This window comes from Eulemur rufifrons, chromosome 6 (assembly GCF_041146395.1).
Source record: "Eulemur rufifrons isolate Redbay chromosome 6, OSU_ERuf_1, whole genome shotgun sequence".
NCBI lineage: Eukaryota > Metazoa > Chordata > Mammalia > Primates > Lemuridae > Eulemur > Eulemur rufifrons.
The window spans coordinates 6,152,003-6,221,977 of NC_090988.1; the positions used below are offsets into that span (position 1 = coordinate 6,152,003).

General features: G+C 52.4%; 1 protein-coding gene across 1 annotated transcript; it reads left to right on the forward strand.

Moving 5' to 3' along the window:
- The first annotated feature begins 2,421 nt into the window (after window positions 1-2,421).
- Window positions 2,422-35,429, forward strand: IGSF9B (immunoglobulin superfamily member 9B). Its single transcript, XM_069468673.1, has 18 exons — window positions 2,422-2,497; window positions 7,965-8,116; window positions 8,440-8,557; window positions 9,718-9,859; window positions 10,178-10,323; window positions 12,742-12,884; window positions 13,202-13,342; window positions 13,428-13,544; window positions 13,749-13,899; window positions 15,024-15,135; window positions 17,453-17,628; window positions 18,453-18,679; window positions 19,518-19,602; window positions 21,662-21,823; window positions 22,198-22,243; window positions 22,815-24,464; window positions 31,911-32,032; window positions 35,221-35,429. Exons 1-18 carry the CDS (start codon window positions 2,437-2,439, stop codon window positions 35,427-35,429), a joined length of 3,960 nt encoding a protein of 1,319 aa, XP_069324774.1. The 5' UTR covers window positions 2,422-2,436.
- The last annotated feature ends 34,546 nt before the right edge of the window (window positions 35,430-69,975 follow it).

The following is a 69,975-nucleotide window of genomic DNA, read 5'->3' on the forward strand; positions in this document are numbered from 1 at the left end:
GTTCACAGGCAGCTGCAGCTGGGGGGGGCCACGGGCCTCCACGGAGAGGGCTGAGGCCCCTCCGCCTCTGTGTCTATGAGTCCTTATAATTCTAGGGGGGTCGTCAGAGGGGAGGAGGGGCATGATTATACCTGCTGCTCTTTGGGGCTGGGTAGGGAAGGTCTGGCTTGCAGGACTGAAGGGAACGGCTCCCCTCTCCTTCCTTCCCCTTTCCCTTCCCCCCAGATTTGGGGGGTGCTTGGGCCCCAGGATGGGGCAGGTGTGAGCAGAGGGGTAGAGAAGGGGAGGGGGTGCTCTTGGGACCCTCCGGGGAGGGTAGGGTGGATGGCGGGCTCAGGGGCCAACGGAAGGCAGCCACAAGGAGTGGAGGGCAGCCCTGTGACACGGGCATGGAGCTGCCAGGGCAGGGTCTCTTTGTCACCTCCTTTCTGTGTCCCCCTGGCTGTCCCGCCAGGCGCCCACGGCCTGCGAGAGGAGCCCGAGTTTGTGACTGCGAGAGCCGGGGAGTCTGTGGTCCTGCGATGCGACGTGATCCACCCGGTGACGGGACAACCCCCGCCCTACGTCGTAGAGTGGTTCAAGTTTGGGGTCCCTATCCCTATCTTCATCAAGTTTGGCTACTACCCGCCCCACGTGGACCCCGAGTATGCAGGTAAGGTTTGGGCGCTGGGCTTGCCTTCCTGGTCCTGGCCCTGCTGTGCCTTCTGCCTGGCTCCCAGTGGTCACCAGGAGGTCACGGGCTCCTCCACCCTTCTCTCTTTCTATTGCTTCTTATCTTTTCCTGACAGCTCTTATCTCTCCTCTTCACAGTCTGTGTCTTTTTCCTCTGATCCTTTGTACTCTGGTAGGTTTTAATTAAGTGGTGGGAGGAGAGGGAATAGGAGGTGATGCAGACATACAGCCCTTCCAGGGAGCACAGCCCAGGGGCTGGAGAGGCTGGTGGGCAAGAGCAAGGACAGTGGGGAGCAGCCCCTGCCGGGCAGAAGCTGAGTCAGCGCCGCCCCCCTGTGCCAGGTGTGGCCGCGGCAGCAGGGGCAGGATTTGCTCTGTCTGGCTTGCTCTGACGTTGGGGCGCCCTCCCATCCCTGAGCCCCTTGCTGTCTGTGTGGCTGGCGGGCGCCTGGGCTCTGCCGCCTCTGCCACGCCGCGCCCCGCTTCTGCTGGCCCTGCTTGTGTCTTACTTGGCACTTACTCCCACCAGCGGTGGCCTCGCTGTGACTCACTGCTGCCGCCTGCCCCCAGCCTGTGAGGAGCAGGGCATGGGGTGCGTGTGCGTGTGCGTGAGAGAGTGAGCGTGTGTTGGGGTTGAGAGGAAGGGAGGAGACAGGAAGGACGTGGCCTTGACTTTTACCTTTGCTTGTGGCTTCTGAGTCTGAGCTGCTTTTCTGTCAGAGTGCTTCCATTTCTGCCTCTCCTCTCCTGTGCCTGTGTCTCTTGCTCTTTTTGGCGAGGGTTGGTTTTGATGGTCTGGTTTTTGGGCAGATTGCCCGTGTCAAGACCGGGAGGAAGGCAGAGGAGGGCGTGGTAATTGGCTCTGGCTAAGGGGTAGGGGAGGTGGGGGCTGCCCCCGAGGGTGCTCGGCCCTGCTGCCATGGACGAGGGGACTCCGGCTGCATCTCTGACCTTCTCCTTGCCACGAGCTAAAGATGACATCCTGATGGGGGCGAGGGTGGAGTTAAGGAAGGTGGCTCGGGGCTCTCTGCTCTGTCTGCCCACCCTTTCCTCATCCTGGGGTTTATGGGCCCCACTGCGCTCGGTTCCGAGAGTTGCTGGGCTTTGCTAGGATGCGTTGTCCCTCTGGCACTGGCAGCAGAACTGGGAGGGACCCTAGCATCCGGTCCCCAGCCTGCCTTCCCTCTGCCCTGCGGAGGGTGAAGCCAGGTGAGGCCGTCCTGGGCACCCAGCCGGGACAGCGATACCACTTGACCTGACCAGAGGTGCTCCAGGGCCCGCCGGAGGCCCCCATCCTCTTCTGTTGGCACCCTCTGTCCCCCGCCCCCTTCGTCTCTTCTCAGCTCTGTATCCATCATGCCTTACCGTGGTCCCGGGAGATCTCCAAAAGAATGGGAGTATTCTAAGGAACTGAGGCTTTTCTCAGTGCCAAACACACTGAGTTGCCGGCTGGGGCAGGGCCAGCTGGGGAGGGAGAGTGGCTCCGTGGCCAGGGCGTAGTGCCTTTGCCTTTGCCACCTGCTGCCGGAGGTGGGTGCCAGCTGTTATTCTGGGGCCCTGCCATGGGAAATGGTGTGAAGGTTATGATGGGTCCCCTGCCTTTGGCTGGGGTGGGGGCGGGGAGCTGCTGGCCTTGCCCTGATGGCCTCCGGGGCTTTTGTCCACTCTGTTCCCCCAGGCCGGGCCAGTCTCCACGATAAGGCATCCTTGCGGCTGGAGCAGGTTCGCTCCGAGGACCAGGGCTGGTACGAGTGCAAAGTGCTCATGCTGGACCAGCAGTATGACACCTTCCACAACGGCAGCTGGGTCCACCTCACTATCAACGGTGCGTATGGGCCGCCTCCATGGGGGGGCCGAGGAACACTGCTTCTGAGGGCTGCCCTGGGGAAGCCCCTCTCCTGACTGCTTTGTGTCCCTCCCCTTGCTGTGGTGGCAGGGGGGCGGCGGGGAGGGAGAGCCCTGGCCCTGTGAGTTATCAGCTGCCTCTCCGGTGCCCCCTCAGTTGTCCTGGCCTTGGGCTCAGGTGCCCCCTCGGTTGTCCTGGCCTTGGGCTCAGGTGCCCCCTCGGTTGCCCTGGCCTTGGGCTCAGGTGCCCCCTCGGTGGTCCTGGCCTTGGGCTCAGGTGCCCCCTCGGTTGTCCTGGCCTTGGGCCAGCAGGGGTGCGTAGGAGTGGCAGCTCCCTCTGCACATGGTGCTGCCAGAGTCCCATAGACAGGGGAGGGAAACTGTTTCTTGAAACCAAGAAGGTTAAGGCTCTGTGGAGGCAAAATCGGTCCCTGCTGGGATCATTTCCCAGCCTTGGGGCGGCCCGGATAGCCCCCTCCCCTGTGGAATCCCTGCAGTCCCACCTTTGGTCTGTCTTCTTGGGTGGATATTGCGGCTCCTCGTTAAGTGTGTTCTCTTAACGAGGAGTGTGTGCTGAGGGTCTGTTGCGGGCCAGCCCTGCCCCTGACAACGGGTAGACCATGGTGAGCAAACCCACACACGGTCCCTGTGCTAGTGGGCTTCCCCGGCTGACAGAGCGTGAGGAGCCTGGGAAGAGTAGCAGTTTTAATGGCCGTCAGCTATTTATAGCTCAGGCTGGGTGAACTGTGCTGTGTGTGGATGCTTTGCCAGCATCAGGTGAGGGCCAGGGGCCGGGTGAGCCTGCTGAACCTTGGGGCGGCTGTGACGGCACCGGGGGCTGGGCCCTTGGGGTCTCCTCGGAGGGTAGTCCCCCCTGTGTGGCTGGGGGAGTCCTTACCTGGGAGGCAGTACTGTGGAGGAGCCAGAAGCTGGAACCATGGAGAAAACATGAAGGAGAAGTGGTCTCCCCAGTGGAGGGGAGCGGGTTTTTCCATTCTGTTTGGCTTCATTTTTTTGCCAGACCCTTATTCTTCACTCAGTTGATGACAACAATATATTCAGCCACCACTATGTTGCAGACACTGTGCTAGTCATTGAGGCTTTGACAGTGTTGGTGCTGGCATGTGCCACATGCAGCTAGGTCCTTATGGTTTTGATGTCTGAGACTGTAGGTGCTGGGGTTGGGAGAGAGAAACTGGTGTTGCTCTTGGCTTGGAAGCTTCTGTCAACATTGGTCTGCCGTGAAGGGTGGCTCTGCCCTCCCTACCTAGTGGGGCTCCTTCTGGTCTGGGTACCTGTCCAGGGTCCTGGAGGAACAGAGGGTTTTATATTTCAGCAAGACCACTGGACTGTAGGAAGAGAAATCTCCAAGATGGTGGCCTCACATCCACGTTGGTCTAGCCTGCCCGGCCGCCCTCCACGTGGGGTGCAGTTGGCTCCTGTCCATCAGTCCCGACAGACTGACTGGAGGCATATTTTACATCTTGGGTGGGTTGTCCCTGCCACCCAGCAAGCTTTTGAGTCAACCCCTTTTGATGCCAGCTGTTGTGTGAGCAAGGAATGAAAACTCATCTGAACAGTAACCCAAGCAAAACATAATTAGGAAGGTAAATCTGCTGCTACAAGCTTGCCTGAATGAACACCAGGCCCAGAGTCCCCACGCTGCTTCCTTTCTCTCCTGTGCCCTTTCCTAAACGGGGTGGAAATCATCTCGAGGGCTGCCTGCTTTCCTGTCACATCGTCCTGGCTGGTAGTGTCCCCTTCAGGAACCCAAGACCCCGAGCGTTCAGTGGACACGCACATAATGGGGAAGTAGAATTTAGTTTGGAATTGCGTGCCCTGTAGCATCTCTGTCTCCGCTTGTGTGAGCGGGGGTGGATTCTTGGGAATTCTTGATTCCTTGGAGTGGGGTGAGCGTGGAGCAAGACCCTTAAAGGACCTGGATTGTGTTGCGAGCTCACGGTGTGTTAGCTGTTTAATCCGGGCAAGGGAAGTTACCTCGTTGAGTTCAGCTTCATCTGTTACTAAAACCAATGCCCATTTACAGGGCTGTTGTGAGGGTTAAATGAAATGCTGTGTGAGGAAGTGTCTTGCAGTGTCTGGAACATTAATTACATGTGGGTAATTATGTGTGAGATGCTGGCCACCCTCCTTCTCAAGAGAGAAAAACATAAAGTCGGATGAAAACTGAATAGCAGGGACGGCAGGCCTGGAAGAGGCAGAGGGCTTTGGTAGTTTAAAAGTCCTTGTGAATCTATCGGTGATTGTCCATTCAAAGCACACGTTTGGACGTGCACCTGTGGCGGGCTGTGAGGGTGCAGCAGCAGGCACGACCCAGTCCTGGCTCTTAAGGAGACTTCAAGTCCAGAGACGACCTGCAGTGTGGCTTAGAGAGCACAGAGGGGAGCGAGCTGCTCTGGAGAGACGGCCTGTGTTCAGGCTGGCCAGGGCAGGAGACAGCCAGGTGCAGGTGGGAGGAGGGGAGGGGACTCCTGGCAGAGGGAGGGAGCGGCACAGTCAGGGAGCCTGGGCAGGGTGTTCACGTGGCCACGCTGGCAGAAGAGCTGGGCCCGGGACACTGCCTGCTGCAGGCTGGAGAACCAGGGCTGACCATGGAGTGTGTTTTGCCGAATCAAGGAGCCTACCTGCACCCAGGTAGAGCAGAACAGACGCTCCTAAGGTAAAAGAGAGGTCTCTCTGCTGCTTTCCCTTCTGCCCAAGTTCCGAGGTTCCTTTCAGCATAAATATTTCCATTATTGAAGGAGAGAATCCAAGCACTGGCATTCCATCGCTTCCAAACCGGAATGTTTAATGTCGGCATTTTCTGACAGGGATCACCTTTGGAAAGTGAAAGGCCAGTGAAAAATTAGAATTACAGATTGACTCATTCTCCTTCTGTGTTTTCTTTGAAGACCAATTGGGTGGAAACAAGCCCAATTATTTCTTTATCACATATAAAATACCCAAGAAGCCCAAGCCAAGGCTTGCTTTAGGTTGGTGAATTGGTGGAGGAGAGGCCAGCCTGTTTCTAACCTGCACTATTAATTATAGGGCACTCGTGAAAAAGAATTAAGCCTGGAAGTGCAGCTGGCAAGCTAACATCTAATTCAGTAAATAATTGAGAGTCAAACCATTATTTTCCTGAAAACTCGAAATTGTTCAAAGTACTTTCCTGATTAGCACCTAAATAATAAAGTAATTATGTAATTAGTAAGTAATTTGTCACTTCAGGATGTAAATTTAATTTATTATCTTTTCCTTTAAGCTCAACACCAGAGGTAATCTGGCCGTGGCTGTGGCAACTGTGTTTCGGGGGCCAGGCCGGGCGAGGGGGGCTTTCTGGGAGATGTGTGCACGTTGCCGGGGAAGAGAGGCCGCAAGCTGGGATTCTAGGGTCCCGGTACAAGGACGTGGAAGGACTTTTTATCATTATTTTTAGTATGTTCTTAGATATTGGATGAGAATTGATTTTCTTGAGAACGTTGTGTTGTCTGGGTTTTTGTGTGTGAAGTGTGCTGCTCAATGCCTTCAATGGTCACTCTCCACGTGCCCCGTGTGCCCACACTGAGCTGTGGGATTTGAAGGTTGTAGATGACAGTGGTCATGCTCTTAAGGAGTTGTGTGCGTTTGCATTTGTGTTGGCCTGTGGGCATGCGTATGTGTGCACCCTTCACTCCTTTGTTTGTTTCATTCGCTTGTTCACTGGACAAGCGTTTGTAGAGCACACTGCTCATCTAGGAACTGTGCTGACGGCTGGGCACACAGTGGTGCTACACAAAAGGGGCCTGCTGTCAGGGAGCCACCCTTGTCATAAGCGGACAGATAAGAAGCAGGCAAACAAATATATATTTTCCAGCACCAGGGACTGCGGGGATCGCACCCGCTGCCCACTGCCCTGCCTCCGTGTCCCCAGCTGCCCTCCTGACTTCTGGCTGGTGAGCGGCACAAGGCTCTGACTCCTCCAGAGACAAGATCATTCCTTGCTGTGGATTTAAAAAGAGCATCCTTGTCCCTCCTGTGTGTCTCTGGCTTGGGCTTTGCTGGGAGAAGGGTGGGTAGGGTGCGTGAGTGAGTGAGAGAGAGAGAGGGAAGAAAACAGAACAGTGCAAGGGAGTAGAGAGTGCTGGAATACCATCTTAGATGGATGGGCTGACCAAGCAGTGTTGTCGCAAAGACTCGCATGAACCGAAGGAGCCAGATGTGGGTACAGAGTTCCAGGCAGGAAGAGCAGCAAATGCAGAGGCCCTGAGGGCGGAAGATCTTGGCACACTGGAGGAAGACAAGGAAGGCCAGCATGGCTAGGGCGCAGTGGAAGGGAGAACGTGGGCCTAGAGCACTCTGCCTAGTTCTCAGGGCAGGGCTGTGGGGGAGGGGAGACGCCTCCCAAAGCTCCTCAGTGGTGCGGCTGGTGGGGAGATGATCGTGATGGAGGTAGTAATGGCGGGATAACCAACATTTTACAAGATACTTTTCACAAATATGTATTCCTTACGTCAATTCTGGAGGGGAGATGGTTTAGATGAGGCCCAGAGAGGCTGAGTGAGCTCCCCAAGATTACGACAAGTGGCAGGCTAGCGCTTGAACTTGGGTTCTGAGCTTTGCTCTGGGCCTCTGGGCTGGCATTCAGGAATGAGGACCTCCTTGCCATTTTGGAAGACCCGGAAGACGGTGGGACTGATGGTCCAAGGGGTTAAGGTTGACTGGATTGTTTCTACAAGCAGCTCAGGCAAATGAGTCTCTTCAAAGCCGATTATCCAAACAGGATGGAGTTTTAATCAAATCTCCAATGCAGCGGGGGAGATAACCTGGCACAGGCAGAGGGGACTCAGGAAGGGAGGAGCCCGCAGAGTGGGCTGTCCACTTTCACCCATGGGAGCCAGAGAGGGAGGAAGGGGGATAATTTTCTCGGCAGAATCTGGGAAAAGTAAGACTCCTTGGAGCCTTGGCCTGTGATCTGTGTTAGGCCCAGACAGGGCTCAGATGGCAAATGTCCGGGAAATATGGGGACCTGGGGGAGCTGGGGTTCAGGAAGTAGGGGCTCCTATGTATGAGGAGTAATCCCGAGGAGAGAGGCTGAAAGGTGATAGGATAGTCTGGGGAGCCGGTGGCAAACAAGTGTTCTGGAAGGGCCACGAGAGAGCCGTCTCGTTGCTGCCGTGTCTCCAGTGCCGAGCCCAGCAGCTTTCCTGTAGTAGATGCTCAATAAACATCAGTTTATTGGGGAGGCACTAAGTGTGGTGGAAACAGTGTAAACTTTGGACCCGGCCAGGCTGAGTCTGGATGCAGGTCTCCCCTCCCACATAACATCTGGGGCAGAGTTTACTCCTCACCGCTGTTGGCTCCTCCTTGCACCGTGGAGCTGCACTGAGGATCACACACTGGCGGGCACTGCCTGCGGGCAGCCCCTTGGCTGATTCCGTCCTTCACTGTCGTGGTGTCCTTTGCAGCCCCTCCCACCTTTACAGAAACACCCCCCCAGTACATCGAGGCCAAGGAGGGTGGCAGTATTACCATGACCTGCACAGCTTTTGGGAACCCCAAGCCCATCGTCACCTGGCTCAAGGAGGGGACGCTCCTCGGTGCTAGTGGGAAGTACCAGGTGAGTGTGGTTCTAGGCTGGGGCCACAGCAGTTGCTCTTCCCCACCTCACTCCCCCCCATGGCGACCTCCCACTGCAGCCGGCCACTGACGCTGTGTGCACAGGCACAGAGGGGTGGAAAGCCAACAGCTCAGCACGGCTGCAGGCGTCCTGTCTGTGTCCTTAGAGGGTGATCAGGGAGGCAGCTGCTCTCTGTATCCCCAGGTGCACGTGTCCCTGGGGCCATCTCCACTTCAGCATCTCCCATTGCATCCCTCTGCCTGAGGGTAGCGTCGGTGGGGCCCAAGGGTGGGTGCTGAGCTCCGTCCATCCTTGTCCCCCAGGTGAGTGACGGCAGCCTGACGGTGACATCAGTCAGTCGGGAGGACAGAGGCGCCTACACCTGTCGAGCGTACAGCATCCAGGGGGAGGCTGTCCACACAACCCACCTGCTTGTCCAAGGTAGGGATATTTCCTTGGGCTCTTTCGTGGGACGTCAGCCCAGGTGAGCTATGGAGGGCATTTCCCCAGGGCACACTTGGCACATCGGGGAGTGGGGTGGGGACGCAGCCCGTGAGGAGCTGTGCGGGGCGCCTGTGTGCCGCGTGCCTACCCTCGGCTCCCGCACGGGCCTGCCTGCAGAAGGGCTGGGCCCAGAGGCTGTGGCCAGGCACCACACAGTGTGGCAGGGAGGCACTGTGCTGCCTGGGCTTCTGGTTTCTCCCTCTGTCCAGATGGCATCCCTGCCACGCCTCCATCTCCCCATGAGGGGAGACCTCCCTCGGGTCATCTATCCATTAGTGACGGCATCAATAAATATAGGAATTCAATCCAAGCCCCAGACGGTTAAATAACACTAAGGGCACTTGGCAGAGCTGAGGTCTGTGCAGTCAGCACCAGGAGATGCCGGTCTGCCCTGCCTGGAGCCCCAGAGTCCCTAAGGAGGGGCGAGCACTGCCCCGCGTGGGCAGCATCCGAGTTGAGGGGTCTGTGCAGAGCCCATCCCCTGCTCTGCCTCCTCACCCCTGCCTGCGGGAGGAACGCAGGGGAGGGCTGGCAGTGGCACATGCTCCTCCTGTCTCCTGCTCTGAGTGCAGAGCCACAGCCAGGTCAGAGGTCCCTGCAGCCTGGATGGAAGCTGCCCCGCCCTCAGGAGGCCCCAGCTGTGCCTCTGTCTGGGCAGCCAGCGCCAGGGACTGCAGGGACCGCGCCCACTGCCCACTGCCCTGCCTCTGCACCCGGCTGCCCTCCTGACTTCCGGCTGGTGAGCGGCACAAGGCTCTGACTTCTCCAAAGACAAGATCATTCCTTGCTCTGGATGTAAAAAGAGTGGCCTTTGTCCCTCCTGCGTGTCTCTGGCTCAGGCTCTGCTGGGAGCAGGAAGGGCAGGAAGGGTTTTGTGTATGTATGTGAGAGAGATGGCTGGTCTGGGCGGCCGTGGGTGCAGGTGGCAGGTGTGGTGGAGACGGGGCTGGGAGACAGCATGTGGGAGCGTCTCCGTGCCAATTGCCTGGGTTGTGCTGTCCCCGGCGCCCCTTCCTGGGGCACTCGGAGCTTCCTGGGAGGCTGGTGCTGTTGCCCTCCCCCATCAGGCGAGGTGACTCTGTTCCTTGTCTCCCCAGGGCCGCCTTTCATTGTTTCCCCTCCTGAGAACATCACCGTCAACATATCCCAGGACGCTCTGCTCACCTGCCGGGCAGAGGCGTATCCCGGCAACCTCACCTACACCTGGTACTGGCAGGACGAGAACGTCTACTTCCAGAAGTGAGCACCTGGCTCAGACCCTCTCACAGAGTCCCCACCCAGGTCCTGGGGGCAAGGCCCCTGAGCAGAAACTGTGCCTGTCCAGGTGCCCCCGGGCTCTGGAAGCGTGGAGAGGCGGGCGGTCCAGTTGGTGTCCCACATGCTAAGGCCAAAGTCTGCACGGAGGGGCTTTGAGAGAGGGGCCCTAGGAATGCCAGGGGGCCCAAGGTCTAGGGGAGGTGGACATGACCTGTTGCCATCTTGCTCTGGTGTCTGTGCCGGGACCCTCTTCTCCCACGTGCCAACACCTCCCCCCACGTCTCCTTGCTGGCTTTGCAGTGACCTGAAGCTGCGGGTGCGCATCCTGATCGATGGAACCCTGATCATCTTCCGGGTGAAGCCAGAGGACGCAGGGAAGTACACCTGCGTCCCCAGCAACAGTCTGGGGCGCTCCCCCTCTGCCTCAGCCTACCTGACGGTGCAGTGTGAGTAGGGGTGCGGGAGAGCCCGGTTGGTGGGGGCTCCAGAAGGTTCAGGCCCGGTTGGCCAGACTGCAGGCTGGAGGGCAGCGGACACCAAGCACCATTCAGGGGGATGAGGGAGGAGGAGGGATGAGGGAGGAAGAGGGATGAGGGAGGAGGAAGGGGGCAGCTCAAGAGGAGGCCGAGGCCCTGCTGGGCAGGAGGGTGGCCTGGCACTTGCTGGTGTGTGCTGTGGCTGGGCGTCGCTGTGTGTGCCAGCCAGTTCACCTCAGCAGCTGCGCTTAGGCTGGGCTCGAGGAGAAGCGACTCGGGCCCTCTGGGCAGTTGTTCTGAACAGTTGTCCTTGGGCTGGACGCTGGCGGCACCTCTGTACCTTGAGTGGTTGCTCTTTTCTCGGGTGACTGAGGGAGCGCAGCCCGGAGCTGGGGCAGGGCTAGGTTTCCTGCCAGCCATGCCCCTTGCCGTTCCGTGCCATGGATGTGGCCGGCATGGCCAGCAAGGGCAAGAGGGCCCTCTCCGGGGGTGTCTCGATCGAGCTGTCACGCCTGCTTCCTGGGCGCCTTTCGCTGGGGTTCCCAGAGATGCAGATGAACGAGCTGCTCCTCACCCAGAGCAGTCGTGGGCTTTTGTTGAGCACAATAATTCTGTTTGCTAATCTTCAGTGCTGGGAAGGCCAGTCGCTCTCCCACCCCCTGGCAAGCTGAGCATGTGTGTGAGAGGGAAGGATGAGTAATGAAGATTAATGTCTTCCTTTTGATTTTCGGATGGCCCTGTCGCTCAGGCAACAAAGGCCCCACGCTGCTGCTGTAGGTGACACTCTCCGTCACTCAGGGCTGGTATGGGAGGAGCGCTTACACCCAGAGGGGCAGGGGTGAGAAGTGACAGAGTCTGCAGACGTGGCCTGGGGTCAGCACAGGAGCTGAGGACAAGTAGGGAAACCGTTGGTGGCCTCAGAGGCGGAGCTCGTCTGATAGGTGCCTGGAGCTGGGTGTTTGCGCACAGCGCGCCATGGCGTGGTCATGCGGTGGGGCTGAGAGGGACCTCCTGAGCCCCGCGGACCCCCAACCTCACATTCTCAGCATTTTCTCTTCGCGATGGAGCACATCGTTTCTCTACTTCACTGTCAGCAACGTAAAAGGATGCTTAGCGTGCAGTGTTGTCAGTGCCAAGCGTCACAGAGCCGTGAGCCCAGGGCCACAGGTCTAGCTCACCGGGCCGCAGTGAGAGGAGGAGTCGAGGCGTTGCTCGTGAGTGAATTAGGACACGCCCGAGTCGGGCTGGAGCGGCGAGAACGGAAGGGCGACCTGCCCCTGGGAGGAGCGTCCCGTCCCTCGGGGCGGGCTGCTGGCTGTGCCACCCAGGCAGGAAGGTGGCCGTGGAGGGGCGGGGAGCCGATGGGAGGTGGTCCTGGGGTGCCGAGCCCAGCTGGGATGAGGCCCCAGCCGCCGGCCGTCTGTCTGTCGGGAGGCCCGGCCGTCTGTCTGTCGGGAGGCCCGGCCGTCTGTCTGTCGGGAGGCGTGCGTCGGTCTCCCCGTCTCTCCCGGCGCCGGCACCACCCACTCCTCCTTGTCCTTTTTTACCTCCTTCCTGCCTTCAAAGAAAAGCCAGGGGGTTGAGATTTACAGGTGGGTGAGTCGGGGATCTTTATTTCTGCTAAAAAGCAGTGTTCAGAGTATTTCCCATTCATAAACCCTTTGAAAACCTTGGAGGAGAGAAAAAAAAACTCTACCATACAAAAGTAGGAAGCTATGTCTAAATATATAACCGGGCCTGGTATTTATGTAATGCTGTTCTCTGAAGAGCTCGGAATGCTCAACAGATACCAGCTCATTCATCCTTACTGCCGCCTTAGTTCTGCATCCTTCTCCTCCGTGGCCCTCAGGGGAAGTTGGGGAGAATCGAGAGGAGGTGACTCAGGCTGTGTGGCAGGACGTGGGGGGCCCTCTTGCCGCTCTCCCGAGGGCCTTTCGTCTGTTCTGTGGGCAGGGTTGATTCTGCATTTCGGCCGCAGAATCAGATGGGGAAACCAAGGCCTGGGGAGTCTGGACAAACAGCAGAATGGAGAGGAGGAGGAGCACTCCAGGTTCTTACACCCGCGATGGCCTTACGCGGAGAGCCAACGGCTGCTCAAGAGAGACTTCGGGGAAAGGAGCGGTTGGGAAAGGGTGTGGGCACGTGTTGGCTTTGGGGCTCAGGGTCTAGGGGCTGAGGACGATGGACGTGGAGAGTCCTTGCCTGACGGGCAAAGCATTTAAGGAGCACTGTGGACGGGGCAGGCTGGAGCGTGCCTTTAGGGGCCTCCAGGTGCTGGGAACAGCAGCCCGGCCCGTCCGGGCTTGTGCGCAGGCTTGCCCCCTGCCCGGACTTCTCACTTGGTGCCCCGTGTCTGTCTTCTCTCCCACCCACGCCAACTCTCTGCAGACCCTGCCCGCGTCCTCAACATGCCCCCTGTCATTTACGTGCCCGTGGGGATCCATGGCTACATCCGCTGCCCTGTGGATGCAGAGCCGCCGGCCACCGTGGTCAAGTGGAACAAAGACGGCCGTCCCCTGCAGGTCGAGAAGGTGCTAGAGAGACGCATGCTGGGGTTCAGAGTGAGAGGCCCCGCCTGACACTGAGGTGCTGCCTCTGGGGCCTGGTTTTCTGCCAGGACTTTCCTGCCCCCTCCAGAATCTCTGGGAAGACAAAGAGCTGCTTCCGTAGGGGTCTGTAGTCCGGCAGGAGCTTTGCTGTTCCCCCGGGATGCCAGGCGATGCCCGCCCCAGCTGGAGCAGGGGCTCAGTCTGGTGTTGTCTGCGCAGCTCAGATCCAGCCTGGAGGGGGAGCTGGGACAAGTGCCCACTCCCTGACTGCGCTCCCTGCTCTGCTGTCTGTCCGGCAGAACCTAGGTTGGACCTTGATGGAAGACGGCTCCATTCGAATTGAGGAGGCCACAGAGGAGGCTCTTGGCACTTACACCTGTGTGCCTTACAACACCTTGGGGACCATGGGCCAGTCTGCTCCTGCACGGCTTGTCCTGAAGGTGAGGCCCCAGGGCTGTGAGCGGCCTGCATGTGCACGGGCACCCGAACACGCGACTTCATGTGTGTGCCTGTGCCTCCCCCCAGGACCCCCCGTATTTTACGGTGCTACCAGGCTGGGAGTACAGGCAGGAAGCTGGCCGGGAGCTGCTCATCCCCTGTGCGGCCGCAGGGGACCCCTTCCCTGTCATCACGTGGAGAAAGGTACCTGGGCTCCGGAGTTCCTGGGGCCGTGGGGGAGGTGGCGGGGACCCGGTGGCGAGTTCTGTTCTGGATCCTCGCCGAGCAGCGAGGGGACTTCCCAGAGCAGTGGGCGCTCTGGAGCAGGGGCAGCATCGAGGTTTGGTGGTTTCTCCCCTCACCTCCGTTTCTGTCCCTGCCCTCTTCCCTGCCCCCTTGTTGGCCAAGGTAGGGAAGCCCAGCAGAAGCAAGCACAATGCCCTGCCCAGCGGGAGTCTCCAGTTCCGCGCCCTGAGTAAGGAGGACCACGGGGAGTGGGAATGTGTCGCCACCAATGTGGTCACAAGCATCACTGCCAGCACCCACCTCACCGTCATCGGTACGCGGCCGGCAGGGGTCCGGGTGCTGGGTGCTGGGGGTGTCCCATGGTGACTGTCTGTGCTCTGCCATGTCTTTCTGAAGTCGCTCCAGCCCCTGAGCCCAGAGTCCAACACGTGCAGCCCTCGCCCCGTGTGGGCTCTGTAAGGGAAGGTCTTATCCTTGGGGAGGTCTCCTGACGGGACGGGTGGAATGTACCCAGCACCCCCTCTGATGCAGAAAAGAGGCAGCTGTGTAGCTGGCAGTGACTGTGGACACGCCCAGCTGAAGGGCCAGGGAGCAAGCTGGACAGACTGGGATGCAGAGGAGTGGGCCATGCGGCACCTTGGACGGGGACGCTGAGCTGAGACCTGGGGCCTGGGGCTGGGTGGGGGGACGTCTCTCCCTGGTGTTCCCATTTTTGATGGCCTGAGGTAGGTGTCCCCAGGACCTCACCTGCCCCTGCAGCCTGTCCCTCTGTGTCCTGACAGCTATGATTGTAACCACAGCCAACACTTTTGAGCTGTTACCAGCAGTTTTAGGCTCTGTACCCACCCAGCGTGTGCAGCCCTCACCATTGACAGTTCAGGAGGTGGGCGCTCATGCTTCCCCCATTTATGCTCGTGGAAACCGAGGCTGGCGTGGCTTGAACCCCTTTCCTGGGTCACGTCACTAATAAGTGCTGGGCCCAGGACTCAAACCCGAGTTGAAGTTCTTACCTGCTGTGTTGTGCTGCCTCTCAGCCGGGGTTCAGGTGAAATGTGGCTGTCTCGTGAGGCCAGAGAGCTTTGCAGGAGAGGGGACTTTTCAGCTTTCCCCGGGACTTTAGGGGACAGTGTTTCTGGCTTGCCTAAGGAACACAGGATTTGGGTCTGGGATAAGGAGCGTTCTGGTTTTCCTTTGGCCCGCAGTCCTGATGCTCATGCGATCTAGTCCCACCAGACTGCACAGTGGGTGGGCTTCCCTCCCCAACCCCGCTAACCAGTAGGGTTGGGGAGCCAGCACTCAGAGCATCCCCTTGTCCCCAATAACATCACTTGCAGTATTGCATGTTGCTGCCACCGGGGCTCCCCACAGTGAGACTGTGGGCCCCCAGCACCACAGGGCCAGTTCTCTTCATCTGAGGGGTCTCCGCTTGGCTTCCAGGCACCAGCCCCCATGCCCCGGGCAGTGTCCGGGTCCAGGTCTCCATGACAACTGCCAACGTGTCCTGGGAACCCGGCTATGATGGAGGATACGAGCAGACATTCTCAGTTTGGTACGGACCTCTGTGAGTCACCCCCGCACGCTTTGCTCTCTGCTTCCCCCCTCCCCGCCCCGACGGCAGGCGGTCCCGCGTGGGGGGAGGCGGGGGACACGGTTCCTCTCTTGCCAGACCTGCAGACAGCCAGGTGGGCCGAGGCAGTGACCAGTTCTCATGGATGACGGCTGCCTGTGGTCTGTGAGGGCCTCTGGGTGGGCTGTGTCCCCAGCCCTGCAGGTTGGGGTGCCCGTCTGGGTTGGGGTGACCGTCTGGATTGGGGTGCCCATCTGGGCTGCGGCCTGAATCGCCCAGGACTCTGCTGCCCTTCCCGGCTGGTCCCCTGCCCCTGTTTCGTGTCCTACTTCATTCCTCTAGGTTCCTCCGGAGTCTGGGAGAGACTCCCAATCCATGAGAGCTTTGTGGAGTAGCCCAGCCTGAAGGGTAGAGTCTAATTTGCATTCTATCCCTTCCCCAGGGGTCGCAGAACCCAGAGTGGAGAAGTGATGCTCCCCTTCCCGGCTGTGTTCAGCAGCGGCACTTTCTCTCTAGGACTGTGTGTTTCTCTCTTGCTTTTATTCCTTGTTGTGAACATAGCCAGGTGCAGTGATTCAAGAGTGTTGCCCAAGCCTTAGGGGACATAGAAATCTCAAAAATGCAGGAATCAGGGTGAGGACAGGAGGCCCAGGAAAGGAGGAAAGAGAGGCCCAGCTGACTTCCTCCCATCACCCCAGGGCTGCTCTCTCCCCACACTCCTGTCCCGAGCCAAGAGCTGTGGCCACCTGCCTGGTGGGTGACACCCTTGGGTGGGGAGGATGAGCCCCCTCGCCGCCTCCTTCAGGCTTGTCTCACCTGGGCTTGTGCTTCCAGCCAGGCCCAGCCAGAGCCTGGGGAGGAGGAAAAATGGGACTCCAGAGGGGAGCTCAGGGGGATTCAGGAGACCCTCGATGCACTCTCAACAGCAAGGGAAGTTGAGAAGGGGATCCCCTTGTTGCCCGTCATGGTGGTTTGGTGCCAATTTCCTGGGCACCTTGAGTTCTGGAGAGGTGAACGCATCTGCAGGGTGGCAGTTGTAACCAGGACACTCTCCCACTGCTTTGTCCTTATTCCTCCCGCAGCAGGGTGGGGGACTCCTCAGGAGCCTGCCCGGTGGCTGCTGCAGGTCGTGGTGTTGCCAGGCAGCTGCATGGCCAGGGGAGGGGCGCTTGGCACGGCCGAGCCGTCTTTGGGGATGCCCGAGTGGGAGGTCTGGCGTAGACGGGGCTCCCTGGCTGCTTGTGGCTCGCCCCACGCTGCTGCTCATCTGCATCGCTCCATCACATGCCGCTCACTGCTTCAGTGCCCCGGCGGGAAGGGCGGGTGCCGGGGTTGGGGGAGGTCTCCTTGCCGCCTTTCTTTCTGACTGCCTTTAACTCCCCGTGTACTGACTCAGGCGTTTGGCACTAGCTTCTTTCTGCTGTGCTTTCTGCTGCCTCAGCTCACCCTTCTGGGCATACATGGTGGCAGCCTTTATACCTAGAGGGGAACCCGGTGGGCATCCACTGAGTTACAGCTCAGGGCTGCAGCAGAGGGCCACTCCCACGGGACAACGTCTCCCCCCTGCGGTGACTGACGGCACTGCACCTGCCGCTGGCCGCTGTGTGGCTTGCTGGGAGCTGGGGGTGGGGGGGGTGGGAGGGTGGCGGCGGATAGAGCCAGGGAAAGCCCTCGCCCCTGGTTTCAGTACCCTCCACTCGTGCTGTGACCTTGCCCTACATTGTGATTTCTAACTCTCAAGGCCTTAGGGATCCTTGTCCCACTGTGGGGAGACCCTGGGCATTTTGTTGCATGCCCTGGACATCCTCAGATGATCCAAATCGGACAGGACTGAGGGAGCCCTGTGGGTTACGCTGGGTCTCACTTTTGCCTGTCCCTGAGAGGGTGGCAGCCAAGTCACATGGGTTCCTTCCCTAGTCCTACCATTGCTGAGTTGTGCCTCTCCACCTTCTAGTGTTCTTAGCCTCCCAAGGCAGAGCCCACTCTTGGGGCCACACCCGGGCAGGATCCTCCTGCAGTGCGACTGGTAACATGACGAGCATCGTGAGCGTGACTCACACCTAAGGGCCCTTTCAGAGGAGGAGGCACCAGCCGCGGCTGGTGACCCGGCATCATGAGGATTGGCACAGCCACAGCTGGGCAGGTCTCCCGCCTCGGCCATCCCCTCTTCCTGCCTTTGAACCCGGGAACGCCAGGCCCACCCACTGCCTTCTCCGTGAGGACCTTGTGTGCACTCTCTTCTCTCCAGTGTAACCCACCCGACCCCTTGTTCCCTGCCCTCTCTCTTTGTTTTGGCCAGGATGAAGCGGGCACAGTTTGGGCCCCATGACTGGCTGTCCTTGCCGGTGCCGCCGGGACCCAGCTGGCTGCTGGTGGACACCCTGGAGCCCGAGACAGCATACCAGTTCAGCGTCCTGGCCCAGAACAAGCTGGGAACCAGCGCCTTCAGTGAGGTGGTCACTGTGAACACTTTAGGTGAGGGCCCCGGCCTGACTGTCTTGGGGCTGTTTCCCGGAGGAGCTGGGATAAGAGAGAGGTGGTGAGAGGGATGGCCCAAGCGGCGAACGTGTGTGGCCTACTGCACACTGGCACCTTGCCAAGTGCTTCACATAATTGTGTCTCCCAGTATGGACTTGTCTGTGGGCTTTGCCCAGTCTCAGAAGACTTTCAGCCAGATTCCTGTTGTGTTTTTAGATGGAGGAAAGAGGCTTAAAATTTTATTCTTCTTTGTGAGGCCACATGTTTGCAACTTCTGTGGCTTTGCACAGAAGGAGATTGGGACTCCTTCCTCCTGGGCCCTGCCTGCAGGCTGTCCTCTGAGGCAGGAGGGAAAGGCCGCTGGGAACAGGCTCTTCCCAGGTGCAGTGGGCGGCACGACCCCGCCGTTCCCCAAATCCTCTCCTGAACAGCCGCCAAGGTGGGCTGCAGGGTGGGATGCTCACTCTGGCTCTCAGCGCCTCTGCTGGGCCTCATTTGATGCCTCCGGGCAAGGAAGGGAATTGAGAGTGATCAGGGTGCTGTGAGAAGATATGCCCAGCTCCTTGGAAGAGCACAAAAGAGACTTTGATTCCCCCAGCATTCTTCCTTCTTCCCTCTTTCCAGTCTCCCCCTTTTTGAGGTTCATGACTCCCTCATGCATGTTCTGTAGCAGAACTCTGAACACAGAATCATGAAGCTCTGGCCCCACTGGCCCTGACCTTCCCCGCTTCTTGCCCCGGAAATGACGTGCGCAGGAGCATGGGGGCCGTGGTGACCTCGGCGCTCTGATGCCATCTCCCTTCTCCCCCTCCCTGCCGCAGCATTCCCTATTACAACTCCAGAACCCCTGGTGCTGGTCACCCCACCGAGGTGCCTCATAGCTAACCGGACTCAGCAGGGTGTGCTCCTGTCCTGGCTCCCGCCTGCCAACCACAGCTTTCCCATCGACCGCTACATCATGGAGTTCCGCGTCGGCGAGCGCTGGGAGATGCTTGACGATGGCATCCCAGGCACCGACGGAGAGTTCTTTGCCAAGGATCTGTCACAGGTGAGGGCTTTGCTTTTCCATGCTGCTTCTTCCCAAATTGTGGAAGTGACATGACTCTAGAGCCACTGGAAGCTTGGAGTGACCTGTTCAGGTTATGAAGTCAAGCCACATGCTGACTTCACCACCATTCCTGGGTCCTCCAGATCTGCTACTGAGGCTTGGTACTCAGATCACGCTGCAGAGGTCCCACAGATTCAGGGCCAGCTTGGTGGCCATGGGGACTTGTGCTGCACTGAGGATTTTCCCCAAGGTCTGACACTTGCTGGGCAGGAGAGGGCAGGCAGAGAGGCCAGCATGGACAGACAGATCACTGACCTCAGCTCCTTGCTGAGTCTCACCTGGGGGGCAGGGCAGGTCCCAGAAGGATTGTCTCTAGGTTTGCCCAGGGAAGGACCCCTCTTTTAACAAGTTAGAACCCCTGGAGGAAGATGCATTATCTGTTTTTCCAACTGATCCTCTTTAAACTTGGATCTCTCTCTGGCTGGGGAGAGGAAGCAGCTTGTTTCATGGACAGGGGCAATCTCATCTCTCTTTCTCCCTTCCTTCCCTGGGCACTCACTTAGTGGCATGCTGCAGTCGGCTCACTGTGACCCTCGAGAGCCTGTTGTGCGTATCTCTTTTAGTGATCTCACGTGCTTAGCTTGAAACCAGCCATGGTGGGAGTGTTTACACACAGCAGTTGGCCACTGCTACCAGTCACTTACCTTCAGACGCTTAGCAGTGCTTAGCAGCGCTTTGGGCTCCCTGTTCCATGGAGGCCAGGTGCAGGACCAGTGGGGGAGGAGCAGTGGTTGTCTTGGGTCCCTCAGCTGACGGGGTGTTGTTCCTGGGGCTGTAGGACACCTGGTACGAGTTCCGGGTCCTGGCCGTCATGCAGGATCTGATCAGTGAGCCCAGCAACATCGCCGGCGTCTCCAGCACAGGTACTGTGGGGTTGGGGCTTCTCTTACAACCACAAGGACGTAAGCCCCACAGCCGCATGGGAGTCCCTTTGCTAAACAGCTAAGAGGGGAGGAGAGGCTGGATTGGAAACCGCGTGAGTCATGGCATTTCTTAAGCCTGCCGGATCCATGCTTCCGTGACGCGTGGGATTTTATCTAACTTAGGTTTCTGACACACCTGTAAGATAGCCACAGAAAGATATTCAACTACTCTTACAGTGTCAAAAAGGACTTGATTTAAGCGCTGCTTGCTATACATTCTTGGTTTCCTCTAGTGCTATATTCTGGAATGCAGGTGGGGCCGTGAATCTGTGGGAAGGAACAACAGGTCAAGCATTTATTGAATGCCTGTTGCAGACTTCTTTATAATTACATGGGTTTTATTTGGAAAATTGTTGTTTGTTGTTGTTTGCCTCCCTTCCTTCCTCTCCCTAGATCTTTTCAGGCTAAATAAAGCCAGCTCCCTAGCATTTTCTCCATTTATCTTCCTTTCTCTTGGCCCTGGTCCCATTGCTACACATCTCTCCAGCTACAGTTCCTGAAACGTAGCAGGGTCCCTCCCCCAGTGAAGGAGCATCATTGGTATAGGGAGAGCAGGCAGGCGACGGCGCCACTTCCTTAGCGGCCCTCCCAGAACCCCCGGGGACCGGTGGCAAGGATCTTGGCCAAGAGGCCGGTGCAGCAGCACTTGCAGTTAGGAAGGCACCGGTGTGGGCAGCCGGCAGGGAGGGGAGGGCCGGAGCGGCATCAGATTGCAGGGGCAGGAGTGCAGCGTGATTTCTGCCTCTTCCATTAGGGGCCAGCAGACTTTCTTAAAAAACAAAGCTGTCCCCCTATAGGCAGCAGAACCGAGTGCCTCTGTCTTGGCCTCTCTCCAGGAAGAGACTCAAAGATGGAGGAACAGCCAAGGCCAGAGTAGAGGACTTGAGCGTTTTGCAGGCTCACCTCAGTGGGCTGTTCTGTTCCCAGTAGCTTGGTGCCGGCTCCCGGAAGGAAACACGCCTAGTCAGACGATTCCACGTGGGTGAATGAGGATGCAGCAACCTCAGCATTCCCTGTATTTAGGTCTCCCCCTTCTGACGGCTATAGCGTTCATTTTCCACTCGACCAATCAGCATAATTTAAATTATTTTTATCCATTACTCTTATTGATGTAGCAATGAATTCTGGCCAAATATATCACAATATATCGATTTTCCCTGTGATGAACCTAGAGTGGCACTTACTGATGTAACTGTCCTATGGGTACAATACACAGGCCGGGGTCGAGTCCTGGCTGTGTCATTAATGAGCTCTGTGAATTTGGGCACAAACGGAGCCTCAGTTCTTTACCTAAGAAGAGAGAATGGGGCCTATCTCTGCTGTCCCTGCCAGCTGTAGCATTCTTGTACTTGGGACGACCAGAGGATGCCAGTCCTCCCTGTAGAAAGCTGCTTGTCTGTACTGTAAGGGGTTAAAAGATGGGTGGATTTGAATTCTATCTTAATGGTCCCTCTCCCTGCTATCATGTTCTACCTTCAAGGTGCCTTCATAGCTGGGCTCTCATTTTGTAGAGACAGCATGGTGGAAGGCAGAAAATCCCAGATTGGAAGTCAGAACAACTGGGTTCTGGTTTGGCACTGATGGCAGTGTCTACATAAGCAAGTCTCTCCAGCTAAGCAAGTCCGAGCTTTTTCATTTAGCGAGTGGGAACAATGTGTGTGCTCTGTCTCCTTCATGGGGGTCATGCGGGAAGGCCCAATAACATGCATGGAAGCGCTTTGCAAATGTCAGGCACCAGCAAGTACAGAGTAGCGTTGAAGTAAGGCATAGATGTCTGTCCTTTTTAGAAGCTGCGTGAAGATTGCTTGACTTCTGCAGACCCTCCCCTTCTCCCTCGTCATGTTGCCGTGCAGACCCCTCCAGTGAGAGCCGAGCGTGGGGCCCGAGCCTCAGTACTGCCTGTCCTGAGGAGGCAGGGCGGGATACTTGAGGGCTGTGTGTTAGGGCCGGTGGCGCCCAGGGGAGGGACGGCCTCAAGTGCTCTCTGCCCTCCCTGCAGACATCTTCCCGCAGCCGGACCTGACCGCGGACGGGCTGGCGCGGCCTGTGTTGGCTGGAATTGTAGCTACCATCTGCTTCCTGGCAGCTGCCATCCTGTTCAGCACCCTGGCCGCCTGCTTTGTCAACAAGCAGCGCAAGCGTAAGCTCAAGCGCAAAAAAGGTGGGTGTCGGTCCCCTTCCCCACCTAGCCTGGTTTCAGATGCTCCCCATCAAGAGAGATGGACCATTTTTAGCATGAACTCCCCTTGGAAATAGGGACGTTGGGGTCTTGTGGGTAGAGCTGCCAATGGGACTTGATTTGAAACAGGGAGTGAGGAAGCAGGGGTGCTAGGGAGAGGCTGACGGGGCCCGAGCTAGCGCAAAGGCAGCGCCTGGGTGGGCACAGGCTTCTGAGCTAGGCCCAGAGATGCCAGACGTGAAAGCAGCTCCTTCCCTCTGCGCTTGCTGCTGCCCTGCTCACCCCTGGGCAGGAGGCGGCCGGGCTGCTGGTGGCTCGGGCCTCAGCGGGCTCTGCCCCCTTCTCTTCTCTTCCAGACCCTCCACTCTCCATCACTCACTGCAGGAAGAGCCTGGAGTCTCCGTAAGTGTCTCTGACCCTAGGAGAGCCGTACGGTGGGATGTGGAGAGGAGGTGGACGGCGGGCACGGGTGGATGGTTGGCCTTGCCTAGCCCCAGTTCCGAGTTTCTAAGCGGTTGCCTGTTAACTGACCCACATGGTTAAGTTGCCCATACCGAGAGAGGGAGCGCAGAGTAATAATCCAAATTAGCGAGTGATCCATTCTTTGGAAGGTATTTCTCTAACCTTTTTCCATCCTGACAGATACACCTTCTTAATATGTTTTGCTTCAGTCAGTATTAAAATGAGCTTGTGTTTCCTGCACCAGCCGGGAATGAAGCCGGAGGTGTGCTTAGGTGGAGGGTGCCCAACGTGGGGCAGGCCAGAGTGAAAGCACGGGGGTGTGCATTGCAAAGAAGGCTGAGGCACATCTAGACAACGGAGAGTCAGCCAAAGTGTCTCTCAGCGAGAGACGCAGCCAGTTTCCTGCAGCGTCACCTTAGGAGTTAGTTGTTGCTTGCCGGGAGAAGGACGGGAAGTCCCGGGCCAACATGCCCCCGCGCCTCATGGCCCCTGGCTCTCGCTCCTCCCGCAGCTTGTCCTCCGGCAAGGTGAGCCCGGAGAGCATCCGGACACTCCGGGCCCCGTCAGAGTCCTCCGACGACCAGGGCCAGCCCGCAGCCAAGAGGATGCTGAGCCCCACCCGGGAGAAGGAGCTGTCACTGTACAAGAAGACCAAGAGGGCCATCAGCAGCAAGAAGTACAGCGTGGCCAAGGCCGAGGCGGAGGCGGAGGCCACCACCCCCATTGAGCTCATCAGCAGGGGGCCCGACGGCCGCTTTGTGATGGACCCCGCCGAGATGGAGCCCTCGATGAAGAGCAGGCACATCGAGGGCTTCCCCTTCGCGGAAGAGACGGACATGTACCCGGAGTTCCGCCAGTCGGATGAGGAGAATGAGGACCCGCTAGTGCCCACGTCTGTGGCGGCCCTCAAGTCCCAGCTGACCCCTCTGTCGTCCAGCCAGGAGTCCTACCTGCCACCACCAGCATACAGCCCTCGGTTCCAGCCCCGTGGGCTGGAGGGTCCCAGCGGCCTGGAGGGTCGGCTCCAGGCCACAGGCCAGGCCAGGCCCCCTGCCCCCCGGCCCTTCCACCACGGCCAGTATTATGGGTACCTCAGCAGCAGCAGCCCTGGGGAGGTCGAGCCACCCCCCTTCTACGTGCCAGAAGTGGGCAGCCCCCTGAGCTCTGTCCTGTCGTCCCCACCCCTGCCCAGCGAGGGGCCCTTTGGCCACCCCACCATCCCTGAGGAGAATGGAGAGAATGCCTCCAACAGCACGCTGCCCTTGACTCAGACGCCTACAGGAGGGCGCTCCCCTGAGCCCTGGGGCCGACCAGAGTTCCCCTTTGGGGGGCTGGAAGCCCCGGCCATGATGTTCCCCCACCAGCTGCACCCCTGTGACGTCGCCGAGAGTCTGCAGCCCAAGCCCTGCCTCCCCCGAGGACTGCCCCCCAGCTCCCTGCAGGTGCCCGCGGCCTACCCGGGCATCCTGTCCCTGGAGGCACCCAAGGGCTGGGTGGGCAAGTCGCCCGGCAGGGGCCCTGCCCCAGTGCCCCCCGCCGCCAAGTGGCAGGACAGACCTATGCAACCTCTGGCGAGCCAAGGGCAGCTAAGACATACCAGCCAAGGTATGGGCATACCCGTGTTGCCTTACCCCGAGCCGGCCGAGCCGGGGGGGCAGGGTGGCCCCAGCACATTTGGCCTGGACACCCGGTGGTATGAGCCCCGGCCCCGGCCCAGCCCTCGGCAGGCCAGGCGCGCCGAGCCTAGTTTACATCAAGTGGTGCTACAGCCCTCCCGGCTCTCACCTCTGACCCAAAGCCCCCTCAGTTCCCGCACCGGCTCCCCTGAGCTTGCTGCCCGTGCCCGGCCTCGTCCGGGCCTCCTGCAGCAGGCGGAGATGTCGGAGATCACCCTGCAGCCTCCAGCTGCGGTCAGCTTCTCCCGCAAGTCCACGCCGTCCACGGGCTCCCCTTCCCAGAGCAGCCGCAGCGGGAGCCCCAGCTACCGGCCCGCCATGGGCTTCACCACTCTGGCCACAGGTTACCCCTCCCCTCCGCCGGGCCCCGCGCCTGCCGTGCCTGGGGACAACTTGGATGTGTTTGGACAGACGCCTTCCCCTCGAAGGATGGGGGAAGAACTGCTCCGACCGGAGCCCCCGCCACCCACGTTACCTACTTCAGGGTGAGTGTGAGCAGCGTCTCCTGCCACCTGCATCTGATCAACCTCCCTCCCCACATGCCGCCCTGCCCACACCCTCCATCCACCCAACGACAGGGCTTGTTCGGACATGCTGCAGCATCCCCTCGGGAGAGGAGTTCTGGCCGCCACGGCCACGGCATTGGCAGGCTGTGGGCACGGGGTGGCGGGGCTTACTGCCCAGGTCCCCTGCCAGCAGTGTGAGGGATCTTCCCAGAGGCCCGCAGCGTTCCTGGGAGTGGCTCACCCGAGGAAGGGGGGCATGGAGTATCAGAACAAGTGGCTTCTGAGGGACGCCCAGCCCCTCTTGGTATTGAGGGCTCTCCATGTCCCCATGATCCTGGCCCTGGGCAGTGGTGTGTTCAGCCTCCTTTTCCTCCCGGCCACTCCTCCTTGCTAAGTAGGACCATACCCGGAGCCTGACTTCCTAGGACCACCAGGCCAGGCGCCTCCTGTTCCCAAACTCTGCCCCTTGGCAGCGTTAGTGAGCGCCGGACTTCAGCCCCCTCCACGGCCTCTCCTGGAGTGGTGCGTCCTGGAGGCCCGGAGAAAAGTCTCAGGCCTTGTGACCGCGTGCGGGAGCCACACCCCCACGCCCCTGTGTGCCTCGCAGGAAGCTGCAGAGAGACAGACAGACAGACAAGCTCCCGCGATCAGCCTGCCTGCGAGAGCACTCTCTAAACTGTAGCAGCTGGTATTCCAGGTACCAGAGCCTGGACACCTGTCTGTGCCTCCTCTTCTCTCGTCTTTCTGCCCTGCCCTCCCCCTCCTCTCCGGCCAGTCTCTCTGCCCCTCTTCCTTCCTTCGCCATCGTCTCTGGTGGGCCCGACTTGCTCAGAAGAGCCTGCCACGTCTCTGTAGTGCCCCTGGATGCCCTCTCCCTTCCCCCTCTCTCTTCTCTCTCTCTCTCTCTCTCTCTTTCTGGCTCCGTCCTTTGGTCTCTCTTCTTGATGTAGCCGCCTGTGGAGGGGAGCAGAGAGTTCCAGAGCAGGCTGGCCTGGTGGTAGGCAGGATGGGGGTGGCGGAGGAGGGAGCCCCGCGCTCTCCTCTGCCCCCGTCCCCCACCCTCTCTGGGACCTGGAAGTGCAAGCTCACCTCCCACCCTCGGCCCACGAGGCTGCTGGGGAGGAGAAGGGCGCGGCGCGGGTGGCGGGCAGGAGAGCTCCAGCTAGGCCCGCCTCTGCCTGCGCAGAAGCTGTCGTGGCAGCCCTGTGTGTGCTTGTGCAGCCGCTCATCTGCTTCCTCCCATCGTGCGTCTGGGTCTCGTCTCTCTCCTCTCCCCCCTCACCCATTCTCTGGCCTCGCCTGTCGGTGCTCGCTGTGCTCCCCCCCTGCTTCCCTCTGGGTGTGCGTGGGCAGTTGCCCCCGGCCGGTGTTGATAACTGCTTTGTTTCTGATTGATCTCAGCTATCTGGGCAGTGTTGTCGAGACAAGCCTCTCCTCAGCTCAATAGGTAAGGGAGCTCCTCGGCTGGGCGGGCGGGGGCGGGCAGGCGGACGGGGCTTCGGCAGGGCCATCGCTTCCTGGACAGGGGATCCAAACCATGTCCCCTCACCGTCCCATGGGGTGGCAGTGCCGCTCCTTGATCCCCACGGCTTCTGGGTTCCCCACATCGTGCCGCTCCGGCTGCCTCACCGGGCCACGCTCGCTCGGGCGCCCGCCTCGCTGCAGCTTCTGGCCCCCACCCCCATGTCCAGCGCCCCCCAGAGCCCCTGTAGGTCCCCTCACTCAGACACCTCGCCAGCCTGCTGCCGACGCACCCAGGGCCTCCCCCAGAAGCCCGGGGCCCTGCATGTACCCCGAGGGACCCAGATGCCCGACATCGGCTTTGCATCCCTGCACCCTTGGGGCCTACTGTGGGGCCACTCTGGTGTCCAGGAACAGCCCTGCCCTGTTTTCCCAGCAGTCTCAGGCTTAGTGTCCCCCTTCCTGCCTCCCCAACCCCCCAAAGGCTCTTCTGGGGTGGCTGCACCCTCACTGCCTTCTTGGGCTCTTCACGACGTGAGGGCCTCTCCAGGAGCACAGCGTTGACGTGTGGCCCACGTCTTCCCTCGAGAGCGGGGCTTCCTCAGGGTCAGGTCACCTGAAGTCCCACCAGGCCAAGAGCGGGGAAGTGTCACCACTTCCCTGTGCCCCTTGCATTCTGCAGCCTGTTCTTGGTTGTCACAGGACTGAAATGTGACCTCACCCTCAGGTCCAAATTGCTTTTAAGATCCCTGTAGTAGCTGTGCTGACTTCCTTGGGTCACGCTGTAGGGAAAGAATCTCGGGAGGACCTCCCCAGGGGGAGAGGGCAGGCGTCCCTGGGGCAGAAGGGTGTTGCCCTGGCGAGAGGAGAAAACCCCTGGGGATCAGCACTGCGTCCCTCCCTCTGCCCCACCAGGGCTGACCCTCCTCTAGCAGCCTTCCAGGTGGAAGCTGAAGAAACATGGGCGTTTCAGGGACTGTCAAGTCTCTTAAAGAGGGTTAGGGACACCTGAGGCTCACTGTCTCTCACAGTAACCTAGAAAGTACTTGTTTTTGCTGTGGCCTCCATTGCCCGTGCCCCCGGGAACGTACCCACACAGGCAGGGGAATCCTGGGGGCAGAGAGTGAGCCTCCCCCGCCTGGGCGCTCTTGGCTTTCCCAGGCAGAAAGTAGCTACAGCCCTTCTATCTAGAGCTGTCCAGGGAGGCTGATTCCCCTAACTCAGGACTGTAAATCTTGTGCAGTCACAGGAGTGGCCTCCCGTAATGAGGACTGCCTTGGCTTGTCTTTATGATCTGCAGCTATAAAATTGTCAGCAGCCCAGAGGTCCCCGAATTGAGGGGAGGCTGCTAGGAACCACACCCTGCAGCCACGGCAGGGAGCGAGCATTCATGAGCTCACCTGCTCGGGGCACCCTCCACCTCCCCCATTCTCCCTCCCTGTGCCATGGAGGCGTGAGCGCTCTAGACCAGCACTCACCCAGCTTCTAGAAGCTTCCTTGACTCCATTCTCTTTTGTTACTTCCTCTCTCCCTCACCTGACTCTGTTGGCCCCCTCTCTCCCCAGGGCCCCCACTGGGCCAGACCCGAGAGTGCCCAGCTAGCCTGTCACTGCTGTGGCAAACCCAGAAACCAGGGGCAGCAATGATGGACCGTTGTTCCTCTCCCAGGCCTGGCCGCACCCCAGCCTAGGAGAAGGAAATCCTCCTGCCTCCTTCAGGTCAGCCCTTCCTGGTGCCGGCAGCAGGAGCCCTCGCTCTGCTGCTTGCTGAGAGCCTCCCGGGGTGCAGTAGCTGCTGGGCCGTGGGCGCCGCAGGCTCCTCCGTAGACGCTGTCTTCATGCTGCGCCTTTGCATGTGTCCCACTTGGTCTTGCTTGGAGAAGCTGTGACACCTCTTGTCTACGTGCGTTCTCGCTGTTTCTTTTCCCTTCAGTTTCTCTCCTGTTCCTTCTGCCAACGCCTGTAGTTGTTTCCCCGCCTCTCCGCTTTTCTCTCCTTTTTTCTCCTCTTCCTAACTCCTATCTCAACATGGGGAGTTGGCCTGTCCCGTTTGTGGACTGCGGGGCTGGTGAGCCAATCCTTAGCCCCTGTGTGGTACTAGTAGTGCCCTGTCCCCACATCCCCTTCCCTGTTAAGACCTGCAGTGACCTCGGCGAGGCCTCGGTCCGGGAGCGTGGGTGTGGCTAGGGGAGCCTTAGGAAGGAGCCCCGCTTTGGAAACAAGCCCCTGTGGAGTTCCGAGACAGAGCACCGGCCCGAGCACTGACCCCACTGGCGAGGTCCCGCCTTGCAGTTAGGCTGGGTGGGCGCAGACCTGCAGACCCCTGGCTCTCCACGTGGACGTAGAGGATGGAATCGCCCTTTCCCTGGCTGGGCTTGTACATGAGTGGACTTCCTCTGCCTCCCGTCTGCGGTGCATAGTCAGCCGAGCGGAGTTTGCTCCCAGGCAGTTAGAAGGGGAGGAAAATGCCGTGTAAGCCACTGCTTGACCGTGTTGACTAAGGGAGGACGGAACTGGGCGTTAATCATCAGCTCCCCAGGCATGAGGGGCAGGAAATGTCCAGATGGGTTTTACCTTCCCATCCTGAGGTTTGCCCGAACCTGGCTGCATCTTTCCTCAGCTCCTCTGGGTAAGCAGAGAGTGAGGTAATTGAGACCTCTTGGGCTTACATGGGCATGATTTGGGTTTTGTATGGATTTTTTGAAAAGAAAGAAAGGAAAAAAGGGAGCAGTAAACTAAATTCCAGCAATTTTTTGTAGTTCTGAACTTCAAGAAACACCACCGGGCCTAGGCTTTGAGGCCTTCCTCTTTCAGAAATACCCCAACTTCCTGGGAGAAGGAAAGCCCCAGAGTTTGCACATTCCTGTATGTGTAGGAAGAATTTTGGCCAATTGGAAAGAAAACTGTGACCTCAACTTCTTGGAGAGCCCAGGGTTGGATTCTGTTGCATTAGGGCAACCTACAGGTCAAAATCAGGCTTATGCAATAGCTTGTTCCAGGGATAGGATGGAGTTGCTTAACTCAAGCTTCCCATCCGTGGCATCAGGACCAAAAGCTGCATTATTGGAAGGGCCCTGGGTTGACATCGACGGTGGACACGGTCAGCCTTCCTAGAAAAGGGAGGCAGTTTGATTCTAAGAAGCCTTTGCATGCTGTCGTAAAGTCCGTTGGAACACATTTCATGCCCGTCCTGCCAGACACTTGCTTTTATTTTTGCCTCCTGCCTTGGGCGAGTGTCTTGGTGTGTCCAGGAGGCCTTTTCTGTCCTGTGGCTGTGTTTGAGCACTGAGCCAAGAGTTGAAACAGGTGGGCAGCAGGTGTCCTGGAAGGGCTGTAGCTTGGCTGTTTCTCAAGGGAAAATTGGCTTCTCCTTCTCAATGGATCATTACTGTTTGGGAATTTTTGCCTGAAGATATAACCTTTGCTAGATTTTCCCCGCCCCTGGTCTGTCTTACCCTGGCTCCTCCACTGAAGCAGAGAACACGAGTGACTAGCTGCTAGTGCACTCAGGGCAGATTTATTGCTCAGGCGTGGTGTGGATGCAGTGTTTTTCTTCTATACAGCTTCTATGGCTGTGTTTATTGGGAAGAAGTTTGAAGAGCAGTTTAGCCAAGAGGCTTGGTTCTCTCACATGATAACTGGATTACTGGACAAGTTGCTTAACCTCTCTAGACTTCACTTTCTACATCTGAAAAATGGGGTCAATGTAGTATTTACCTTTTAGGGTTGCTACAAAGATTAAAGGCAGTTCTCATAGAGAACATAGGACAGTGCTTGATGTGGTAAGTGGTAAATCAGTGCTAGATGATAAAAATGAAATAGTGATAAGATGTTGATTCTAACAACCACATCACTCTGGCAGCTTCACCTGGCTTGGAGACTCCACAGCGGGGTCCCCCTGTCCTAATTTCTCTCGTGCCCCAGCAGGCCGGAGTGAGGTTGGAGGCACAGTTCGTGCTTGCCGTGTGCCCGCCCAGGCCATGCGTTGCTCGCCTTGTGCAGTCTTTCTGAAGAGGCTGGCCAGGGCCAGAAGACAGAGGTCAATGGAGTGGGTGGGCTCATGTATTTGATTTTCCTTTTAGGCAGCATGAAGAAGCCTTAGTCAAGGAGGGGGTGAAGACACTCCACCAGCATTGGGAGGGCGCACCCCCTCCTGCCCTAGGCATCTCACCCTTTGTCTGCCTTCAATTCCCTGCCGGCTGGCGCCGTGGCACAGGATCTCTGTGGGTAGCCAGAGGGGGTTGGAAAAGAGGAAGGAACGGGGCATTGGCGTATTGGGTCTCTGGGGAGACTTCTGACGGTGAGTCGGCCTACCTTCCACGGGAAGCAAATCCTGTGCGAGCTGCTTAGCTCTGCCCTCAGGGGCTGTGGGAAATGAAGACATTGGCTCTGACCTGAACTTTGAGGGAGTTTCTTGATACTTTATGGACTAAAGGACTATAGAATGATGACAGCCCTCAAAGAAGATGGAGGTCACTTCATTGCCAATTAATGCAGGAACCCCAGAGACGAGAGAGGCTTATCTACAATTAGCCTGTAAGTTTCCTCTTCCCTCCTCCCTGCGAAGACATTTGATGTTGGGGAGGTGGGCTGCAGTTTTCCCATCCCTCTAACATGCTTTTCACCCCAGACAGCCTGCCTGCAGACCTCTGGGGACTTCTTTTGCCCTCACAGTGTTGTCCGTCCTACTTCTTTTAATCAGGATTTACCAAAAACCGATTGCATTGGAGATGGGGGAGGGAGATGTGAAGGTTGAGGCGAGGAAGAGTGTGAGTCACATCCATCCGTCATGGCCTTAGAGCGTCCCAGCTTTCTGGATCACGCGCTAATAACAGCGCTGCTGGGAGGCAGAGTGACCCGCCTCTCTCTTTCCCCCGTTGTTCCCCAGGCACTCAGTTGGGCTGACTTTGAGAAGAAATGGCATTGATAATGCGTTTTCTAGGTTTTCTTCCTTTATGACTCTTGAAAAATTCTCTCCAGTGTGCAGAGTGTCGCAGACCACGCCCTCCCCAGTCCTCTGCAGCCCCTCTGCTACCTGGGCTGCTGCAGGGGCTCCAGGTGAATTGGTGACCATGTCCTAACCGTGCAGTTGACCCACCACGCAAATGACAAAATGCATTTTGCAATCACGGCGGAGAACGAGACACCTGAATACATGTTCTCCTCTCCCAACCACCTCCGTTTCTCTGTGGGATCTTAAAATCTTAAAATGCAGAGACCCACTGACACTTGTCACAGACGGCAAGGGCTCTGTGAGGCTGCCAGTCCTGGCGCTCTGTCGTAATCTCCTGCCACCCTCTTCTGTTCTCTTACATGGCTGGAAGGTCTGAGCCTCGTCTGAAAGTCAAGGAGACACCCCTGCTGAAACTGTTGGTAAATGACAAGTATTTGTTGCCGTCAGCTGCTGAGGTTCTGCCTGAATCTTGCAGCCGGAGGGGACGAGCCTGGGGAAGCCGGGTTTTGTGTCGCTCGCCTCCCCGGGGTGCTGGCTTTCTCATTCAGCCCTTCCCGACCCTGCAGATGGGGGACAGTTGGTGGCGAGGGGGGTTGCTTGCCTCCTGCTCTAATTTGCCCTTTTACTTTTCATTCAAAGATCTTGATTGTGATGATTTTTAGGAACTTCAGACATTGAACTTGCTTCCTTCTCTGCCGCTGATGCACGCCAGCTCCAGTTACGTGGGACGGAGCTTATCATTAAAGTCTCTCTCTCCCTTTCCTAGGGTCTTCTGGTTGCTCTGCAGGTCCGGTTCCACCTGAGGTAGTCCGTGCTGCTGGAGCTTCCACAGGGTTTTCTTCCTTCCAGGAGCCATAGAAAGGCGGGTGTCAAGGAGCCATAGCGCACACCTTGGACTCCGTAGAACTGGACCCTGTCCTCCTGTGGGTCAGCCGTCTGGCTTTCTTCAGCCCCTCTTCAAAAGCTCCCTCGTCTGGGAGCTGACCTGTCCTCTCTAATTGTCCCTTCCAGAACACTTCCACCTGCACCCGGGAACGCTGCTGCACCTGAGAGGCTGGAGGCTCTGAAATACCAACGGATAAAGAAGCCCAAAAAGTCATCCAAGGGCTCTTCGAAGTCGAAGAAACGATCCGGTAAATGGTGGGAAGCCTGATCCTCTTTCCATCGTGCCTCGCGTCATGAGGAGTGTTGGGCTCAGGCCCAAGCCTTGGGTTTTCTCTAGAGTTGAATCCTCCAGTTTCTCTTGTTCTTTATTCCTTTTTTAACAGTAGTTTTCAAGTAATGCACAAATGCAGCTTTCATGTAAAAAACAAGAAAGACAAGGCTAAAATCTCTGGTTGCCCTCCCACGTTGTTTCCGCCCACCTAGGGACCACGTGCCTTCAGAGCCTTTTCTGTGCATACAGCTTTAGAAAATGTATCATTGTTTTAATGTGTTTTTAAACAACATAAATATATATGTGTTTTCTTCACTGGGTATAGTACATCTTCAAATATTTCCATCTCCTTAAAAATTTCTCCTCCATCATTTCAGGCCTTCTAGTTGAACACAGACATGGTGAAGCCCTGCTTGGTGCTCAGGGTACGTGGTGGCACAGGTCCAGCCTCTGCCTGTCGGCCACACTTGTCTCAGTGAGATAGAGTGAAGCCCCTGTGTCCCGTGGAGAGGGCACTGCTACTGCAGTATGTCTGATGTTTATCCAGCAGGGATAGGTAGCTCCTGAGACAGTGCAGAAATAATCCAGCCCTCTTTTGGACTTTAGAAAATTCCTTTTTTTTTTTTTTTTTTTTTGAGACAGAGTCTCACTTTGTTGCCCTGGCTAGAGTGAGTGCCGTGGCGTCAGTCTAGCTCACAGCAACCTCAAACTCCTGGGCTTAAGCGATCCTACTGCCTCAGCCTCCCGAGTAGCTGGGACTACAGGCATGCACCACCATGCCCGGCTAACTTTTTTTTGTATATATATATATTTTAGTTGTCCATATAATTTCTTTCTATTTTTAGTAGAGACGGGGTCTCACTCTTGCTCAGGCTGGTCTCGAACTCCTGACCTTGAGCGATCCACCCGCCTCGGCCTCCCAGAGTGCTAGGATTACAGGCGTGAGCCACTGCGCCCGGCTAGAAAATTCCTTAATATTTATCAGAGACTCTCTTTTGGGAATGTTGTGGCAGGCTGTCAAGGAAGAATGTGGGACGGCGTCTTTGCAGATCTTTGGTAACCACTGGAGAGTAACTCTCTTTACAGATAGGGTTATACAGAAGTGGAGCCCCTGTAATCTTTGGAAGGTGGTGATGACTTACGGATCACTTAGCCTTTGGGTGGTCCTAGTAGCCTACCTGTTTACAGATGGGAATATGGAGGCAGAGAAAAAGGAAATGGGTTTTTAGGGCTTGAGTGAGAAATTGGGGTCCAAAGCTAAATTTTCAACCCATTTTAGCCCATTTCTGTGTGTGTGTGTGTGTGTGTGTGTATATATATATATATAAAATTTATATATTTATTTATTGCAAAAAAGTCGCATCAGATGCCTATATTCTCGCTTGTTCTGATGGCAGTGGTCTGCCTGTTCCCTGTTGACAACTCTCAAATGTCTGTCTTTAGCCCAGATCTCTTCCTTGAGGTCCAGTCTCATTTCCAGTTGCCCGCGGCACATGCACATTGGCATTTTGCCAGCCTTTATTTTTATTTTTATTTTTTTTTTTTGAGACAGAGTCTCGCTTTGTTGCCTGGGCTAGATTGAGTGCCGTGGCGTCAGCCTAGCTCACAGCAACCTCAAACTCCTGGGCTCAAGCGATCCTACTGCCTCAGCCTCCCTAGTGGCTGGGACTACAGGCATGCGCCACCATGCCTGGCTAATTTTTTGTATATATATATATTTTAGTTGGCCAGATAATTTCTTTCTATTTTTAGTAGAGACGGGGTCTCACTCTTGCTCAGGCTGGTCTCAAACTCCTGACCTTGAGCGATCCACTCGCCTCAGCCTCCCAGAGTGCTAGGATTACAGGCGTGAGCCACCGCGCCCGGCCATTGCCAGCCTTTAAGATGTCTAAAATAGAGTTATTGATTATCCTCCCTGAACCTGCTTCTCCTCAGCTCTTGCCCTCATGTTTTCCATCCAGTCTGCTCAGTAAGGTCTGCTGAGTGAGCAGCTCCAACATACCCTGAATCTGGCCCCTTTCTGCTGTTCCCACAGCTGCCCCTGCACTCGGAGCCACTCTCCTCTCCCGCCTGGCTGCCGCAGCACCTCGCAGGGCCCACTGCCCCGTCCTTGCACCCTGCACAGTGTATTCCACGCACGGCCACCAGAGCGAGCTCTAGAACCCGTAACAGCAGCCTCGCTCAGTTGTGAGCATGCGTGCCCACACACACACACACACACACACACACACACACACATGCACCCCTCCCAAAAGGTTCCACTGCAACCAGAACAGATTTCAAACTCCTGTGACATCCCATCTGTCTTTCCAGCCTCATCCTGCCCTGGCTGCGATGAGCTGCCTTCCATCTCGGGAACCTGCCCTGTTGGCTCTTAACTCAGTACTTTCGCACATGCTGTTCCTTCTGTGGGGAGTAATTTTCCTTCAGGTCTGTGGAAGGCTCTTAAGTCAGGACTCAGCTCATGCGTTAACCCTTCAGGGAGCAGAAGTAGTGCTTCAGTTGTTTGCTATCACACCTTATCTTTCTTTGTGTAGCACTTTCAGTATCTGCAAATTTCCTTTCTGTATTTTTTACATTTTGCCAGTGTGTCTCTTCCTCCCCACCCCCACACTAAAGTATCATCTAGAAAGTAAAGGCTTTCCAGCTGCATCCCCAGAAAGGCCATGAAGCAGAGGAGTGGCCCTGGCAGTCCTGGGAGCACCAGGCCTGACTGTTGCATATGATTAGAATCTTGGGTAAAGCCTGTCCTTGCTTTGGGTGGGTGAGAAATACGTATTGAATCCTGACCTGTTCTTAGAAGCTCTGATTCCCGTACTTGGGATGATGCCTGACACCTGGGAGGCACTGAAAAGAAATGTGTGTAGATTGATTGACTAGATCTATGAATTGGCAGAAAGAACAACCATATCCATCCAACTTTCTTGACTGTCATTCTCATGAGGCGAGCAGGGCTGGGTGGTTTGTTGCCTTAGTGGTGAAGAAGGTGGTTTCTCTGCAGCAATGTGGTCCTGTCCTCCCTACACTCAGGTGGTTCCTTTGTTTTAATATTGGAGACCTAGAACATGCCCCCGGCAGATGGAAGAGGTGAGTGTGTGAGGCTGCATGCTGCCTTTTCACCCACTTCTTCTCTTTTCTCTTGCATACCTGTGCCCGTCTCCCTAGACGCTTCTGCCTCCCAGGCTCAGCAGCTTCCCAGCTCTCAGGTTCTGTGGCCCGATGAAGCTGTCTGCCTCCGAAAGAAGAAGAGACACTCTCGTCCCGACCCCTTTGCCCGGCTCTCAGACTTGTGTCACCGCCAGCTTCCGGAAGACCAGACAGCAATTCTCAACAGCGTGGACCACGATGACCCTGGCCATGCCACTCTGCTGTGACTCGGGCCCACTTTAAGTGTCCCCAGGGCGAGGTGATGGGCTCAGGGGGCAGGGAGGGACGTTGCGAGGGGACATGTCCTCCTCTGCCCACTAGGGGGTGGCCCAGACCTCTGTTCCGCGTGCCCTTACTCCTGTTGGAGTGGGGGTCTCCCTCCAGATCCAGGCCAGCTGGCCACACCTCCGGGACGGAGGGCTGGAGCAGACCTTCCACCTGTGGGGCGAGGTCAGGAAGTGAACCGGGGACAGGGAGACATTTGTCTCCTCCCTTCCTCCCCCTGCTTCACTAGATTGATTTTTTTTTTCTCACTTCTTCCAATGTCTTTGGAAGTGAAGAAGAGGAAAGCAATGGTTTTCCCTGCTCTCTGCTTCTGTCTCAGTTTTCCAAGTCCTGGAAGAGGGCTGGACTTCCCTCCCATCTTCCAGACGCCGCGTATATATAGATATAGATACAAATGCATATGTATGTAGTATGTGGGCTTCTCTATGTGTATATATATGTACATTGAAGCAAAGTGCTGTTGCTCTCTGTGGTCAATGCAGGAGGAGGAAGGCAGTGGCCAGCTGGGGTTTGTGAGCAAGGCTGTCCGGAGCCGGCCAGGTGCCTGGCATCTGTCTCGGGGGATTCTTCCTCCTGGAGCAGGACTCATGCCTCTCCACTGAATGCACCGTTTGTCTCCTACCTTCTCCCAGCCAGAGCAGAAGTGGGGCCTTGCCGTGATTACCGGCTGCCAGCTTTGGGGCTTCAGCAATGAGTTACTGCAGAATTAACACAAGCCTTCATTTCTTGGCTCCTGGGTGAAGAAAGGGCGGCCAGGCACCCTGACTGGCGTCTTTCTTCCCTCCAGCTGGGCTCATGCTACAGAAGTAGCAGCTGCCTAGCCCTGGGGCCAGAGGTGACCCCTGGTGCACAGACTCGAGCTCATCCTTCAGCCCCTTTGGTCCAGCCAGGCCAGGGGCCCTGTGGCCAAAGCTTCTCCCACTCTGGAGCCACCTGAGCTGAGCGCCAGGCTGCCGGGCTCTATTTATACCATCTCTGGCATGGCGCTGTCTGGAGCACGGCTCCACGGCGGCTGATCGGATCCTCCTTTCCTTTTGTGGGAGCTAATTCCCCACATTGATTAATTGTCACTTGAGAGCCGCCTGCGGCTGCTTCCTGTGCTTGCCACCTGCTGCCTGCCACTCTTCTCTGCCTGGGCTTCTCCACCCCGCAGACCCCAGCCCCAGCAGGACAGGATCAGATGGAGCCAGGGAGCCTCAGGTTCTGCGTTCTGGGGCACTCTGGGTCCCCGCTCTCTTCCCCAGCTGTGTTTTGTGGAGCTGGCTGAGGCATAGGAATGCAAGCGGAAGGGTGGTGAGTGGGGTCTGGGCTCTGACATTTCTTCTGCCAAAGTCCTGTCCTAGTTCAAACTATTAGCATCCAGAAGCTTCTGTGAGGCCATCTTCCTCCTGAGATGCATTTCTCTCTTCCAGTAAGATAATGGTGCTGCCCAGGAACTGGGCAGAAAGCCCTGAGGGTGGGGTGGAGGGTGGGTCTGCCATCTCCTCTCTCTTCTTGTGCAGGGGCCCCCACTTTGGGCTTGGACCAGAGTAAAGGTAGCTGCCAGGCCCCTTGAAGTGTTTCCTTCTTGGTGCTGCTGTCTTGGTGGGTGTGGGGGCATCTCCCTCCCTCCCCCAGTTATCTGCTTGGACCTTAGCCCTGTCAGAGCACTAGAAGGCTTCCGCCGGTCTCACTGCCACTGCCAGAGGCTCGGCCCAATGACTGGGGCAAGGTGAGTCCTCGGAGGGCTGTGAAGCTGGTCTTTCCTCCGCGCGTCCGTCGGGGGTGGATTTCTCTGCCAGACAGGCCCTGGTGCTTCTTCCTCTCACCTGGCGAGCTGGGGACCAGCTCTGCGCTGAGGTTCACCACGTGAGTCACACCACCACAGCTCACTTCCGAACGCGTCTGAAGGTGTCGCGGTGAGAGAGGTGCACCCTGGGGCGGGAACCTGGGCCTTCCGGCTGATGCGCTTCTCTGGGCTGTGAGGATCCACTTGCTTGCTGGGCAGCAGCTCTGGCAGAGTGGAAGAGGCGATGCTGGTGACTGTCCTTTCCAGAGGCAGTGCCCCCTCTGCCCCGTGCCTCCACGTGCTGCCCGCTCCAGCACTGCCCTAGGGGGTGTTGGGAGCAGGCTTACCTGGAACACCAGGGTGGGATGGGGACACATCACCAGTCTGTGCCCTGGTGGCATTGAGTCCTCCACCAGGGCAGAGCTCAGGGTGGTTGGCCCAGGTCCTGGGATGGACTGGGAACGTGGGGCGTCAGGCTGTCGGACTTCGGGATGAATTCGGCCAACTTTTTTGAGCACCGTCCTGGAATTCCAGGCCTGAGGTTAGAAAAGAGGAGGAGGGCTGGGAGGCTTTGCTCCTTTAGGGCGTCACAGGGCCCAGAGCCACACTCCGTGCGCTCGGACCCTTCTGTGATTCCAGGGGCCCCAGTGCTAACAGAGGTGCTGACTCCCTCCTTCGCCTCCCCGGCAGTGCCCCTTACCTTGGCACGTCAGACCAGATGGCGGGAGCTGTGCTTTTTGTTGACACTGTGGCGTCCCCCAGGCTAGGGGAAGGACACCAGGTCTAGTGGCCTAGGACTCATTCTTCTCCCAAGAAGACTTCCTTCTTGTGACAGTATCATCGGGGGCCAGCAGCCTTCCTGCGCCCCTTGGAGCCATTTCCTTCCTTCAGTGGAAATTGGCAGAACACAGCCCCTCCCTCCATGGGATGGCGGTAGCGATGTCACAGGCACAGGCGTAGGTGCTGGGTATGAGCACGTGTGTGATGGTGTGGTCATGAACGTGTGCATGAGGGGCGTGTCGCCATTTCTAGGGACCAATGTCCTTCATATTCTACCTTTGAACAATAGCGGTGACCACTATCCAGCTTCTTAGGACTTCCGTGCTCTGCTCTGTGGGAGATCCCACGTCTTCCAGACGTCCCTCTCTGTGGTCTTGCGGTAGAAGTGACTCAGATGAAAACCTATTCCTGTGTCTCAGATTTGCGCTGCCTCCTCCTTCGGCACCATGGCTGGAAACTGGCTGTTTCAGTGTTAGGTGACACACAGTCCAGGAAGCAGGGAAAACGGGCTCCAGGGGCCTGAACGACTGCGCATGTGCAGGGAGAGAAACTGAGCCACAGGGGGAGAAGGCGAATCCCGTTTCCTGATTTGCTGGTTGGAGCCAGGTCTCCGTGGCTGAGCGGTCCCGTGCGGGGCTGCCGTGGGCGGCCTGGGCCCCGCGCCTGGTGGCGGGCTGTGCCTGTTGGCAGCTTTCCTCAAGGGCCTGGGGCCAGGAGAGGCCTTGTGAGGTTCTACTTTCTCAACAGGCAGGATGCCTTCTTCCCGGTGGGCTGACGGGATCTGTGTCTCCCTTGGAGGGGGCTTGTCTCTGACCGTGCTCTCAGGGAAGGCTCGAGAGGGTGGACTGGGCCGAGTACTTTCTGACATTTTTCCGTGCCCTCTGTCTTTATTTTTGATTTATGATCTAAAATATTTGGGGTTGAACTGATTTCAGTTGTATATTCCCCTGCCCTCTTCATGCAGAGGAAGCTGGGTAAGGTTCAGATACTGAATTTCCTGACTTTTTTTTTTTTGCCAGAGGGGAGGGCAAGGTTGGCGAAACAGTAGCTTCAGGGAACAGATTTCCTGGAGCGTCGGGAAGTCTTTGCCCTGCCGGGATCTGCATCCAGGGCCGGAATCTGTTCCTTCCAATTTTGTTAGCAAAATCCTTTTGGGAGTTTGGGGGTGGGCAGGGGGAAGAATTGTACATAAAGTACATTTTATTAATATGTAGAGAAACCTAGGAAAAGAAAAGCTAATGGTTAATCTTGGGCTTGCTTTGCTTGCATGTAAAGGAGCTTCTTGGGGGGGCCCGGCAGGGATTATTGGGGAGCAGTAGGAAGGGTGAGAAGATCAAGATGGGCAGGAACACAGGAGGCCCCCATGAGCACAGCCCCCGTAGCTGTCTGTGGGAACTGTGCACGTTCCCACTGGACTTCTCTGCCCAGCCCTGCCTTTGGCTCCTCTCCCAGCACAGTGAGAGCGGGCTCCGGCATGTTGCTGCATTTGTTGCTTTGGGGAGGGGGCTCAGGAGGTGTCTTAATGGCCAGATTTAGATTGAATGGGGTAATAGGTGGGGCAGGGAGTTTCGGGAAGGGGAGTTAGAGAGTGGGAGCGTGAAGGGGAGGCCTGTGTGCTTTGCCAGGTGTCTGTGAGACCGGAAGGGGCGTACGGTGTTAGGTCAGGTGTGGATTAGGAGCGGAGACCCTGGGGTAGGATGGTGAGACCACGCCAGGGCACAGCAAGCCTTACCACTCTTTCTGGGGCATGTGATAGCTCAGTGACCCTGAAGGGTGATTGCCTGGTGGAGGCCAGCTGGGGCGTGGTGGCTGTGCAGGGCACGTGGGGGACGTGTGTAGGAGGAGGCCTCTAGTGGAGAACAGACTGCGGAGTGGGGTGGCATGTGGCCCAGACTGGATCTTGGAAGAGGTCTTGCTAAGAATAGCCGGGCTTCCTTGCTTCTTCCCGAATTAGCCTCAAACACTAAGTGCCCAAACCGAACATGGACATCCTTGAAACATGTTTCCACTTTGTCTGTTTTTGGGGGCTCCTCAGGCCCAAGGCTGGGAGGCTTATCTTGAGCTGCCCGTCCTGTCACCAGCTCCTCGTCAGTGGAGGAGGAGGACTCCTTCCCGAGAGCTGCATGTGTTTCCTTCAGCAGAAGTGGCAGGTGGCCTCTCTTCTCTTCTGTGATCTGAAAATGTTTGCAAGACGTTGGTGACAGGGATGGAGAGGAGGGGCGGGGTTCCGACTTCCCTCTCTCACCCTTTCTGCTTGCGGTATACAGGCTCCCTTCGGGCCCTGAAGCTACACAGTGGCTTCGTACCTAGAGGATTTGCCTTCACTTTCTCTGCTTTTGATAGGTCGAATTCACCAGTCTGTGGCTGAGATAGGAAGGTGAAAATTTTGCCCTGAGATCAGAGACCACCCATCCTTCTGCACTCCTTAATGACTCCAACTCTGCTGCTTTTTGGATCAAGAGGCAGAATTAAAAATCTCTTCTTTAGAAGAAGTCAATAAGCCAAGGATCAAAGCCCAGATTGGACTTTAGCACTCTTACCAACTTGACACATGGGTCGGGGTATCCTTGCCACCCCTCCCTTTGACTGCCAGTGACTCTACATTGGTCTGGAGCCTTACTTCTGGGCCCCTGTCGATACTTTCAAAACAGTCTTTCAGGAGCAAATGTAATATCCTCACCAAATACTTTGTGTGTTGGGTTGCTAAGAAGGTAGAAGTTTTTTCATGACCTCATTTTAAGCTGATGGAAAAACTCTCAATAGATTGAATCAGGTCCAAAGACACCCTCACACCCCAAAGGTTCTGTGTAGCAGAAGGAAAAATTAAGCATGAGTGCGAAGGTTGTTAATGGCTGGCTGCACCTTAGAGAAGGAAGAGTCAGGGAATCGCTGTTGCTATGTACTTTGGTAGAACCGCAAGCAGTTGCTGAAATTGCGGGTGTTCTCTTCTGCGCTGGGTCAGTAGTAGCACTTAGGGTTTCTGAAGGGAGCTGGTGACATCGCTGTCAGCTTTGACGGTTGCTGGGAGATCTAGATTGGAGAGTTCACGTAAAGGGGGACAAGTCTGCAGCTCCCGTCCCTGATCTCTTGGCTGTCTACCTTTCCCGTCACACTGGATGGGGACACAAATGGCTGTCTGGGCCCATTTTTCTTTTGTGTCTTGAAGAAATGTTCTCCACCAATCCCATATCTCCCAGGCACTGGATTTCCCAGATTTCTATTGGGAACTGGGGCAAACGCTCGCCTACACCCCCTATACACGCCAGTTAGGTTCCCTTTCCTTCAGCCCCCACTTCTTTATGGCTCTGGGGATCTTGAACATGTGCATGGTCCACGACAGGGAGGTGGTTGGGTGGGGAGGGCATCGGGGAGGGCACGAGGGTTGGGCTAGGAGCGGGGATTTGCATTTTCAGCCTTAGAACGCTGCGAGCATGCGTGGGGTGTTCACGTACGTAGGTGGAAGGGCAGCCCCCTCATACTGGGGATGAGGGCTCAGGGGACTTGGGCGCCTTGTGGCTTCGGGATCTATGAGACCTCATCTCTGGGGAAGGGATGCAAACCTCCTCTCGGTCGTCTTGCGATTCTCCGAAGGGAGATCATTAATTACTCTATCAGTGAGTGTCTGGTTACCTCCTGCGAACAATGAGAGGTCTGTCATAGGTCCACGGCGTCCTGGCCAGGTCAGAGAAATGGGATTGTCCTGCCTGTCCTGCAGGGACCAGGCTGTCTCCCCGATCTGTGCCCACAGCCAGCGTCTAGTCTGCCATTCCTTTTCCAGGTCCTGGAAGTGATGTGTGTATGTCTGTGTCTGTGGTATGTATGTGTATTGTGGTGTGTGTGGTGTGTGTGTGTGGTGTGTGTGTGCATGGTTTGTGGGTATGTGTGGTGTACGATGTGTGTGTGTGTGGTATGTATGTGCATGGTTTGTGTGGTGTGTGTGTGGTGTATTATGTGTGTGTGTGTGTGTACATGGTGTATGTGTGGTTTGTGTGGTGTGTATGGTATATATGTGTGTGTATGGTATGTGATTGTGTGTGTATGGTGTGGTGTGTGTGCAGCATATGATGTGTGGCGTGTGGGTGGGTATATGATGTGTGTGTGGTGGTATGTGATTGTGCATGGTGTGTGTGGTGTGTGTGTGATGTGTGTGGTGCATGATTTGTGTGTGGTGTGTGATTGTGCATGGTGTGTGTGGTGTGTGATTGTGCATGGTGTGTGTGGTGTGTGTGTGTGGTGTGTGTGGTGCATGATGTGGTGTGTGATTGTGCATGTGCATGGTGTGTGATGTGTGTGGTGGGTGATTGTGTGTGCATGTGCATGGTGTGTGGTGTATGATGTTTGTGTGCGTGTGCATGGCGTATGATGTGTGTATGGTGTATGTGGTGCATGATGTGTGTGTGGTGTGCGTGGTGTGTGATTGTGTGTTTATGTGCATGGTGTGTGGTGTATGATGTGTGTGTGGTGTATGATGTGTGGTGGTGTGTGATTGTGCATGTGCATAGTGTGTGGTGTATGGTGTGTGTGGTATGTGATTGTGTGTGCGCATGCATGGTGTGTGGTGCATGATGTGTGTGTGTGGTGTGTGACTGTGTGGTGTGTGAGGGATTTATACAGACACACTGATTTGCCTGACTAGCGTCACCAGGCCCAGGAGAACCCTCTTTTTGTTGGCTCCTTGTTTGCTAGACAACTGCTGTTTTGGTAGGAGGGTCAAATTAGTAATACACCATCTTAAGTGTATTTTTTATGGAGATTGTATATAAAATTATATAAATATATATAATTTGCTCTATTTTAAGGAGAGAGGGAACTTATTGGGGGGTAGGGGTCAGATGTAGCGGTGGCGACTGGGCCCTTGGTGCACCTGGGGGTGGGGGGGGCAGGAGCTTCAAGCCGGGCAAGGTGTGCAGGGCCCGCGCCCGCCGCACACACGTGTAAATGTAAAGGAAACCTATACAAAGTCTATCTATCAATCTTAGCTCTATATCTCTATATCTCTATGAAGTCATAGTTTGCTCTATTTTTGTACCTGTGCTTAGAGACGTTTTGAGCGGTGCCTTCCCAGGTGGGCTGGGACACTAGCTCATGCCTTGATGCCGCCTCCTTCCTCATCCCTGCTTTGATACGCTCGTTCAGAGTTGCTTTAAGTGTTTCTGATGGAAATGTGTATATATGAAAAGTCTATAGCATAAAGCAAATAACCCACTTGCAGAAAAGACACGTGAGCTGAGGGCTGTGTGGAGCTACGAGATCTGCTAGCCCCAGAGAACCGGGGTCCACACGCCCCTCGCCGCTGGGAGGAACGCTGGCTTGAACTGTGTGGCAGACGTGCTTAACGGGGCGAGGCTGGCGGACAGATGGGAGCGTGCGGGTCACCCCACGTGGCTGTGGGCCGGAACCCAGCTCCTCAGAAGGAAGCCCGCTCAGCAGCATTAGAAGGGGAGGTCACGGTTACATGGGGGCTTACAGTGACACCTGTCCTGAGTTGTAGCACTGTGACTCCAACAGCTCCTGGAGGGTGTGGTGGCGAGAGAGTTTGTGAGGCTGACAGCATGGGGCTCAGTCTTGGAGAAGACACACCCTGGTCATTCTTGCTGCAGATTCTTGAAACCAGTGTGAATGTGGCATCTATTATTATAATAGTATCAATATGTTATCTATGTTTTTTTCAGTTATTTTTAATTGGAAAATAAAGTGCCATTGGATATAGGATGGTCTGATCATGGGACACTGGGAAGGGGGGATAAGGAGTGAGAGATTAACTCTGGGCAGGACTGGGAGTGTGGATCCTAGTAGAACCTTTCTTGTGGCACCCAGCCTGGGACTTAGAAAACTGAACAATGTTTTGCCAGAGTTTGACCCAAAATGGGAGATTCTGGTGAGCAGGCGTTCACTTGTCTCTGAGCGGGAAACTCTGTGCCCTGAAGAATACCTCTCTGAGCCAATCTTAGACCTCACTACACCGCAAGGCCACGCGCCTTGCAGCCTCTGCACGCGTCTCCTGGGTGCTGGCTCTTCCTTCTGACTGCCAAGAGCTCAGAGAGATGTGTTTGAGGCTGGGGCAGGGCCAGAAGGCGCGGGCAGGGAGGGCAGACCCACGACTGCAACCTCTCGGCTCTTACTCCTGCTCGTCACTCAAAAAAAGGCAGTACGAACCCTTCTTCCCCAGCCAGAGTGGGATGCTCTCTAAGAGCTGTTGTCTGCGGAGTTTGAGCATTAGAGGAACTCGGATGCCTCAGCCCTGGGAAAGGCTCTCCTTGCATTTTGGGAGTATTGTGGGCAGAGGAGGTTGGGGTGAAGCTTGAGTCTGACTCCTGATGCTTATGTGGACCTTATGGGGCCCTGCCATTCACTCAGGCACTGTCCTTGGGTCCTCAAATTATCTGCTCAAACAAAACACTTCTCATTTGCTGAGGACACTGAAGGGAAATGGCTCTGTCCACACAGCCCTGGAAGGGCTCCAGTACTGTGTCCAGCTGGCAGTGTGTCCACCTTGCTGTCTACTAACCTTTCCTGCAGTCTCCTCGGGAGGGGCAGGGGGGATACGGCCACGTGTTCCTTGTACGATTTTTCAGGGAACTTGAGCAGGAAGAAGGGCAGCAGATTCTGTCCCTTCCGGGCTTTCAAAGCCCCCTAAGCCACCAAAGCCTCCACCCAGGGAGGGTTTCCAGTCCTGTTCTTTTGGCTCTTAGAGCCACTGTCCTCTCTCCTCTGTCAACTCTACCTGACTTCTGGAACACACGTGCCCGCAGGGTACATCACTTCACACCATAGGCACCTCATGGGACTAGTGCTCCCACGACGGCCAGGGATCCCCCAGCCCTTGGCTGTCATTCCACACTGAGCCAAAGGCTTGGTCCTTAGAAACCGCAGCAGCATCAAGGGACAGGAGAGCCACTGCTTGCATGGTGCCATTCCATTCCTCAACCTGCAAATGGACTCTTCATTTTGGGGAGAAAAAGGGAAGGTGGGGACATATTCCCTGCCTGGAAATTTTAGTACTTAGAGGGGATGTAGCGCTGGCCTGTGCTGTCTCCATGACGCAGACCTCAGCAAGATGGTGAACGGATGGCTGTTGAGCGGAAAGGACAGATGGCCCCACAGCAATCTCCAGTTTCCCCAAAGAACCAGCCTTTCACAATTCCTGTGGAACAAAGGGGATTGAGATCTGAGTGTGCACAGAGAAAGCAAGAGACCTTTGAGCCCCTCAGTTAGTGGGGCAGGTGGATGAGGCCCACAGCCACTGCCAGGAACCTGAGCTGTTCTGTCTGCTTGTCACATACTCCTTGGTCCCCATATAGTAGAAGGGACATTGAATTTTGGTGCTTTCCCCTTTCGGTAGGAGGTGGGGGAATCTGTAGGGTTGTTTCCATTTTGCTACCTCTATCTGCGATGTAGAACAAGAAGAGTTTGCAGTAGGCAGAGCTGCTCGGAACTGCTCTCCCGAGGATCAGTGTGGGCCTCTTCCCCATTGTCATCAAACGATAGCTTGGGAAGAGGGGGCTGTCCATTGTCTTCAGATCTTTGCTGCAGACGTTTGTGTCAACCACTCTGGGCAGCATGAAAGCAGGAGGCGGGGGTCGGGAGAGCCCACGCCGCACACTTTCCTGCGGGCAAGGGATTGGCCACGGCGTTGCAGTGTGGGGTCTCGCCCATGGCTCAGCAAACTAGTGCAGTGTCTGGGGACAGGGAGGGGGTGCTTCATGGAATGGTCTTGACGCTGGAATTTCGGATGGAGGTTTTAGAAGGGGAATGGCTGGTTAGGGGAGAGCAGCAGTTTGACGCCTCATTTACTGTGTCATACGCATCAGTGTCAGAAGGTCTCCAAGTCCAGTTCAGACTTAATTTCCCAACTGCCATTCGTGGGGCGGAGGCGGAGGGCCTGGGCCGGTGTGCTGGCACCAGCTGCCCCTTCTTCTCCGCAGCCCCTGAGTGAAGGGACCACATCTGCTTCACGTCAGTGACTGTCGCCCCTTTGTCTTCGGCTTTTTCCCTTCCACCAGGAGGGGCTTTTATCATCCTGGATAGAATTCTTCCGTTGCACACCTGGAGGCGAGTTGTCTATGAACTCTTTGCCCTGTTTCACCCGGTGGTCTGCAGACACACAGGGGGTGGGGGTGAGTAGGCATGTGGGCGGGGAGGGGCTCCCGACGTCACCTCCCTCGGACCCCCTAAAAACTCCGTACCTCTAGACGCCTGGTGGCCTCTTGCTCTAGCTCTTCTTTTCTTACAAGTCTGGATATGACCATCAGTTTCGTCATGAGATTTCTTGCTCTCATTTCGAACTCTTTTTTCCTTTCTCCCACTGTCTTTGGGGGTTACCCCCATCCATGCCAGGTCTTGTGAGGACCGTTCAAACCTCATGTCCATTTCTTGAATGTTGAGTATTACAACATAACTGCGCTAGGGTGCTTCATGGTGCTGTTCTCGAAGACGCCAGTGGACTGATCTTTCGCTCCGCTGGTTCCTTATCTCTTGCTGTATTTTGTCTTCTATTTCATTTTTTTTCCCTAGGGGTTTGGGGTGGGAGACTTAGGGGTGGCTTTTGTGTTCTCTTTTTCTCTCTCTGTCTCTCTCTCTTTTCTTTCCGTACGTGTGGACTGGTTAAAGTCAGTTGTCGTGGGCAGCTGACTTTATGGCGTTGATTGGCTGACTTTGGTTCAATATTAAAGACAAACCAATACATTGTACAGCTGCACACAGAATACCTTTGAGTGAAATTGAATGGCAACTAGAGGCTTGCTTTTTGAACTTCAGGTATGTAACTCAAAAGTAAATAAAAACACTATTTTTTCAGTGAGCTTTTTTTTTTTCTTCTAAAAGATGACTTAGAACTCAAACTACAAGAACATTAAATCGGTGCTGTACCAAAGCCTTATATGAACATGTTCTATGCTCTGTGTAACCTGTCTGTGGGGAGCTCCCTGCTCCATCACCTGTTTCTCAAAAGCCTGGGAATGCCAGCGTGTGCCAAGCCTGGGGCCGGGTCTTGGGGATCTGGGGGCCAAGGGGACCCCAGGGAGCAAAGGATGATGGTGAGGATGGGACACCAGTTGCCTGAGCAGACTCTGAAAGGAAACCAGGCGTGTGTGTGCATGTGTGATTGTATGTGCACGTGTGCATGTGTGTGTGAGCTTACGGGTGCATGATGCCAAAGTGCGTGCACTAAGTGGGTCCTGAAAGGGAGAGCCAGGTCGGCTCTGGGAGTGGGGTGGTGGGAGGAAGGCGGACGCTCTCTCTCCTGTTTCCTGTCTCCTTCCCTCCTCCGCTGTCAGCGAAGGGAGGCGTATTGGAAACAGCTACACTCTCAACCAGGTGCTTTATTCCTCAAAATCTCCAAACTCTAACCATTTATAAAGGGCCCATCTAAGGGGCAGGCACCTCCAGCCCCCAAATCACAGATTTCCAAGACTGGGAGGCACCTTTGTCTTCCCCAGCCCTTGCTTGGTTTCTCGGGGAAAAGGGACCCTCCACCAGGGTCCCTGGACCTGCTGGTCCCAGGCCTGGGATATTGGCTGTCCTAATCCACTTCTTCTCAGTCCACCGAGAAGACCCCACTGGAGATGACCCCTAAGCCACGCTTGCTCTGTGGCCCTAAGCAATAAGGCCTGCCCTGGCTACCAACGACAGTGATCCCTTTGGCCTTAGATGTGCTGGTTAAAAACTAAGTGATGCCCCAAACTCAATTAGGGAGAGACTCGCAGCCTGCCGCAGGCTGTCACGCCAGGCTCCACGCGCTGGTATTGTCAGGCTTGCTAACACTAACCAACTCATCACCAGTAACACTGCATGTTCATATCCTGAATTAAAAATCAAAATGCGTGAACAAGTACATAAGCAAAAAGAAAGAAAGGCACATCAAATGACAAGATGTGTAGCCAGTGAACGTCCCCCTGGGAGTGTTGCAAGTTTAAATTAATTAAAGTTTAGTATTTAACTGCTCCTCATGTAACATTACTCTGCTTCAGAAATGTTTTGTATTTTGATATAAATAAACATTTGCTAAAAAAGTTCACTTTCTAATTTCTTTTTTGTATCTAGGAATTATTTCCTGATGTTATCTCATCTCGCCTCTGGCCCTAGGTCTCCCCAATCAACCCATTTTAAACTCATGGCTCCACATAATTCTGAAGGGATTTGAGGCTTGGAGATGAAGGGGCTGCTCTTCATTCACTGAGCAAATACACACGAGTGTGCACATCCCCATCCCTTTCACTTGGGATGCATCTGTGAACAAAATGCACAAGGCTCCTGCTCTTGGAGGGCTTCTATGCTAGTGGTAGCAAGGCAGGGTAATTATTGCATTAAGAAAATTACATAGGATGGAATAAAATGACAAGTGATGCGGGGACAAAAAGTCTAGCAGGGTATTGGGCAACGGAGGTAGAGAGGGAAGGCGTTGGTTGCAATTTAAAATACAGTGCTCAGAGTGGGCCTCACAGAGAAGGTAGTAGTGGAGCAGAGACTGTATTTAATGCACTTAAACTACTTTACTTGGTAGGCTTTTTACGCGGCCTGAAATCTTTGCTGACTCTTTCTTCAATTATGTGATGAAAGTAATTTTTTGGTTTGACGCCATCCCGGTCTGAACGAGTCCTCAGCTAGCACGGGCTGGCCCAAGGCAAACTCTCTTATGCAGGAGTCAGTGGTGCGATGCCCCTCTGTGGTTGAATTATCTTCTCACTGGGAGGAATTAGCAGGTTCCCACGTCTTACTCCGTCCTCTCCAGGGTTGGTTGGATGGGTTTGATTGCCTAAGTTGGCATACTTGCCTTCCCCGACCACGTGATCTTTCCTATTTGTTGGCATCCTTCCTTCCTTACGTTCTATCTAGGCAGTGCTCCCTGGGTGTCTATCAGCTCCTCCTATGCTCGTTTTTAATTTTATTTGGGATTTAGGTGGAGGGAAAACATCAAACTATGATATTCCTGTTTATGTCTATTGTTTCAAGAAAAGAAAACAACCAACCAAACACACAAAAATGGGTCTATCTACAAATTTTAAAACCTCTGCCACGGTTTGAAAAGCCTGCATGTAAATTTCCCTAGAAGCTGTGAGATGAGGACGCTGTACCAGGAGGGCCCTCTGGTGTCCACAGGGCTGTCCTTCGCCACACTTACTTGTCACAATTCCCTTTCTTCCCTAGCTTCCATTTCTTCTTCCCTCTGCCCTCCCCTTTTCTTAGCAGGCTGTGATGAGGATCTTTTCAACATTTTTTATGTTCTTTGGTCTTGATTTTCTAAGAGCGGATACTTGGAGTGTTTTGCAGTCTCTTATTTACACACAAACGGATGTGCCCGACGTTGCCAAACCCGCCCAGAGCAAGCCAGCTCTAAGTTCCTGCATGCGAGGCTGTGAATAGCGAGGTCCCCGCAGTCCTCTCACGGTGTGCGTCTTCTATAGGGGCAGCTTGTTGGTCTAGATAAACCTTTTTGCTACATTTTTGCAGGCTCTGTGGCAAAGCTAAGTTAAAAAGAAGTAGTAAGGAAAAACAAATTTTGGTCAGGAGACCTTCTCTGTGTTAAACTGTGTTATTTAAGGGACTTCAGCCTATTTTTAAAGCTGGGCCTAACTTTATGTTGACACAGTGCTGCATACGTTAAGAAATCCCTTCGCTTTTATTTCACTGGGGGGTCACAGTAACCTTATGGGGTAAGGAAGCCCCTGTCTCTGTCCCTCCCTCCCTCTCTCCCTCCCTCCATCCTTTCCTCCTCTCCTTGTTCCACAAACGCTTTAAGGCAGCAAGACGTTGCCTAGAAAATAAAAAAGGCCCCGTACTTTTTCCCGTAGGCTTCCTTTCAGACGGACAGGGCACAGGCTGGGGTTGCCTGTGTTCCCCACCTGAGGTCGCATAGCGTCTCAAGTCTCGAAAGTGACACTTCGGAGCCCCACTGAGCGATGCCAGTGCTTTTATTAGTGGAAATTCAGGTAAATTACTGTGAGAAGAAAGGGTTGGCGGGAACCCACGAGACAGCAAACTTCATAAGCTCATAAACCTCAAGACAAGGCCGGTTTCAGGGTCAAGTCTCTTTGCATTTATGCTCTGGGGGGAGCCTGAGCTGGCCCTGGTCTGTAAAAGTCCCTCTGTCATCACGCAGGTGGCAAGCCTGGTGGTGCAGGAGAGCCCAGGTTGGGCTGTAAACTGGCCACAGTCTCCTGTGTCCCCAGCCTCCCCTTTTAGACCCTTCCCCTATTTCCATAGAGCCCTTTTCCTCTGTGGTCAGGGGCCTCGGACCCTTCTGTCTACAAACCCAGAGTTCCAGAAGAATTTCAAGATGCTGTAGTTATCTCACCAGTCGAGGTAGGCAGTACCCTTCCTTGGGACTCGGAAATGCCAGAGCATAGATTCCTCACTCTGCTTCAGAGCAACTGTATTTACAGTGGCTCGAAGTCTCTGTCCCGCTTCTGCCATTTAGTAAGGGATGAACTTGGGGAAATCGCTTCACCTTTCCGAGGGAGCTGCTCTGGGGCAGGGGGCCAGCTTCCCTCCTTCAGAAACACCCTCCGCGTGTCCGCAGACTCCCGATGCCGGGGCGCTGGTCCACTCTCTCCAGCGCTCCCTCAGCAGCGCCAGGCTGAGCGAGGTTCTGCAGCTCACACAGCCCTTCCGAGGAGGGAGAAGCCACCCTGTCCTTAGCTGGCAACTCAGTTGCTGTGGCCCATTATTGCAGAGTGTTATTTCACTGGGCTATGAGGGGGAAGCACCCTCTTTTCACCCACATGGGGTGAGGAGGGAGACACCTCGTTAGGCCAGTGACTGGGCTCTCCCCTCTCTTTGCTCTCCTCCCTTGCCTTCCCCTCTCCCTGCAGAGGAGCAGTGGTGTGGTCCCTTGTCAAGCTGTGCTGGAGGGGACCAGCCCTCTTGAGAATGAGGGGTTCTTATTCCTGTGTGTGGCAACAGGGAGTGTCCCTTAACACTGTGTCACTTGCTCATTGCGTGTCTGCCTTACTGATGGAGCCCCAGTGCCTGTCACAAAAGAGAGACTTACTAAATATTTATTGAAAGAATGAATCACTGGTCAGAAAAGTGTCTATTCTATGTGACACATTTAGGCCTTGTTATGTTGCTGAGGAGAAGGGACCCCCAGGTGAAGAGCGTCGGAGGGAGAGGGCTCAGCTAGGGCAGCCCGAGGTGGAATGAGTTTGGTCTGGGAACAGAAGAAAGAGTGAGGTCTGAGCGGGAAGGGAAGGGGAGAGCGGCAGGAGGTGAAGCTGGAGCAGCAGGAGGTGAAGCTGGAGCAGCAGGGCAGGGCTTTGCAAACCAGAAAGAGGGTCAGGTTGGATTCTCATGGTGGGAGGTCACTGGGGAGGTCTAGGCTGGGAAAAGGCATGACCTGATGGATGCTGTGAAAAGACCCCTCTGACTCCCGGTGCAGAGGGGCCTGCAGGAGGGCGAAGATGACTGATGTGTCCATAGCTGAGGAAGGCGGGGTTTGCACCAGGGTAGCTCGAGCGGCCATGGGGAGAAGGCCGGTTTGGATCTGTTTGCGGGAGAGTAGGCAGGCTTGCTGGAAGCCTTGCTGTGAGAGGCGAGGAAACAGAGGAATCACGGATGACTCGTAGCCTGAGCAAGGACCTGAGCAATGGAGAAGGAGAGGACAGAGGGAAGAGGAGGTGAGAAAGGGGAGAGAAATCAAAAGTCTGAAAGGATCACTAACCTTCCCATTGGAGATGCCGGGTCAGGTGCCACTGGATAGGTAAGCCCGGAATCCCAGAGGAAGACCGGGGTGGAGGTAGGGATTAGGGAATCGTCCTCGAGAGATGTATTCAGGCCTAGGGAGAGGGGCAGATGGAGAAGAGCAGGCGCATCCTGGCCACTGGGTGAAGGAAAGTGAGATGCAGCATTGACGGGCTGACCAGGGCGGCCTCGGTGGAGCAGTGGGGACAGAAATCCACCTGGAGCCGGTTGAGGAAAAAGTGGAGACAGTGACCATTGACTAATCTAGGGCTGGGAGGCAGAGGGGAAGTTATACTGGTGCAAGGGAATTTGCTGATCATGGAGTGGACATTTCCCAGGACATTGCTCCAGGGTTTAGGACACAGTGGCTGCTGCAGTGCCCCCCACACGGCCGCTCTATGGGGTGGGTGTGACCAGGCCCTGGCTTCTCTGAATGTTGGTGGCTAATGGCTCACAGGTTCCCCGTGGCTGGAGAGGTGTCCTCAAATGATACGAGGCTCCTTGCCCAAGAGGTCATATGCCCCTTCCCCAGAGTGACCCTCAGCCAACAGCTGACACAGGGATATAAAAGACCACCACTCACCTTAAGAGGGGACCCCCTATGGTGCTCCCCAGGACTAGACCAAGGCTGGAATTCACCTGAGAGTAGATCTTTGATCACTTCTTATTCCGAACTTGTCTAGCTATCCTCACTTCCTTGTACCTTTTTTCTTGAAGACTACTCCCACAATAAAGCAACCCACTACCTGGCAATTGCCCACCTTAGGCTCTGCACATAGGAAACCCATGCTAAGGCCTGCTGCCAGGGGACTCTAAGGACAGAATTCTGGAGTTGGGCCACCTGCCAGCTGGCTGGCAGTAGGACCCCATCATAGTGGTAGGTTCAGTACTAATAGTCCCTGGCATGTGCTAACGGTGCAATTGCTAAGATTGTCACCTATGTAGAAGTGAGGCAGGGTACAGGTGAAAGGGATGTGCTTGTGCACAGAATATCTTACATTTGAGAGATACTGGAGAAAGAATCCTTAAAGGAACTGTGGAATTGAGTGGCTGTCACAGAATGCCATTGATGCTTTGAAGAGAGAAACTGTGGGATCAGGGCAGTCAATCACTGATTTAACGCAGAGTGAGAGTAAGAATGCCTCCTTGGCAGTTTGAGGAGACTCTCACGTGCACAGAAGGGCAGACAAAGCTGAAGACAGACCCAGGACTTAGTTGTAAGAGTGGCAGAATTTTGGAGAAGGCTAATCTTAGCCTGGGTGAGTCTCCCACGCCAAAGTCATGCCTCTGGTAGGAAAGGACCTGGAGCCCAGGGCCTGGGATGGGAGTGTAGAGATGAATGTGTTGGAAGACTTTGAACCTTCTGATTATCCTGAAGCCTCTGGTCCTGCAGAAATGGACATTCCCCTTTCCTGGAAGACAGAAGCCCTTCTTGTTAGAACAAGCAGATGCCTCACATGAGGCAGGCGTCTTATAAGAAATTCTTAGGCCGGGCGCGGTGGCTCACGCCTGTAATCCTAGCACTCTGGGAGGCCGAGGCGGGTGGATCGCTCAAGGTCAGGAGTTCGAGACCAGCCTGAGCAAGAGCGAGACCCCGTCTCTACTAAAAATAGAAAGAAATTATCTGGCCAACTAAAATATATATAGAAAAAATTAGCCGGGCATGGTGGCGCATGCCATGTCCCAGCTACTCGGGAGGCTGAGGCAGGAGAATCTCTTGAGCCCAGGAGTTTGAGGTTGCTGTAAGCTAGGCTGACGCCACGGCACTCACTCTAGCCTGGGGAACAAAGCGAGACTCTGTCTCAAAAAAAAAAAAAAAAAGAAATTCTTGACTTCTCAGTGGTTGCCCTGTGTGTCCCTTCTTATGTCTCCTCTTATCATTTAGACAAACAAGAGTCAAGCCTCAGCAGCCCCACCCCCACCCCATGACCGGCCTGGGCAAGTATTGAGTCTGCCAAGGGAGGAGAGGGATTTCCTCAAGGAGCTGCAGGGCCTGGCTGATGTGTCCTGGGCAGGGACGGGGGAATATGGCTGCGAGTGAGCCCTGCTGGCTCAAGGAGGCTGGAATAGAAAGCTCTTTAGGGGAGCATTAATATGGGGGCACACCTCTGTGATACAGGATTTAACAGTCTTGCAAGGGCCCCACAAGGCAATTCTAATAGCTGCTAAGTGTGATGGCCCACATTAAATGGAACAGGAATTCCCTTGAGGACTGTGGATGAAGGCTCCACAGGCTTAGGGAGGTGGGTGTGCTAGGATGGACCTGCTATAGAAGACCAGAAACCCCACCAGTGGACTGTGCTGTTTAATTGGGCTGGAGAACTCTCCATTCACCAAGGTGACAAGGATGCTGGTGAGAGGGTCCCAGTGTGGACGAGCAGCTTGGTGTGGGTGTCCTCGAGAGGCTGGGGCTGATGGCAGAACATGCTGACACAGAACTCGGTATCTACCAAAAGCCTACAGAAGGTGTCATTATTCATGGTGAAACAGGAGCTGCAGTCCTTGTACAGCCTGTGAAGAACAAGAAAAGAAATGACATCAACTGCACCGTGAAATATTTTATAGGAAATCTAACCGGTGTAGTCAAACATGGATCAGTAGAATCAATGTTGCTAAAATGTCCATACTACCCAAAGCGATTTACAGATTCAATGCAATCCCCATCAAAATACCAATGCCATATTTCACAGATCTAGAAAAAATAATTCTATGCTTTGTTTGGAACCAGAAAAGAACCCAACTAGCCTAAGCAATCATAAGCAAAAAGAACAAATCTGGAGGCATCACGCTATCAGGGCTCAAACTGTACTACAAGGTTATAGTAATGAAAACAGCACGATATTGGCACAAAAATAGAGACATAGCAATGGAACAGAACAAAGAACCCAGATATAAAACCATCCATATACAGCCAACTGATGTTTGACAAAGTAGACAACAGTATACACCGAGGGAAAGAATCCCTATTCAAAAAATGATGCTGGGACAAGTGGATAGCCATGTGCTGAAGAATGAAACAAGATCCATATCTCTCACCACTCACAAAAATTATTTCAGGATGGATAAAAGACTTAAATGTAAGGCATGAAAACATAAAACTTCTATAAGAAAATGTAGGAAAAACTCTTCTAGATATTGGCCTAGGCAAAGAGTTTATGAAAAAGACCCCAGTGGCAATTACAACAACAACAAAAATAAATAAATGGTACTGGATTAAATTAAAAAGCTTCTGCACAGCTAAGGAAATAATCAACAGAACAAACAGACAACCTACAGAATAGGAGAAAATATTTGCAAGCTATACATTTGATAAAGGGCTAATAACCAGAATCTATAAAGAACTCAATCAAATCAGCAAGAAAAAAACAAACAACCCCATTAAAAAGTGGGCAAAAGACATGAACAGAAGCTTTTCAAAAGTAGGTAAACAAATGGCCAATAAACATATAAAAAATGCTCAACATCACTAATCATCAGGGAAATGCAAATTAAAACTACAATGAAATATCACCTTATACCAGTTAGAATGGCTTTTATTAAAAAGTCTAAAAACGATGTATGCTGGCGTGGATGCAGAGAGAAAGGAACACTTTTACACTGTTGGTGGGACTGCAAATCAGTACAAACTCTATGGAAAACAGTATGGAGATTCCTCAAAAAACTAGGAGTAGACCTACCATTTGATCCAGCAATCCCACTACTGGGCATTTACCCAAAGGAAAAGAAGTCATTTTATCAAAAAGACACCTGCACTCAAATGTTTATAGCACCACAATTCACAATTGCAAAGATGTGGAATCAACCCAGGTGCCCATCAATTCATGAGTGGATTAACAAAATATAATATATGTATACCATGGAATACTACTCCGTCATAAAAAAGGATAAATTAATGCCTTTGCAACAATTTGGACGGAACTGGAGACCATTGTCCAAAGTGAAGTATCTCAAGAATGGAAAAACAACCACCACATGTACTCACTATGAAATTGGAACTAACCGATGAGCGCACATGTGCACAGAGGGAAGTAAAACTCAGTGGAAATCAAGCAGGGGTGATGTGGGAGGAAGGAATGGGTGAAAACCTACCTAACAGGTATATAGTGAACACTATCGGGTGATGGGCACACTTATAACCCTGACTTAAGCATTACAAAAGTGATCCTTGTAACCTAAAACATTTGTATCCCTGTAATATTTTGAAATAAAAAGGTAAAAAACAAAGTTGGAAAATAAAACGAAACTTTTATGTTCAAATAATAGGAATATGTATGCAGAAAATCTGTGAGAATGGATGGATAAACTATTAGAAATAGCAAGAAAACCAAGCAAGATTGCTGGACCCAAGAGAGATGGTGCATCTTTATACCAGCAACAACAGAAAGTGATTTAAAAGGTACCTTTATAATAGTGATAACAGCAATAACAAAATAAGATAAAAAGGAGTGAGTCTAATGAAAAACGGGCAAGACCTTTATGGGTCAAATGGTAAGATTATTTAATTGAGAGATAAGAAAGAAAGCCTAAATAAATGTGGAGCTCAGATCAAGACAGACAAGCCTCCCTGTCTCCTTGTGTGAGTCCTTCCTCTGAGGACGCTGCCCTCTGAGGCCCTGGCCCTGGCTTCACGTCAGGACCAACAGTCTGCCTCCCCCAGGCCCACGTGTTTGACACCTCTCCCCAGCGGCTAACACTGGCTCTTTTCTCACAGGACTGGACCCTTCTGCTTTCTCTGCTTTCTGTCAGGTCACCTGGGCACCAGCTCATGCTTAGGATTCTGGGTTCCAATCCTCTCTTCATTTTTGGCTACCGGCAATTACAAACCCAGCTATGTACTCAGAAGTACGCTAGTTATAGTGTATCCAGCAGTCTAGATTTTGGAGGGGGAGGCTTTTTAGGCTATCTGTTTGGCCTTGTTACCAACTCTGAAACTCTCTGACCCTTCTTTGTTTTTGTTTAAGATATGCTGCTACTTTGTTTTTCCCCCTAAATAGCATATTTTTAAAACTTCTCTTAACTCAGTCTGATGGTGTGTTTTACAAAGGAGCATTCAGTTCATTCACATTAACAACTGTCACACTTTACATAGCATTCTAGCTTATTTTGTATTTTTTATTAATTTTATTTTGTGGTTTCCTTATGTTTGCTGGCTTGCTATTTATTTTTCAGTTGCTATTAATTGCTTTTTTTTTTACCCCCTTATTAAATTTGGAAGTTTAACTGTCATTTTACATTCCATTAATGATAATGTTCCATTTTCAAGTACTCAATCAAACTCATACTTCTTCACCACTATTGAGTGATAACAAATGCTAACCTTTTCTTCCATCAAGACACTCAATTATCTGACTGCCCTGTCACCTTGCATATGGTGAGACTTTAGGAAATTTTCACTTCCAGACTTTTCTCTTCCTCAATGTGCACAATAGATTTGAATATTTTTACTTCTGCCTCCCATCCTAATACCCAGGTTTTGCTGAGAGTTTAGTATATTTATTAGAATTTATCTCGCAGTAAGTAGGTTTCTTCTATTTAAGAATCCTTATGTCTTCGATTATGCACTCTCAGATGCTTTTTTTCAATATATAGTTACCTATATGTGTATATAAAATATCTATGATTGCATACATGTACATACATATGGATTTGTGTATTACTCACCACTTTCTCTTCTCTATCACCCTCTATTTGTATTTGTATTTTGTTTTTGAGAGTGAAGTCCTTTCTCAGGTTCTTTTCTTAGACAGGTTCCTAGATGGTATAGTCTCTGAATCATGCGTTTCTGCAAATAGTCATTTTTTACTCCTTGAGTGAGCAATGTAGCAGCAGGTAGCCTTCAACCTATTTCAAGGCACCGTGGGGAGAGAAGACTCAGCTCACTTGCCTGGGCATAGCCAAAGAGAAGCACACACAGCTCACATAAAGTCCTGGCCCTGTCTGTTTCAGTGCTCGCTTTGCTTCCTTGGAGTACAGACAGGACGGGCACAGTCCTGCGGGCTGTTCTGTCTTCCCCTGGGATTCGGGTATCTCCGCGCACTAAGTCTTCTCCGGGAGCCACCAAGTTCCTCCTCTGGCCCTGGGATTTCACCAGCACTTGTCCTTAAGTCAGTGTTTTTCAGAGGAAGCACAAATGGAGCCTTAGATTAAATCATGGAAGTGGCTGAGAATACGGAGAGAGGATGGGCAGTGGCCAAGAAGAGAATCCGGGGGAAAGAAGCCATTACATCCAAAAGGTAGCTGCTCCCATACATCTACTGCAGCTCTAGTCACAGTAATAAAGATACAGAATCAACCCAGTGTCCATCAGCAGAGGACCAGGTGGAGAAAATGTGGTATATGTACACACCGGAATACTACTCAGCCATAAAAAAAGAATGAAATTTTATGTCTTTTGCAGCAGTATGGATGGAACCAGAGGCCATTATCTTAAGTGAACCAAGTCAGACGCAGAAAGTCAAACACCGCATGTTCTCACTCATGAGTGGGAACTAACTAGTGTGTACATAGGGACATAGAGTGTGGATTGATAGACACTGGAAACTTGGAAGGGTGAGAGGCTGGGAGGTGGTGGGTGATGAGAAATTACTCAATGGGTACAATGTACATTACTTACGTGATGGATGCACTAGCAGCCCAGACCTCACCACTACTCAATACATCCATGTAACAGAATTGCACTTGCACCCCCTAAATTTATATAGAAAATAAAAAGAATAGAATCCTGGGGACATCCATGTTTAAGGAGCAGGCAGAGAAAAGGGGGCCTAAGAAGAAGGAAGTGGTCAGTAGGTCACATAGAAGAGAAAGGTCATGTACATATCGCCTGTGTGTCTTTACAAGCTGGGATAACAATAGGGTTACTTTCCATGAGAACCATACATTTCAGTGACTCTGTGTCTCATCTGCCATATATATGGAAAGGCCAGTTTTCCCAGGGTCCCTTATTCTTACAGTTCTCAGAATCCTTGGAGGGTTTACGTGACCTCCAGAATCAATCCTGGATATTTTTGCTGCTTGCTCATGGGAACTCAAGAGCCAGTGTTCAGCTCGAAGGAGTCTAGGATGGCCGACCTTGTATCTCAGGGTGTTTCCTGCTCTTGCTGCTGCCAAGACCAGGGTGGGTAGAGATGGGCATGTTGCATTGTGGAAGGAGGCAGATGTTAGTGCTGTGCTCCAGAGGCTAGACAGAAGCACATATAGCTCACATAAAGTCCCAGCCCTGTCTGTTTCAGTGCTTGCTTTGTTTTCTGTCGGAACACCCAATTCCTAGAATCTCAGAGGGTAGGTGTCAGGAACTCTCTCCATTTTCTTCCCCTCTGCCTTAGTATAACTTACTGGATTTGATTAGATGAACAGAAGGAATAACATCCAAGTTCTGAGTGCAGAGGTGGGAGGGACAGGGGAGTGATGGATGGTGCCACACTGGATCAGTCGGGGTTTCAACAGGAAACAATCAGAGAGCAATTTATGCAAAAGAGGACAATATTCATAGGTGAGGGAGGGAAGAAACCATGTAGGTAGTACAGGAACCCAGGGCAATTAGTGGCTGGCTGTCACTCTCCTAGGCCTGAAAGCAGGAAAGGAAGGAGCGGCCACCATAATTGGGAAAGAGGAGTTCCGTAGGGCAGGCCACCTTGAGAGCAGCAGTGACAAGGGCTACAGCCAGCACCAGATGACCTCACAAGTATGGAACCAAGGGAGCAGACGCCTTGCTTATTCTCCTGTCCCCTCCAGTCTCCTGCCAGGGGTTCCCACAGGCTGAAGCCGAGTGAAAGCCACAGGCACAGGAGTTGGTCGCTGGGATCCCCACCGTGGAGGAGAGGAGGGAGGGCAATCAAGATTCTGGCACACACGTGCCCTGCCTGCAGAATGTCTGACTTAGATCTATGCTCAACTAACATGTTTTTGTCACACAAAATATGATGTTGGATTGGCAGAGCCCACTGGCAATTCTGAAAACAGGTGTGGTAGGAAGATCAGGAGAGGGAGAGAAATTGCAGTGGCTGAGGTAAAGGGGAGGTGAGGAAATGGAGACACTGAGTGAGGAGGACTCTCAGGGAGCCTGAGATGAGAAGGAGAGATTTAGAATGAACTAAATCTAGGCGATCTCAGGAGGTAGGGTACTCAGAGATGCCCTCAGTTCTTACCCCTTCCTGTGTTCAAACCCTTTGCCATGTGGCTTTCTAGTGCCTTCCCTCTCTACCCTGCACCTGATCAGCCTTGGCCATTTTCAGGTCAGCAGATGTTATATGGCTGTTGTTGAAGTGAGCCTGTAGTTTAGGGCTTGCTGCCTTGTGCTTCTGCCAGTGCCGTGAGGACATGCCATGGTAACCTGCTGGGAGAGTCCTAAGACACGGAGCAGAGCCACATTGCTCTAATTGCTGCAGCTGGAGGCAGCCTATATCCCATGCCAGTGCAGATCAGCTGATCCTCAGATATGCCGGTGAGCCTAGCCAAGATCAGGGGAGACTCCTAGCTGATTCCAAAGGTAGGATTCCATGTTTCCAAGTGTTTATGATTCCAAGAGTTTATGAGTATTAAACACTAGTTATATGCCACTGACATTATTTTTAATGCAGCATTATTAAGGCAATCAATAACTGATACATAGGGTTAACTGATATTCTTAATAAACTCCCAAAGGTTTGGAGACCTAAATGTAAAAATTGCATCCAAACAAGTACTAGAAGAAAGCTTGGGTAAATTCCTATAAAATTTGGGGTGCTGAAAAAAACTTTTTCATTATGACTCAAAATCCAGATGCAATTAAAAAATTAATAAATTTGACTACATAAAAGTGAGGAAATTCACTCTGGGAGGCCAAGGTGGGCGGATTGTTTGAACTCAGGAGTTCGAGACCAGCCTGAGCAAGAGTGAGACCCTGTCTCTAATAAAAAAATAAAAAGAAATTAGCTGGACAACTAAAAATATATAGAAAAAATTAGCCAGGCATGGTGGCGCATGCCTGTAGTCCCAGCTACTCGGGAGGCTGAGGCAGGAGGATCTCTTGAGCCCAGGAGTTTGAGGTTGCTGTGAGCTAGGCTGATGCCCTGGCACTCTAGCCCGGGCAACAGAGTGAGACTCTGTCTGAAAAAAAAAATGAGGAAATTTTTCACATGACAAAACACCATTAGCAAGGCTAAAAGTTAGAAGTGATAAACTGGGAGAAAATATTTCAACATATATCATAGATAGACTACTAGTATACCTAATCCATGAAGAACTGTCAAAAAGCAAAGTAAAAGAACTAAACACTTAATAGAAAAATGGAAAAAACATGTAGAGGGTTCACAAAAAAATATAAATGGCTCTTGAGCAAATAAGTCAATACTCAACTTGCCTTGTAATTACAGAAAGGCAAATTAACATACACAGAGATATAATTTCTCACCTATCAGACTGGCCAAATTTCAAAAGTTTGATAAAATACTGTTGATGCTGCCCTGGGAAAATAGGCATGCTCATGTATTGCCAGTGGGAGTAAAAGTGGTACAACCCTGTGGGGTGACATTTAACAATATCCTAACAAAACTGCAGGTACATTGAATCCTACCTCCATGAATATGCCCTGAAGCCACACCTCTAATAACAATCACAACAAATGTACACAGGGTTATTAATTACGGCATTATTCGCAAGGTATTGGAAACACCCAATTGCACATTTAACACACTACAACACATCCACAAAATGTAGTGCTATAACCATAAAAAAATGAGGATGATTTTTATGAAATCATATGAAATATTAATAGTGTTACAGATATATTGTTAAAATTAAAAAAGTCAAAAGTGTGCATATACACATTTAGTAATATTTAACTATTTTTCATAACAAATTACTCCTAAACTTAGTGACTTTAAGCAACAATAAATATTTATTATCTCAGTTTCTGTGGATCAGGAATTTGGGAGCGGCTTAACTGGGTAGTTCAGGCTTAGGGTCTTTCACGAAGTTTCAGCCAAGATGTTTGTTGATGTGCAGTCACGTGAAGGCTTTCCTGAGGCCGAAAGGTCTGCTTTCAACATGGTCGGCAAGTTGACACTGGCTGCTGGTGGGAGGCCTCCGTTAGTCTCCATGTGGACCTCACTACAAGACGCTTAGAGGTCATCAAGTTTCTCTGAGATCAAGAAATCCAAAAAACCAAAGCAGAAGCTGCTGTCACTTATGACCTAGTTTTGTGTTCATTCATATATAGGTACATAGTTGGCCCTCTGTATCCATGGGTTCTGTATCTATGGTTTCCGTCAACTGAAGATTAAAAATATTAAAAAAATAAAAAGGATGGCTCCATCTATACTGAACATGTACAGACTTTGTCATTATTCCCTAAACAATACAGTATAACAACTATTATATAGCATTTTCATTGTTTTAAGTATTATAAGTAATCTAGAGATGACAATTACATGTGAGGACGTGTGCAGGACGTATGCAAATATTACACCACACCACTTTACATAAAGGATTTCAGCATCTGTGGATTTTGTTATCTGCAGTGAATCCTGGATCCAACACCCCAGAGACACTGAGGGATGACTCTGTATATCTCCTAAATAACTTGGATTTGTCACAGAAATTTAATGTTGTTTTGACATTTGAAAATCAGTCAATTTAATGCATTATAATAATAGAACAAAAGAAAAACCACATGATCATCTCAACAGATGCAGAAAAACCTGGATGTCTTAACACTCTTTCATGACAAAAAGTCTCATCAAACTAGGAATTGAAGGAATCCTATTAAAGTAGGTGAAGGGAATCTACCAAAAAAGCAAGGTATCCTGTTTAACAGTGGTCAAATTGTGAGCACTTTTCCTCTCAGATTAGAAACGAGGCAAAGCTTGTTTTCATCACTTCTGTTCAACATTTTACTGATGACACCAGCCAGTGCAATAGGGCAAGAACAAGAAAGAAACACTGTAATAATTGGAAAGAACTAAAAATTATCCTTATTCATATATGACATGATCGTGTATGTAGAAAAGCCCAAAGAATCTATAAACAAGTACTATTAATAAGTGCATTTCACAATGTTGCTGGATATAGAGGTAATAGAAAAAATTCTGTTTTCTACCAAAAAATAGTTGAAATAGAACTGAACTGGAATAAGAAATAGTTCAAAGTAGCACTAGAGACTTGCAGCGCGGCCGCGCCGCTGAGTGCGGGCGGAGGGAGGAGGGGGGCTGAGGGAAGGCGGCCCTCGGCGGCGACATAGGTGGGGGAGGGGTGGGGAGGGGAGGGGAGGGCGAGCTCCGGAGTTGGTGCTGGGAAACCCGGGGCCGATGTTGACAACAGGCTTCAGGTGAGTCCCGGGGATCCTCCTTCCCCTCCGCTCCGACGATCGGGAGGAAACGGAGCTGGGGCGGGGACACCGGCCTGGACTCCCACTCCCTGGGGAACCCAAGAGGCGACTCCGCACCCCAGCTCCCCGAGGGCGGCGAGCAGTGGAGGGACCGCGAGTCCGGCGTCGTTCCCCTCAGACCCCCTCCCGAGGCTCCCATCAACGCGGGCACCCGCGGGCCGGGGCACACGTGAGGGGCGGTAGAGGAGGTGCCTGCCCCACATCCTGGGCCGGGCCTCGGGGCTGGAGGCGGGGAGCCCGCCGTGGAGGGGTGAAGGGGTTTGGGGGCGTGGAGTAGAGCGAGGGGAGGTTGGGGGGAGCTGCTCGGGGGCCGAAGGGAAGCGGGGCGAGGAGGTGGGGGGGGGGCGCGTGTGTGGGAGGGTCTTCGGTGCTGAGGGAGCGTGGGGCGAGAAGTCAGGGTTCGGGCAAGGAGGGTCCGCGAAGGTGACCGCGGATACCGTAGGAAGGGGAGCTCTGGCGGGGAAGCCTGGTAGGTGCAGGACTGTGGAGCCGGAGCAGGGCTTTGTGGGACATGTGTGTGTCGGGGAGCAGGTCTTGGGTGTATCTGGGGACGGTGGGCACGGGCTGTTTGGTCTACTGCCTTCTAACCACGTAGGCTGGTGGATTCTTCACTTCGCCTTCCCCTCAGTGCTCCGGGTGCTCTCTGGCTAGTGCTGTTGAACTGAGGGGGTGATCACAGGTTGGCAGAGCAGAGCCAGCTTGCAGGCTTGGGGGTACACACTGGGGTGGCCGGATCTTCAGCTCTCTCGCTCTCGTAGGACTTAACGAAGTGATGCATCAGCCCAAAGTAAAACTCTCGCTGACTCGTCTCATTTATCATAGTTTTTAGGTGTTCGTAGAAATCGTACGACTCATCATTTCTAAACTCTGGTGAGATTTCTAAACATTTTGAACGAGTCCTTACTACTAAAGATGTTCTTTTAAGAATAAAGTCAAAGATTGAGAGATAATGCCCCTGTGCAATGCTGCCTTTAGAACATCTTGAATGAGACAGAATGAAAAGGTAAAATAGCATTCTCTCACTCTGGAGTATTTTCAGAGCACTCTAATTGTGATTTCATACACGGTCCATATGGTACTTTGCAAAGGAATGTCTTTAAAAGGGAAATACCCCCTTTCTCTGTCTTCTCTCCCCCAGTACACTCCATTGGTACCTGTTTTACTAGTAAAGTAGTTTTACTTTCTTTTGGAAATTCAGAGTGTATTCAGGAAACCAAATAAAATATACAGCCCAAGTGCCAGATACTATATTGGGAGGTAGGAAGGTGGTTTTAAAGCATTCTTTTTAAGGGCTGTCTGAATATAATTGTACTCAGTAAGACAATTTCTAAGAGCTAATCGTATTCCTGTGAAAAGATCACTGTTTTTTATCTTGATTATCTTGAGATGGAATCTATTTGAAGTTCTAGTTGTTACTTGAAAAACTTTTGGAAACACTTTGGGTGAAAGATTTGGCTCTTAATTAAAGCTTGAATCTATTAAAATAGGAATTTTAGCATTTTATTAAATATAACTTAATGGTCAGTTTAATTTTTTTTAATTGACTTTTTGTTTTTGAGACAGAGGTGCCATGGCATCGGCCCAGCTCACAGCAACCTCAAACTCCTGGGCTCAAGCAATCTTTTTGCCTCAGCCTCCCGAGTAGCTGGGACTACAGGCATGCGCCACCATGCCTGGCTAATTTTTTCTATATATTTTTAGTTGTCCTGCAAATTTCTTTCTATTTTTAGTAGAGATGGGGGTCTCGCTCTTGATCAGGCTGGTCTCGAACTCCTGACCCTGAGCAATCCTCCTGCCTCGGCCTCCCAGGGTACTAGGATCACAGGTGAGAGAGCCACCGCACCTGGCCTGAATTGACTTAAACTGTGTATTGAGCTGAATCACGTCATTTGTAGATTTCATTTTTTTTTTTTTTTTTTTTTTAATCTTAGGGTCAGGGTACATAGTGGGAAAGCACATTGGGCACTGAATCTTGGTCCAGCTACTAAGCAAGTTGTGTCATTTGGGCAGGTCGTTCTGCTGCTTCCATCGCAATGTAAAAATGAGGATTGGAGTAGATAAAACCTAATAGTCTTTCTCACTTTAAAAATCTTTCATCTTATGATGAACTTTTCAGTGTTCTGTGTGAAAGAGAGTCAACATTTATTGGATGTCTCCCTCATGCTAGCTACTATGCTAGAAGTTTAAGAACTCTATAAGATAGGTAGCAGTATATCCACTTTATTCATAAATAAACTCAGAGAAGTTAATTTCCCAACTTCCATAGCCAGCAGGCTGCAAAGTTGGGATGCAGTCTTAAAAATCTGTCTGACTTCAAAGCCCATGCATGTTATTATCACAAGTTGCATTGCATTGCTGCCTCTGCATGAACCTTTAACTTTTGTCTTATTTTTGTTCACTGAAGTTTAGTTTCAGGTGTACTTGGGGTGTATGCTTTGAAGTGATTCAAAGAAGATATCAGTATCAGGACTTAAGTGTCTTATTGAGGATCTTTTTTATCATTCTCTAGAGCAGGATCTAATTTGTGAGTGCCTCCTGTAGTTTATTTCAAATAGTATGTACTTAAAATTTATTGAATAAATGAAATATGGAGTCACAAAACTTTGGGACTCTGTTGAGTTAATAGTGATCGTTTATGAATTTGTCAGATACCAAGTCAATTTCTTAATGTTTTAGAAGAAGTTAAGATTTAATTTTATTTTCACAAATGAGACATTAATTGTAAGTTCTGTTGCCCTTTTTTTGTATTGTCTGAGAACTGTAGTTTCTTGTAATCCTGAAATGTCACTTGATGCTCCACATCAGAAAATAAGAAATCTATATAAAAATTTTTTTTGCACATAATGATTAATATCCCTAAGGGGAACCTGTGGCTTTAAGGCCACATATAGCCTTCTACGAGGTCCCTAAGTATGGCATTTTGACTAATCCAAATTTACCTTTCATTAAAAGGGGTGCAGCAGAGAAAGATGAAGCTTTTCTTGCCTCCTTTTGTGTTAAAAAAAAAAAAAAGAAAGTCTTGAAATCAGAAGGCTGTAGGTTCCCCATCCCTGCCAGAGTTTTATCTCTACACGTTTCAGCCAGAGCATAGTACAAGTTAGAAACATTATGTAAAAACTGCTATACCATTATGAGGGATTCTTTCTACTCTTGAGATTCATAATTCCATGATTTGTCATAGTCAGTGTCTATGATCAAGCCTTCCATCTCACAATTTGGTACTCCTAGGATTCTTTGGTTAAGAGTATGGGTTCAGATTCCAGCTCTGTCACCAGCCGTGGAGGCCTTGGTCAAGTTACTTGGTCAAGTCTCAGTTTACTCTTTTATAAAATAGGAAAATGATACCCACCTCATAAAGATTTCAGTATTAAATGAGATAATGTATATAAAATGTTTACTATGGTACCAATTAGTGGTAGCTATTAGTATTATCCTCTCTTTGAAAGTTTGCTTTTAGGGCATGATATTTTCCCATGATATATCCACATTAAAGGTGGATATTTAATTGAAAATGTATCAGAATTGGTAACTACACTTCCGATAATGTAAATACTAATACTTTCTTGGTGCATAAAGAAGTGGTTAAAGTGTTTTTCGTATTTTAATGATGATTATTTTAATAGAACTAACAGCCTTTTTTTGTTCTGAGTTCACCAGTGGGGTTAACTAAAGCCTTTGAGTGTCATTGTCAAAATAAATGCATGGAACACAGGAGTGGAGGGAAATAAGGGAGTCAAAGAGAAAAAGTGGAAGGAAATGGTGGCTGAGAGGAGGTACAGACTATGGCATATACCTCTAAAAATTACTTAAAGTGTTTCTACTGGCCTAGATTGTCTTTCTGTGATAATAACATTTTATTAGAGTGTTGAAATAAATTCTTTGTGTATTTATAAAATGTTTATTACTGCAAATGTTTTGTTTGCTAACCTAGCTTAGCACTAGTTTTTAGTGCTGTAATTTAAAGCCTATCCATATTTGAAAGTATTTAAGAATACTGTGTATATCTTTAGCTTTTAATAAAAAACTAAGAAGTTTAAGTAATTCTCTACTTCTGAAATAGAATTTTGATTTTCTTGTGTACAACACTCAGATAATGTAGGAGTTAAAATGGATGCACTGTCCATAAAAGAAATTATATTAGAAAACTAGTTTGTTCTGAGTAGAGAAATAAATTTTTAGAAAAGAGAAATCCAGAATTTCACTGGGAAATACAGTTTTTTTGTTCCAGAGTTTATTTTCAGTTAATTATATAGAGCCTATTCTATAGACCAGTGCTATCCAGTAGAACTTTTTGTGATGGAAATGTTCTGTATCTGCACTGCCCTATATGGTAGCCGCTAGTCACCCACTAGTTGCTTGTGGAATTGAGCTCTTGAAATATGGATAGTGATGAAGAACTGAATTTCAAATTTTATTTAATTTCAATTAATTTACGTTTAAGTAGCCACATGTGAATTGTGCAGTGGTTTTCAACTGGTGGTGATTTTGTCCCCAGGGGACATTTAGCAATGTCTAGAGTCATATTTGGTTGTCAAAACTGGGGAGGAACTACTTGCATCTACTACATAGAAGGCAAGGACATTATTAAACTAAACAGGATAGCCCCCTCCCCCTAAAACAAAGAATTATTTTGCCCAAAATATCAGTAGTGCTGAAGTTTAGAAACCCTGAGCTGATAAGTATTGTATTGGCAGATATAGCACAGAATGTACAGATTTTATGATCATTTGTATTTATAAATTAAATTTTGACTAATACTCATGAAGACATTAAAGGTTTAGTTAACAGGTGGAAAAGAAAAAAAAATAGTACTAAAATATCAAATATTTAGGTATAAATTTATTTAGAGATATGCAAATATTCTACACTGAAAACTCTAAAACATTGTTGATATAATTAAAGAAGGCCTAAATAAATGGAGGGATATAGCATGTTCTAGGCTGGAAATCTTACTTTTATAAAAAAAACATAATTCTGTCCAATTTATTGATGTACATAGTCAGTAAAATATTAATCAAAATTCCAGAAGATTTTTTGTGGAAATTGACAATGTAACTTTGAATATATGTAGAAATGCAAAAGACCTAGAATAGCCAAGGCTATGAAGAATAAAAAAGCAGAATTTACTTTATTAGGCATTAAAACTAGTGATAAAATAAAAAGTAAGAAAAGTGCTGTTGATGCAAAAAATAGACCAAGAGAATAGAAAATAGTGTCCAGAAGTAGCTCTACACATATGCTGTGTAGAGCTACTGTTCATAATAAAGGCACCCTCCAATTCAGTGGGAAAACGATGGTATTTTCAATGAATGGTTCTGGGGCAACATGAATGTCTGAATGAAAAACGTAAAGCTGGATTCCTAGCTCTTTACACAACACACAAAATTAGTTTGACATGGGTCAGAGATGAAAGTGTAAAAGCTTCTAAAACAATAAATCTTTTAGAAGAACATACAGAGGATGTCTTCATGACTTTGGGATAGGCTTTTTAAAATTTCAACATAAAACAAAAATGTAATATAAAGGAAAAACTGGTAAACTGGACTTCATTTCTTAAGGATTCTGGCCATTAGCTATCCTGCCTGAATTGGGTTGTTGTGGTTTTCCATAGATTTTCATCACAGAGCATGGTATACTAAGAGACACCCTAACGAATCTCCCATACTCCATATATACTCTTCTTTAGCTTTGTTGTGGAGTAGAATCCAATTTCCTCTTGGTAATTAGGTTCTATCACTCAAGCCAGTACAGTAACTTCCTCTTTTGCCTATTTACAGAGGCATGAAAAGCCCAGGGTAGTTGGGTGACAGTCTTAACTTCCACTTGAATGGAATTGTTCTTGTGTCTCTTGGTGGAAGCATTCTTCCCTCTGGAACTAGGACCCCCAGTCCAGCAGAGCACAATGTCATGGGGACAGGAAGCACAAATTTTGCTAGTGGGTCACTAGGGGTAATTAGTGAGTGGTGCCACTCCCACTTCCACTCCTTGATGACTAGAATCAAGAATCCTGGTTATGGGGGAAATAGCACCATATACTGGATGCTTGCTGATTTAGAATACATGCAGCTGCCTATAGAACACTGTCCTACCCTTACAAGGTATTGCCAACTAGCTGGTGCTATAACAGAGACTTCAAAAGGCCATTCCACTGTTCTGTCAAGCCATCTGCTTCAGGGTGGTGAGGAGCATGGTTAGACCTGTGAATATTATGAAAATGGGCCACACCTCTTTTACTGTGAAGTGAGATATTAATACTTGATCAGAAGCAATGCTGTGTGGAATGCTATGATGGTGGATAAGACATTTTATAAGTCCATGAATGGCGATTTTGGCAATTGAGTGCAGTGAGGGCACATCTGTACCCAGGTAAATGTTTATTCTAGTAAGAACAAAACACTTTCCTTTCCATGGTGGATGCAGGCCATTGTAATCAACCTGCTGCCAGGTAGCTGGCTGATCACCCTGGGGAATGGTGCCATATCAGGATTCAGTGTTGGTCTCTGCTGCTGGCAGATTGGGCACTCAATAGTGACTGTAAGTGACTGTAGCCAGGTCAGCCTTGGTGAGTGGGAGTCCACATTGCTGAGCCCATGCATACCTTCCATCCCTGCCACCATGGCTACTTTGCTCATGAGCCTTGGGCAATGACAGGGGTGGCTGGGGAAAGAGGCTCACTGGTCTCCATACAATGGATCATCTTATCCACTTTATTAAAATCCTCCTCTGCTGAGCTCGTTGTTCAGTGAGCATTTGTATGGAACACAAATATCTTCAAGTTTTCTGCCCATTCATAGAGGTCTATCCATATCCCTAGACCTTCTTGTCACCAATTTTCCAATCATGTTCCTTCCAAGGCCATGACCATTGAGCCAAACCACTGGCCACAGCCCATAAATTG

Coding starts and splice junctions, on each gene's coding strand:
- IGSF9B (XM_069468673.1), top strand. CDS start 2,437: ATGCTGGACCAGCAGTATGACACCTTCCACAACGGCAGCTGGGTCCAC. Junction 8,117..8,439: donor GTGCTAGTGGGAAGTACCAG/GTGAGTGTGGTT, acceptor CTTGTCCCCCAG/GTGAGTGACGGCAGCCTGAC. Junction 13,545..13,748: donor CTGTCATCACGTGGAGAAAG/GTACCTGGGCTC, acceptor TTGTTGGCCAAG/GTAGGGAAGCCCAGCAGAAG.